The sequence below is a fragment of the Cydia strobilella genome, chromosome 5 (assembly GCF_947568885.1).
Source record: "Cydia strobilella chromosome 5, ilCydStro3.1, whole genome shotgun sequence".
NCBI lineage: Eukaryota > Metazoa > Arthropoda > Insecta > Lepidoptera > Tortricidae > Cydia > Cydia strobilella.
Genome location: NC_086045.1, coordinates 21,550,796 through 21,622,884, shown reverse-complemented (window position 1 = coordinate 21,622,884; position 72,089 = coordinate 21,550,796). Strand labels below are relative to the sequence as shown.

Here is a 72,089-nt window from a genome sequence, read left to right as displayed (position 1 = left end):
GTCACACTATCGACTATATTTTCAGAATAATTTAGGTAAAACATCCAAACCCGTTCGATCCATATCTTCCGTCGCAAGTTTCGCACGGCGTGCCATATCCTTTGTAAGTTTCATGCAGATTTGCTTCAGATTGCTCGCCCAATTAGAGCAACTCATGCACTTCAGTAAACGTGCAAATCTTGCAGTTCACCCCTTACGTAAACTGGGCTTCGGGGTATGCCAAAAGTATACAAAAACACATATACAAAAGCAACGCGCTTGTTATATTGCTAAAATTGCAACGATATCTTCATTATCTGCTTTCTTTCCATCAGGGGCGTACGCTTGTATAAAAATTCAAACTAAAACACATTACCCGTAGGTAGTTAAGAAGACTTCTTAACTAAGGTAAAACCTTCAAGATATCTTACTCGTAAATGCCGACCGACTTACCCCTCTGATGTTGCGGTGTCCATGGGCGGCGGTAATCGCTTATCGCTTATCATCAGGCGGGCGATTTGTCCGCTCGAATTTGTATGCTGCGAAATGTTGATAAATAAAGGTAACAAAATAAATTCGCGATAGACCCGATTGTAAATGTGATTTAAGATTTGTCTGCTCGTTTGCCTCTATAAAAAAAGTGCAGCTTAGCAAGCGTCAGCCATCACCCAGAACGCTGTCACAGTCTATAAAACAATACAGTCATTCGAGGAAGACGTCTAGACAGGGCAATCGTGCGGAGTGCGAGGGGTGTACCGCGCCCGCGCGCACCCGAGCTGCATACATTCGCCATTCTTAGTAGCTCGGTACACGTCAAAGTCGTCCACTGTATACTTTTTACACTGTGACGCTACTCGTGTATCGTACATTGGCATCGGATCGCGTATTGCACAACGCTTTTAATTGCAAAACCATAATTAACGTGCCCATCTGATTCGCTCCAGTTGTTACCGATTTAGTTTTTACCATCCACGGCCCAACTCCAGTTAACCGTTACTTCACGGACTGTTGCCGGGCTATGGGGCTATTAATAAATTAAATTGTAAAATTCGAGCTCAAGGCGGAAATTGTTGCAATTTTATTATTGGCATATATATAACTACGGTGGAACACGCATTTTACGCATGCTAGACCAAGAGGCCAATTCGAACAAACTGACATCAGAATGATATCTGAATGATGGCATTTGATTATCATGCGTTTCGCTAGCGCCAATACTCTACAGATAAGTACGAGCGAAATGCACGATAATTAAATGACATCATTCAGAAATACAATGAAAATTTTAACCATACAAAATATTCCCATCTTAAAGGCCGGCAACGCACTTACAACCCCTCTGGTGTTGCGGGTGTCCATGGGCGGCGGTAATCGCTTACCATCAGGTGATCCGTCTGCTCGTTTGCCTCCTATTTCATAAAAAAAAAAATTTTTCGGCACACAACTTACGACGTATCTCGTATCTCGTAATGTCATGTTATGTACGGTAATGTTTGCAGTACATTGCCGGTCGGTAAATTTTCAAAAAATAATTACGGGGTCATAATTAAGACTAACTTGAAAAACTTCTTAATTAATGATTACACGGAAAACACACAGTATAGATACCTATAGAATATGTAGATACCTGAAGAAATATTCACACATTGATTTGTTCCAGCATAGGTGTAAAAGATTTGTTCTGTCATCAAACAAAATAAAAAATAAAATGGCTAATTCCGTTAATTCGTAGCTCGCAATAAAATTGTAATGTTGTGTTGTATTGTTATGATTATTATTGTAATTGTACCTATTTGATATTTCAAATTCTAAATTGAAAATTGTGCTTGTTATTTTCCAAATTCTAAATTATGCATGTTATATTTTTAATCGTGCTCGTGGTATTTTAATAAATGTTACTGTTAAATTTAACTTTTAAATTCAAAATACCTACTTAATAATTGTACTTTTTTTTTCGGAGCAAAGGAATTTTGTATTACCTATAAGTGGAAACTCTTTTGGCCTATTGAATGTTTCCCAAATAAATTAATTAAAATTAAATTAAAACTAATAATAAATACTAGATTAACTATGATTTACCCATCAGTTAAAATGATCCAGCATCGTTATGGGTGGTCTTTACCTCGTTAAGGACAAAGATCCTCTGTTAGAGCGTAAGCAATAATGATAATATGCAGGTAAGATTTTTACGGGTTTGTAAAATACAAATAAACCCAATAACATTGTTTTCAAATAATTAAAAAAAACCGGCCAAGTGCGAGTTGGACTCGCGCACGAAGGGTTCCGTACCATTACGCAAAAACGGCAAAAAAAAAAAAACACCTTTGGCCTTTTTAGTATTTGTTGTAATAGCGGCAACAGAAATACATCATCTGTGAAAATTTCATCACGATTCATGAGTAACAGACGGATAGAAAGACAGACAGACAGCGAAGTTTTAGTAATACGGTTCCGTTTTTACCCTTTGGGTACGGAACCCTAAAAATGTTACTTGTTGGCAGCTTAATTTGCATACCAGGAAATATCAAAATCGTCGGAATTAATTTTCAGCGCATTTTTCACGTCGTAGATACACAAGTTATTACACGTGAAGTTGCCAATACCATATTAAAAACGAAGCACATTCGCCATCAGATATCGGAGCGGCCGAGGTGCTCAAACATATCTGAAAACGCACTCTAACGCCTTGACAATAGAGGCGTGTTCCGATATTTGTGAGTGTAAGCATCATATCGTAATAGTCTGTTCATAGCTTTATGTAATACCATGTCTTGTGCATCTAGCCTATACTCTCTGGTTGTAGTCTATGGTACAAATGACTTTGTTAAGAGAACTGTCAGATAGCTTTTTGGAGGCAAGACTGTAAAACGAGGATTGTTAGTTTTCTTCTGATGAACAAACATTTATTATAATAAAAAGCAAGATTAATCAAGAATAATAGTTTTATTCTTCATGAGCGCCTCGGCCGCTTCGATATATCTGATGGCGAATGTACATGCAAAAGCGCTTCTTTAACATGGCAAGCGACGTACACAATTGTAATATCTGGCCGCGAAACAAATATCAAAGAACGCAATTAAAATGCATGTCACGCAGTTACCTAGTTCAGTTGCCATATTATCTACGCGAACATTACTTCCGCTCGTGTGGGCGCCCGCATTGGTGCTTCATTGACTAATGAATATTTGTTTAAAACTCCTTGTAAATTGGTAAGATTTTAAGCCCTTTGGTCCATTTTCGTTTTTGAGAATGAGTAGCATTTATGCAGAATATTTTTTCTGACATTATCGTTAAGCCATTATTTAATTAGATTCCTTATTCTACTACATTTTCTTGTTTCGGCACATAATTCCCATCATTTTGTATATACATATATATGGTAGACCGAGGCGAGTATATATATCTAAAGGCGCAGATATATTTTGTAATATTGCAACTAAAATTACACCGTACCCAAGTTTCTCCTTTGAGACCCCAGTCATAAGAAATATTTACCATTTATTAATTAATCTGATCCCATTCATCTCGGTCGGTCCTATTTCCAATAAGTTCGCTTGCTAAGAATACTGACAATTTTTGTTACGGTACCAAAGAACACATGCTTACCATCAAATCTGCATTACAATAACTGTCGAGGATCGAGGTTGTGACCTAAACAAGATGCAGAAATATTTACAAAAAGATATTAAGATATACGCCTTTTGCGATTCGTAAACATCCTGGTGGTTCGATCTCATCTCCTTCCTGTGACCTTTGGTAGTAACATTTAATGCAGAAAGTCACTGTACTAAGATATCTTTAACGGGAAATTGAGCGATTATTAAGGAGTTATTGTGGTATGTGAACTGTGTTAGCTATGATTTAATTCCTAAGTATGGTTGACGAAATTTAATTTGCACCGATTGGTCATAAAACTTAATCTTTACGAATACAATACAAAAACTTTGGCGCACACATTCATATAGTGTGAATAACTAGGATACTTCGTGTTTCTAGGATAATATCGACATGTTATTAGGTAAATTAAAAAAAATTTCGAAACTAATCGTAATTACTTTGAAATTAATGTTTATTTACATAATTTTTTTTTTTATAATAGGCTTAGTTGCGAAGCGGATCCCAGGCTCCCATGAGCCGTGGCGAGGAAGAATGAATGCGCGAGCCCATGATGAGCCCATACAACGTCTGCGAGGGTGACGCCGCAGGGGATGTTAGTGGGTATTCTCCTCCCCATCCTTTGGTTAGAGGATGTACGGGAGGAGCGAGTCCCACATACCACCCCCCCCCCCCCAATGGGCTTCCCCAGCCCGGGGGGTGAGATGCGTAAATGCATCTACCCCTGCGTAAAGAAATGCCGGGACAACGAGAGGAAGATGAGTGATGAATAGACTACGAAAAGTATCTTATCTAGAAATTTAAATGTAGAAATGTAACTGGGACTTGTTTAGTTCAAGTATATTTCAAGCCAAACGGGGTGCAATTTTTTTTATTATCTACCCTATTGTAAAAGAGTCATTAGCGATAACATTCATTGGTGCAAAAATATTTCGTACTATACTCAAACTAGAAATCGCGTGTAACTTATTTTCCAACCAAATCATACCAAACATATCATTCCTAAAAATAGTGCTTGCTTTCTTTGTTGAGTTGAGATTTTACAGTTTAAGTGCAAGTTAGATGACGTAGCTCACGTAGCGCAAGGTTTTAAATGAAGTTGGTTTCAGTTGATAAATGAAGAATAATTAGGTATTTGATATTTACTAGTTGCTTTTCGGTGAAGGAAAACATTGGAAGGAAACCGAACTAATCCCAATCAGGCCTAGTTTACATTTGATTTATTAGCTAGGAGATGCTTTTCATCATAAAATATATGTAGGTTAGTACTAGGAGAGGGAACAACACATTCAAATTTGCTTAGCGAAATGGTACGACGTACGACATCGCAGTCCTAGAAAGATCCCGAATCAAAAGTAATGTCTCTTAGAAAATGAGACCAATAAGGTAACGCAAAATAGGCGCAATATATGACGTGGAGTTGCGGAAACCAAGCCCGCGAAAACCTATAACCTATCAATAAGGTAGTTATAAAAAATTAATTAGTTATATGGTGGGTACAGCCAAAGACGAATTAGTTATATAGCTACCGCTTCGTATGTTCCAATGTTACGTAAGTTTAAACGGGAATACGACTCCTAAATCGATATAAGAACAATACGAACCATGTGATAGATAAAGAATGATGAAACAAAGATGTATCACCAATTAACGTACGACAATTAATTTCGGCCACGAAGGTAATCTACATACAAGGTATGAGCCACATACCTGATAACCGGTATCAATGTGTAATGTTCTACACTTTAAATACAAGACACATTACAATATCATATGCACATTAGGACCTTTAAAAAGATGTGGAATATCCAGTTCTTTGAAGGTATGCAATAGCAGGCAGATCAGGCAGATGTTTTTCTTGAATTCTCACTAGTCTTAGGTAAGTACTATTACTATTTCGATAAAGTACTCAAAGAACTTTTAACATTTGTATTTACTTGCTTAATGGAAATAATCTTTGTTCCTTTGGCAATCTAACAATGTACAAAGAACTGCAAATTTTTATGGACACTTTATGTATGGAATTCATTCAATAAGTGGCCATGCACTTTTTCGGCTGCAAACACATACTTAAGGTAGGTGGGGTAAGACTATCATTTGACTTATATCGACCGTGATTACCTTTTGTATTGTTTTCGAGCTCCCAATATTTCGACGTATGTCTAGTGATAGTTTGAGTACCGGGGAAGGACATAGGGTAGTTTTTATCCCAGAAGTCATCCTTTAAGGGGATGAAAAGGGGGGATGAAAGTTTAATTTATTTTTTGTAATCTCAAATGGTAGGGATATTGATCTTTGTTTCACGGTCATCGCCTACTCTTCTGGATGATTGCAACAATTCTAAACTCAATGATATAGAACCATTCAAAATTGTAAGACTATCATTTGTATGGAATCCGCATACTGTTAGTCTTACCCCACCCTACCCTTCATCAAACTTTGCTTCTACTAACACAATGTTCCTCGTTAAAGTTGAAACTTTCCGACTAGTAGCTTTGAGCTAGTTTATAAATAAATTAATTTTGAACCGGAGTTTTATTTATTATTTAAATTTCTTTTTTTTTTCTAAATACATATATATACATATATATACAACCTTAAAAGTATTAAACTACCTTTTGTTGAGTTAACGTAGAAGTTATTAAAAATAAATTAAATTAAATAATTTTTAGGGTTCTGTACCTCAAAAGGAAAAAACGGAACCCTTACTCGTGCGTCTGTCTGTCTGTCTGTCCGTCTGTCACAGCCTATTTTCTACTTTACTACTGGACCAATTAAGTTGAAATTTGTTGCACATATGTAAGTTTGTGACCCAAAGATGGATATGTAACGTAAACAAATTAATTTTAAACACGGGGGCCACTTTTGGGGGTAAATGAGAAAATTAAAAAATAAAGTTTGTCAAACTATTTCGCGTTACATATCAAATGAAAGAGCTCATTGTGCGAATCTCAAATATATTTCCTTTATAATACCCTTTCCTTTATAACCCTGACCTTGACTGAAACTTGGCCGGTTTTTTATTTCAGAAATTCAATTTCCACCAAAAAAAATGAAGAAATTCAGTTTTTGGTCATTTATTAAGTGACCAACTTTGTAGGCTGACCACACTGCATAACGTCATCGAAATAAATTGGCGGAGCATTTCCCGTGGCCATTCAGTCCACATCAAGGGTCAATGACACCGTTGCCAATGGCCTAGAGTTGAGAAACAACCGCGAGGTGCGCTGATGGCTCTATTATTTATGTATTACTTTCTTTGTACCATTTTTTTGGTTTTGAATGATAGTACAAAAGGATTGAACACTGAATAATATTTAAATTCATAATTCGAGATAAATTCCGTCCTGTACCGGCTGTACCTACTAGGTGCCTCTTGTAAAAACTACGTATTTTTTTACACGGGAATTAATGAAAGATTTTGCACACGTTCTGTAGCAAATTACCGGTTTATTGAATTATTATATTACCCTTAGTAGGGTGACCATAAGATTTTGTCATTTTTTTTTTTTCTTTTCAGTGTTGTTTTTTTTTGTTGTGTGATTTAAAACGAGCTGTATGCTGAATTAACGAATCCGGTTTGGATTCTTTTTCTGGAGAGGGGATAATGTAGTGATTCGTTTTATTCGTTTCGGAACGTTGCTTTGTCAAAAAGAGGGTACCGCGCGCCCAATCTGGGGGTAGGGAGAAAAATGTGAGCGGGGACCGGTGCAAACAAAGGACGGCCACGGATGTCGGCAGAAATAGTAAATAACTCCGGATCACGGAGCAGATAGTTTAAAAAGAGTGCCAGTTACTGTGCCATAAAAGTGTGTGTGCGTGCAAAAGAAAGGACACGGGCCTGTGGAGACGCCCTTTTCCGATATTCTGCACATTGACGTCTTAGGAGACGTACTTACATTAATGCTACATAGTTGTTACCAAGATTCTGGACATTTTTTGGTCACAACAATACACAGATAATAAGCGCAAGTAATACTCCGGGTGTCTAGGCTAATTTCGTCGTAACTTGCAAGCCGATTCCAGGCACCGTGGTAGCGCGCTTGCTTCTCAAGCAAGAGGGTTCGGGTTCGATCCTGAGCAACGGAGAACTGAGAAGTTGACTTTTTATTTTTGTTCTTTTTTGTATTTATGTTTGAGTTGTATTTTATATTTTTGTATTTGCATGTTAGTTTTAAATTTTTACAAGTTTATTTTTCCTTGTTCCTCTGTTATCCTCTCATTGTGTTCTCTCGGATGAAATTTCTTGTATCAGTGTTTTTTAATATATAAATTTTAATTGGCCAATGTGATGATTTGGGGTTATTACGGAAGGGGTTGCAATTAAAGAAAGATCTTGACACTGCTTAAAATTAAAATTTATATATTAAAAAACACTGATACAAGAAATTTCATCCGAGAGAACACAATGAGAGGATAACAGAGGAACAAGGAAAAATAAACTTGTAAAAATTTAAAACTAACATGCAAATACAAAAATATAAAATACAACTCAAACATAAATACAAAAAAGAACAAAAATAAAAAGTCAACTTCTCAGTTCTCCGTTGCTCAGGATCGAACCCGAACCCTCTTGCTTGAGAAGCAAGCGCGCTACCACGGTGCCTGGAATCGGCTTGCAAGTTACGACGAAATTAGCCTAGACACCCGGAGTATTACTTGCGCTTATTATCTGTGTATTGTTGTGACCAAAAAATGTCCAGAATCTTGGTAACAACTATGTAGCATTAATGTAAGTACGTCTCCTAAGACGTCAATGTGCAGAATATCGGAAAAGGGCGTCTCCACAGGCCCGTGTCCTTTCTTTTGCACGCACACACACTTTTATGGCACAGTAACTGGCACTCTTTTTAAACTATCTGCTCCGTGATCCGGAGTTATTTACTATTTCTGCCGACATCCGTGGCCGTCCTTTGTTTGCACCGGTCCCCGCTCACATTTTTCTCCCTACCCCCAGATTGGGCGCGCGGTACCCTCTTTTTGACAAAGCAACGTTCCGAAACGAATAAAACGAATCACTACATTATCCCCTCTCCAGAAAAAGAATCCGAACCGGATTCGTTAATTCAGCATACAGCTCGTTTTAAATCACACACGTGCCACTTCCCTAAATCTTTTCCTCGCAAGCTCTTAAGCTTGTAAACGTTTTCTGATATTTTTTCTGATACGATGGCTTTTTCATATTTCGGCGATAGTTTTGCCATAAAGTTTTTACTAGCATTTGACAAGGTTTTCGCTTTCTTCATAACCATGTCTCCCAAATCAAACGTACATACACGCCTTCCTGGCTATCTGCCTCCAAAGTAGTTATAGTCTCAAACATACCCTCAATATCGGTACTTCGCAAGGAGCTCCCGACCTTGCTCGTTTCGGGGCACAATCCAAGTAACACGGTTTTTTAAATGCAAAAGACGCGACGTAACTCTTTTAAGCATGACGCTGTCCGGAGTGTCTAACATTTCGTTTACAGCCCGTGAAAGCGCCACAAATTTGCCCTGACACACAGTTAATTCAACCTCCGGGTTATCTACGCTAACAGCTGGCGCTGAAAGTTCAATCGAAGCTCTACCCGTCCTTTCTGCGCTCATTATTTCCCTAAGCACTTTCCTCATTGGCATAACAGTTTCAATATCAAACACGCCTCTACAAGCTAATTCGAACTGAAGTTCATCCTTTAACAAATCTCCTACATCCATCTTAACTAAATACCGGTCTACTATTAATATTCTATTAACTACTGGTTGCAATCACACAACAAAAAAAAACAACACTGAAAAGAAAAAAAAAATGACAAAATCTTATGGTCACCCTACTAAGGGTAATATAATAATTCAATAAACCGGTAATTTGCTACAGAACGTGTGCAAAATCTTTCATTAATTCCCGTTGGGCGCCAATGTGATAAATGTAACTTTAGTTAATACTGGAGAACGTTATATGTAGTTGTGTTCACAGTGATCAAAATAACACCATTTGTGAATCAATAGAATAGAATTAAATTTTATTCGTAAGCACAAACAAACGAGACATTACATACATAATATAAAAGAAAACATAGAATAAGATTAAATTGCCACGAAATGGCCTCATCTCAGCACGTTGCTGGTGGCTTCCAGCGCTGATCTTCCGATGAGACCATCAAGTGAGAAGAATCCCGGAAAGTAACAAACGAAATAAAAATACATAAAATAGCTAAGGTGACTGCTATAGTTGTTGGCCACTTGATAAATAGTAATTGGCCACTTAATAACAATAAGGCTTAAATTTGCTTGTTTCTTTCTGATTTGTTAGGAGTGGCCAATTACTATGTATGTAGTGGCTAGTGGCCACTGGCCAATAACTATGGCAGTCACCCTACAGTACTATTATTAGTAGGAATTAATTATTAGGTAGGTAGGTATTATTAAAGTCAGTCCTGAGCAGTCAAATCAGTTCAAGGTAGTTAGGTCAATCACCCACACATAATAGGGTGTCAAATAAGAAGGTAATTGACTCACAAGTTATTTCAAAACGATTTCATTGACTATACTTAAAAACAATGAAGCAAACAATTGATTGTATGCAATATTCAGTAAGTACATAATGATTTACATGAAATAATGTGAACAAACTCTACGACGGCGCAGAAAGACGGGTATGACATAGGGTAGACCGAGGAGAATGGATCATGATGAAAAATCCGTTGATATTTGAAATATTTCGTTGATAAGGGAAAAGTGTGGACTGAGCGAAGATGTAGTGACAAAAATTGAGAAAGGTATGTTGAGATGGTTTGGACACGTGGAGAGAATGAGTGAAAGGAGGCTAACAAAGAGAGTGTATAAGGGAGAGGTAGAAACGGGAGTTGGAAGGGGCAGACCTCGGCGGACTTTCTCTGATCAGATCGGGGAAATCCTGAAGAAAGGCCAGGTCAAGAGCACCCTAAACCGGCGAGCGTGTATGAGGAATGTTATGAAAGTGAAGGAAGCGAAAGAGGTATGTCAGGATCGTAGCAAGTGGAAATCCGTGGTCTCTGCCTACCCCTCCGGGAAATAGGCGTGATTATATGTATGTATGTATGTATGTATGTATTTCGTTGATATGAGTACACTTAAATAGCCGCTGTACATGACTTCTGTTAGTCTGCGACGCCAGTCATAAGCAATATTTTCAATATTAACATTTTTTAGGGTTTCGCACTCAAAGGGTAAAACGGGATCCTATTTCTAAGCCTCCGCTGTCCGTCTGTCCGTCTGTCTGTCACCAGGCTGTATCTCACGAACCGTGATAGCTAGACAGTTGACATTTTCACAGATGATGTATTTTTGTTGCCGCTATAACAACAAATACCAAAAAGTATGGAACCCTCGGTGCACGAGTCCGACTTGCACTTGGCCGGTTTTTTTAGTCTGACCCGATTCGCCCTGTGATCCGATTCCGGTCTATCCTACATAGTATGACATTTCTTTAAGATTTCATAAATGGAATATCTGTTTTACAAAAAAGCAAAGTAATTAAATATTTTTTAGAGTTCCGTTCCCAAAGGGTAAAAACGGGACCCTATTTCTAAGCCTCCGCTGTCCGTCTGTCCGTCTGTCTGTCACCAGGCTGTATCTCACGAACCGTAATAGCTAGACAGTTGAAATTTTCACAGATGATGTATTTCTATTGCCGCTATAACAACAAATACTAAAAAGTACGAAACCCTCGGTGCGCGAATCCGACTCGCACTTGGCCGGTTTTTTTAGTCTGACCCGATTCGCCCTGCGATCCGATTCGCCTCGGTCTATCCTACATAGTATGACATTTCTTTAAGATTTCATAAAGAGAATATCTGTTTTACAAAGAAGCAAAGTAAATCGATGTTTTTTAGAGTTCCGTACCCAAAGGGTAAAAACGGGACCCTATTACTAAGAATGCACTGTCCGTCTGTCCGTCTGTCAGTCCGTTTGTCTGTCACCAGGCTGTATCTCATGAAACGTGATAGGAAGGAAACCGGAAGGACGGAAGGACGGAAAGAAGGAAGGACGGAAGGACGGGAGGACGGGAGGACGGAAGGACGGAAGGACGGGAGGACGGGAGGACGGAAGGACGGAAGGACGGAAGGATGGAAGGACGGAAGGACGCAAGGACGGAAGGACGGGAGGACGGGAGGACGGAAGGACGGATGGACGGAAGGACGGGAGGACGGGAGGACGGAAGGACGGAAGGACGGAAGGACGCAAGGACGGAAGGACGCAAGGACGGAAGGACGGGAGGACGGGAGGACGGAAGGACGGAAGGACGGATGGACGGAAGGACGGAAGCGGAAGAAGGGAAGGACGGACAACAAAGTGATCCTATAAGGGTTCCGTTTTTTCTTTTGAGGTACGGAACCCTAAGAATACCAAAATATACGCACATAAAATTTTGTCAAGCCGTTTAAAGCAAACATAATATATACCTGCTCAGTCGTTGCATGTTTCTTCTAAAGTATCAGCGAATTAGCGTGATGAATACGTCGGCGCCGAAACCGTGTCACCTACGGCACGGCGTAAGTGCTAAAGAATGTCCTTACGTTGCCGCCGAATTCTCTCGCCGGCGGGGACGTCCACCTCGCGACCGCATCGACACATTCAGTGACTTATCGATAGCGTCCCGGTACCGCCACGTACCCCAACAGTCATCGAGCCTAGCTGAGTTTCTTGCTGGAGTCTTCTCGGCTAAGCTAGGTGTAGCGAATCAGCGACAAAACTCCCATTAGTTCTATTCCCTCACCACACCCAGATTAGGTTGAGCCGCTCAACTGATCTCGCCGGAGCGCAAACTGTAGGAGTATTCCAGTGTAGCAAATTTAAGTGTGATGCGAAGGGTCCTGAATTTTCCCCAGGCTACCTTCCCCCACACAGTCATAGCCCACCCCACCCCAGAGATATCGAACCCGAATTTTTAGCTCAGTCACACCTGAACATACCACCTCGTCGCATCAGTAGACACCTGTTAAATGAAATGAATCCTGCCAATGATTATAAGTTTTTGTTCTTAATTTTGCTAATAATTTCTTTAGGAAAAGGCTCTATCCCCAATTCTATGGAAAATGCTTAGGAAAATCGCGGTCCTCCCGATTTTTACAATTATTATTTACCGTGCCCCGTAAACATTCATGGTCTCTTTCAATATTTCTTTAAATTTAACAATTCGGAATTCGGAAGAACCAAATTTCAACAAGATTTTTATTTCTTAAAAGTCTTAAATTTTTTTCATTTAGTAACCCGTCGATGTCACTTTTTTTCACTCAATTATGCATGGGTTACAAACTATTACTTGTTCTGTGGTGGTGTGTGCCGTGTGGTGGTGTGGTTGGCAAAGCGTGTGCAGTGTAAGCAACACTGCGACATTAGTTCGTGAAAAGAGGTCGTAGCTCGCATGAATATGCATGCCCTCTTTGTCACAGTCAACTATCTTGAACTCTTAATACATACGTTTGTCACTACAAGTGGGAAGAAAACCGAATGCAGGCCAAATATTTTAAGCAATGTTCTTTGATACATATTAACTTCTTGAATGGGTAACTTGAAACTTGCGATTGTGACGACATCGCTGCTTGTAACCCGGTTTTGGGCTTTGGTCACTTAATAAGGAACTACGTCGTTCCTTACCGCTGTTAAGATTCTGACTGGTTCTTCACTATTTTTCGTCATTGATATGTTTTGCATAAAATTTTGTATCTAATTATCCAAGCGGAAGATCAACATTGAAAAACCATTAGTCGGTGGCGTAAATCAAAATTTCTGTCAATCGCTTCAAACTTACTAAAATTATTAATGAAATAAATAACTTGCTCACGATACAATCAAAGTGTGCTACGACATGTCTAGACATTAATCGAAAACCTTACACGTGATCAAATAAAAATATCGCCCTCAGAATAAATTAAGACTTGGCGAATGATAAGCAGGTGCAACTTTTAATTTAGCGACTCTCAATCATTAACAATCTGCGATCGAATGTTGGAAGACTTGGAAGCCATTTTTTTTTTCAAATCAGTGCACCTGCCATGTAACTATACCATTTGCAAGCATCGCTGACGCTGGTACAGTACAACGCATAAATACTATTACTTATTCTGTGGCACAACGCATATTACGTGAACTTACAGTGACAATAGTTATTTGTTTTACAAGGGGGAAAAGTTGTTGTTTATCCTCTCGTGCTGATATTAATACCCGAGCAAGCGAAATATTTCAGTGTAATCTTGGGAGTTGCGAAGGTTAACGAACTTTGAAGTGAAACACAAAATTGAATGTTTGCGGTATACGGAAAAGAATAATCCCACCAAAAACATTTCATGTAGTGTTGCTAAGACTAGACGCATAAAGCTTTTACACTAAAAAGCTATCAGGTACCAAGACTTTTACTCTGTAAGTCCTAACTTTATAATCTCTAACTGTATAAAGGCAACATCTTGGAGAATCAGTACGGCTTGTCCGTTTCGTTGCTGTCATTATGGACAAATTGGACAATCCCTTAATGAAACTTTCAGAATTTGAAAGACTTGTGTTACTACGCCCATGACCGTGGGGATTGAGCCCAAAGATCTCGACGCCAAATGAAATACATAAAATTATAATCATTGGCATCTGATGCGACGAGGTGGTATGTTCAAGCGTATGACGTAACATTATAGGCAATAATATTGTAACTAAAAGAACTAACTATAAGTCGATATGCAGACCACGCAGCCAACTGATCGCGTCAGGTGTGCTGGGTAGTTTGCCCATTGCCATTGTAATTAAAAGGGTAGGTGCATATTTATTTTGATACAGGTAGGTATATTATATAAGCACTGCGGCAGACCAGGCCCAAGTACTCAAGCGCCGCAAATACTCAGCGTTGCTTAACGACTATGAGTTTGCGGCGCTCGCGGTTGAGACTTTGGGTCCCTGGTCAGCCGACATGAAAATATTCATGGGAGCACTGTCGGCGCGGCTGGTCGACACCTCAGGGGACCCCAGGGCTGGCGCGTACCTCTTTCAACGTATTTCCCTTGCAATACAGAGAGGTAACGCCGCCAGTGTCATGGGGTCCATGCCGCAGTCCGACTTGTTAGAAGGGGTATTTTCTTTATAATTGCGTTCGTTTTTTTTTGTAGGTAAGTATATTTTATAGTTTAAAAAATTGTATTTTTTTTATTCTGATAATTAACTATATTATGTATTGTGACAATGATGTGTATGCTGTTTCAAATAGAGGGTATATTAATAATATTTGTAATACAAACTCTACCTTAACTTCTGATGTTAAAATCTGATGACTCTTTAAAACATGACTAAAAAAGCTTCGGCTTTGAGTTCTGATTCTTGCAATCACTTTGGTAACATGTCACGATGCTTCACCGCTCGAGTTTGAATCTTAACGAAGAAACTGTAAGATATTTTTCGTGTTTTCAAACACATCAATTGGCTTTAGATAAGCGTGCCACGGAGACCACAACTTGGGAAGAAAAAGCTGGCTATCAATTGACCACAAAGTCGTGCCCACGAATTGCTTTTATCGCTTGAAATGTTCAACTTCATATCAAATTAACCAATGGCAAATGTTGGTTAGAGTTACTGTAGGGCGGTACACACCAATCGCCTCCAGCTCGACGGCTTAAACTAGGAAAATAAGAAAGGCGTTATTAGCTTAAATATTATGTTTTTACAAATTTTATACATATGAATATAGTCGGGTATTATATTTTCACTAAAAAGTAAATAGAAAACACCAGTCTAGAACACAATATTTTTTAAACTTTTAAAATACATACAGGCCAATTTGATCGTACACTGACATCAGTGTACATTGGCCTGATATTCCCTATTGTTCCAGTTATTAAAGCTTCATCCGTGCGCTCACAGAGCAGTCCTAACTGAACCGTGCTATGATCACTCAAATTACCTATGCTGTTCTTAGAATTACACTAATTATGCCTCCGTCATCTTACGCGTCCATCTTAAACAAATATGTAATTGGGATAACGACGCCGCGTGCGCAAGCCTGATCTTGAGCACTGTCATTATTCCGTCCTCCGAGATTGCAAATAACAATCAATTTCAGAAAAAGTAAGCTGCCCTCCCGTGAACAGGATATCAATTTACATTATACGTAACGATATTTATATACCTTGAGGGCCTAAGATAGTCGCGCTTTTCTCGTTGCTGCGATGTTCCATTCCAACAAGTGTCATTTAGAAGGTGACGGATGACACGACTATAGTCTCGTAAGCGCAACCATCAAATCCCTACTAGATGCTAACTAAATGATAATGATAATATCAAAGAGGATATAATAAGATAGAGCGGTACTGTCATAGTAAATTTTGTAACCACTGTAAATTCACTGCCATCTATCGACATACTTTAAAACTAAAAATGAACATTTATAAAAATACGTTAAAATGTATTTAAATATTGATAAATGCTTTTTTTATTTGCATTAATTATTTTTATATGATTTTGACCCATTTTCTTTGATGGATATGCGTTAAAATTATAAATAACAAACTAAACCGTCAACGCCCTCTATACGAGAGTAGGCCAAAGCTAGTGGCGCCATCTGATCGAGAATCAAATTTTTGTGATTTTCGGAGCACGTTTTTTCCTTAGACTGTATCCATCTAGGTATATGAAAATAGTATACTTCCACATTATGATAACTTCTCCTCCTCCTCCTGAACTGTGTATGGTTTTGTTTTTCTTAGCCTGTTAGAGTTACAATGCTAGGCAAAGGCCTCTCCCCTATGAAAGATTTACTTTAAATGAAAACAGTAGGTAGGTACTTATGGAATGAGATAATCTGAGCTCCGAAAAATAAAATATTTTTTTTTCTAGGTACTGAGAAGGAAATATTAGTTACAAGTGTTACAACTTAAAGAATAACTTTAACAAAGCAAGAACCACACTTGCACATCATAATCATACCATGTAGGGTCGGGTGTTCATCAGTTAGCCACTAGTACACAAATAGCCAAGCGAATATGTGGCGAACGCGACGTTGCCGCTTTGTGCAACCAAGGGCATTAGATACCTAAGCACTTGACTGCCCTACTCCTCAGTCCTCAGTTAACAGCTCGCTCTCTCCATCCATTTACAGCGAGACAAGAATTTCAATATTTCGTAAAAAAATTTTGGGAAATAAAGGTTAGCAATTTTTCACTTCATGCCTTTTTGTTAAGTTTTAGAGGAATCTTAATATTTTAACTGCTTAGATGTGTCCTTCAAGTATCTTTTGACGTAGGTATTATGTGTCTTAAACTGATAGTTTAAAGGCCCATTTACATTATACAACTTTCTTGCACATTCCATACAATGAATATATAATTCGACTTATCATATGTTAGAAACTTTTTACGGATAATACTAATAAAAATATTTTCAATTATTTTTCTTTGTATAATATATCTTTGTAATTAATGAAAACTGCGTTCCTAAATTAATGGGGCTTATTATTTTTAAATAATTAAAAACATTTAAACTAGTGATTAAATGTATACAACCATAGAGTAACTTATACTAGAGCGGTACTGTCATAGTAAATTTTGTAACCCCAGTAAATTCACTGCCATCTGTCGACACACTTTAAAACTAAAAATGAAGATTTATAAAAATACGATAAAATGTATTTAAATATGGATAAAAAAAATTTTTTATTTGCATTAATTATTTTTATGATTTTGACCCATGTTCTTTCACTGATATGCGTTAAAATTGTTAAATAACAAACGGAACCGTCAACGCCATCTATACGACAGTAAGCCAAAGATGTCTGAACGAGAATCAAATTTTCTTGATTTTCGAGGCACGTTTTTTCCTTAGACTGTATCCATCTATTACGGAGTTATATCTATCTTTGATACAACTTAGTTAACTCTAGAACACCCCCGTGGTTAATTTAATACAGATTAGCCAAATTCCATTTTTTTCCAAAAGCACAATAATGTCAAACCTAAAATTTGCCAAATATGACCGTTCGAAAAAAGGGTTGTTAACTGATGAACAAATCACCCTAGTAGATAAGCATTATAGGAACTGGTTCTAAAGTGATAGGAAATTTCGTAACATTCGCCTCCACCGCGGCCTGTCTCGGTCAGGGCCAAGCGCAAGAGCATGGTGAGGGGGAGGGGCGAGGGCGGCGGGGCGGGGGCGCCGGCGCACACCGGAACGCCAGATCGTGCTGCATCGCGAAGCGCGACCGCCAAAGTCGCGTCTCTTGTATTGCAACATTGCCCGGCTTTAAACAGCTATGTTATTGTACTGTATAAGCGGTTTACCATCACAGGATTTTTGAAGCTGTTCATTTATAAATTTAAACTGTTTTTCTTTGGATTTGGAATGGTCAGTAGGTAATTATTGTTAAGTTAATAAATATATAAGTACCCAAATACTGGGTTTATGGAAGACTCGTCATACTTTACCTGTTTTCTACACGTCTTCTGACTGAAGAAACGGTTTAGGATTAGGAGGTCCTACGTTGATGAAGATGGGAAAGGACTTAGTATTGTGACGATAAACGGATCTATATGGACGTCGTTTGGCTAATAATAATGATGTTGTTAATCAATGTTGCTTGACGACCGCTTTGGCCTAGTGGGTAGTGACCCTGCCCGTGTAGCCGATGGTCCTGGGTTCGAATCCCGGTAAGGGCATTTATTTGTGTGGTGAGCACAGATATTTGTTACTGAGTCATGGGTGTTTTCTATGTATTTAAGTATTTATATATTATATATATCGTTGTCTGAGTACCCATAACACAAGCCTCCTTGGGCTTACCGTGGGACTTAGTCAATCTGTGTAAGAATGCCCTATAAAATTGTCTTCGGTTACCGCGATAGTTACTCATGAAATAAAACTATGAAAACGGATTATATCACGTATATTGAATTTATAATACATCCCGACGTTTCGAACCCTTTACAGCGTTCGTGGTCAACGGAGGAAAAATTACAAAGTGCAAAAATACGTCGGGATGTATTATAAATTCAATATACGCGATATAATCCGTTTTCATAGTTTTATTTCAAGAATGCCCTATATTTAATAATATATTTTAATAATATTGTTAGTCAAAAATAAATAAACGACATGGAAAGTCGTGCTAAATTATATAGGTACCTGCAAAGGAAGAGCGCAGTGCGTGAAACGCAATATGAATAGTCTGCGACATTACTTTGTATAGGGGTACCTACTTTTGCCTCTATTTTAGTGCTAAACGGAGATAAAACTGTATTAGCAGTAAAAGTCCTCCGCGCACGTAATCGCCGGTAACGTTAGCGTAACGTTACTAACGTTATGCACTGATGTAAGCGACGACCGTGCCGAGTCGACGCCGTCGTCACCGCTACGGTGTGCGCCGTCTGCGCTACGGTGCGCGGCCGCGCCGGTTTCGGTACCACTATGGACAGAGACGTAATGCTGCATTGCAATTGGATAGGTAAAGTTTTTTGAAGATAAGCAAATTATGTTTTTATCCGATAGTATTAGTCATAACGATCACGGAAATGCAGCTCATTTATTTTTATTTCGTATTATTTATTAAATATATTTTTTTAAGTGACCGAGATGACGTTTGTGAAATTTAATAGCAGATAAGGCACTAATGCCTGTGCACGTGATTTAATTGATGAGATAGAAAAAAAAACGATGTCAACTGTCAGTGTCACTTAGCTGTCATTGCCGAAAAATGTTAATAAAAAAAATGTTTAATGTATGTATTTCACGGATACGTACAGGAGGGCCCTCTAATTTCGGCGGCATTGTGCTATCTCATCAATTAAATCACGTGCACAGGCATTAGTGCCTGATCTGCTATTAAATTTCACAAACGTCATCTCGGTCACTTAAAAAAATATATTTAATAAATAATACGAAATTAGCTCGTGTATTCAAGTATTATTATTCACAACGACGGGACTTAATAAGTTAATAGTAGATTGTGTTACAAGGGAGCAAAATGACATATTTACGGCGAGGGCGTAAGTACATCGAATCCTAAACGAAGCAAAGGATTCTATAATAGAATCCCGAGAGTAACGAGGGATTCTAAACTAGAATCCTGAGCGTAGTGAGGGATTCTAAACTAGAATCCTGAGCGTAGTGAGGGATTCAAGTGTGTTACGCCCAAGATGGAAATAATTTTTCTATCATGTGACACACACTGCTTTTCACGTCACCTATGAGGTAATTATGATGTTTAAAAATATTATATATGTTAAAAAAATAATGTGCAAAAAAATGCAAAAATAGTGTCCTAGAACAGAAAAGTGTTACGTTGATCCCTCCTAGCAGGAAGAAAAACCCCTTTTTCGAATTGGTGATGTGAAAAATAAGTTTTAAACCTCCGAGTCAGAGCTTTCTGGGTGTTTTCCGAGACCACGGGGACAACGCCGTATTGAAAACGTCGGACGTAAATTTAAAACTTATTTTTTAATACAGTTGCTCAAAAAGTGCTACTTTTCGTGGCTCTTTAGCGTGCGGAAAGTTGGTTTTCGCGAACTAGTGCTTTTTACTTTTCCAATTATTTTAAATTTTTACTTGTTCCAATTCATGACTAAATATTGATGAGTGTTAATATTAGTTTCCTTTAAACGTCGTAATCAACATAAAAACCTACTGTTAATGTAAGAATACCAAAAATATGCATATTTCATATTTTATTACTTACCTCTTCATCATTATAAGTGTACACGTTTATTTTTTAATGTTGAAAAACCGTTCTTAATAAGTTGTCTGAATGAAACGGAACGCCTGTCAAAGAAGAGGCGTATTTTCTTACTGCAAGAATGATTTAAGTTTCCAAAGGCAACATTCGATATTGTTTTTATAAATATACGATACACAATACACAAATAATCGCAAATAACGATATTTAGGTAATAATAGTACAATGTTTTAATATTTACAATTGTTTCTGTCTTATAGAACATGCATTTGAAAAAAAAAACTTTCATTGAAGTGGGTTTAATAATAATAACAAAATTTATTCTAGTTGAATAAAAGCTAGACAAACACCTCTTCATAATGTCAATGTCAATGATGTCACAGAATTAATAATATAAAAGTTTCGAATTCCTTACTTGTTGTTTTTCTAATTTTTTCGCAACTGTATTAAAAAACGTCGTTCGATACACGTGCGGAAATGTCATTCTTCACTCGTCCCGAGTCTTCCGCACTAGCATCGAAATGTACTATTACGCTTAGTCCCGTCGTTGTGAATAATAATGAGTAAAAATCGTGAAAGTTTCAATCAGTGTTATTCAAGTATTGTTGAATACACTAGCTATTCCATTATTGTATGTTTGTATTTGATTACTTACTGTACCAAAAAACCTCTAGTAAGCTCGTTCTCTGCTAAATCAATATTTAGAAAACGGAGAAAAATAGCTAGCAATTTCGGCCTTGATTATTATATTATCACTTCCGTAGCTTTAGGGTTTAGGGAATTAATTAATACGAGAAATTCTATTGGTAGAACTACTCACTATTCGTTGACTGCAAAATAAAAAATGCTTTACTTTCATTGTGTCCCAAGTCCCAAGAACATGTTAAAAGGTAATATAGAAGAACAATGTGCCAATAATAAAGATAATTCTAAAGGATGTTTGGGTCACACATAAAATAAAGGTAAGTAATCCTTGGAATAAATCAGGCTTTTATGTATGAGTATGAGTATACCAGTTTAATCCCATCCGGACAGATTAATTTGATTAGCAGTCTAAACTCAGTGGCGTTATAAAATTTCAATTAATTATAAACATGCCGGAATATCAGTCAGATGAGGCAAGAAAAGTAATTTCCATAAGTCAAACAGCGAACGGGGGTCGTCGCTCTTGGCCGGACCTGTGGGACCGGATCCGAGGAAACTTTTTATGTGACCAGCGACCGAGCGGCTGCATGTTTACCCAGACCACGGCGTAATGCGGCCCATAATATATATGTGGTATTTTCTATAAAAAGGGACCTTATTGTCGATGGGGCTTACGCCATTATTAACGATGCTCCGATATTAATACAATGCCGCGCGACGCTGTGCGCCGTAAGCGCCATCGACAACAAGGTACCTTTTCATAGAAAATGCCCCATATATATGTATGTATGTTTTCATATCACCAATTCGAAAAAGGGCTTTTCAATTCAATTCAATTATTTGTTTAATTCGAATCATTTTGATCCATATAGTGTTAGTACAATAGAACTTAAAATGAATTTCCCTTTCTTTTTTATTTTCTTTTTCTTCCCTGCTAGGAGGGATCAAAGTAATACTTTTCTGATCTAGGACTATATTTTTAAATTTTTTGCACATTATTTTTTTTAGCTTAAATAATATATTTAAACATCATTTACATATAGGTGATGTGAAAAGCAGTATGTGTCACATAGTAGCAAAATTATTTCCATCCACACTTGAATACCTCACACGCTCAGGATTTTACTTTATTATAGAATCCTTTTGTTTAGGATTCAATGTACACCCTAGCTGTAAATATGTCATTTTGCTACTATTATGTCATAAATGTCATAATACCTACCTAAATATACTTAGTATTAGATAGCTTGTCTGATTTAATTGAGAAACTTCCCGTTTGAATTAATAAGGACGACCGAAAATGCTGACAGATACATATTTTCACTTGCATATTTTTTAGATGCACGCGGTCATTTTGTTATTTTACTGTCAATGGTTCTGTATATTAACGAGCTCGGGATTGTACTATGTGTATATATATATATATATATAGGCTTTGCCTTTTTTGGACGCCTTGCCACAGATTAATAAATAGGCCTTGCACAGTGAACGCGAGTTGTGCTGACAAATCAAGATAATAAAATAATGATTTCAGTTCGGAAAGCAGTTAAATAATTGACAAGGAGACCTGCACAACTTTGCAAAAGTTGTAAGCGCATTACCCGAAATAAGCTTAATTATTTCTATAAAATTTTATCAAGTTTGTCTAAGTAGGTATGTGAATTGATGAAGGCTTAAAATAACTATTTTTCACACATTTAACTGTCTTGCGGAAGGACGATGCAGAATCGTAGGAACCTTAATATTCCTTAGTTAACGGGTCCGGAACATGTTTAGGCTTTTACCAACATTATGGCATGGTAATTTCATGAAACCCGCAGGTAATCAGCCAGACTTACTACTTACTGCCAACCATCGCCGGATCTAGGGTAGAGCGAGTGGAGCGGCCGCTCTAGGCGTCGGATGGCAAGGGGGGCGCCAAAATGGCAAATGAGAAAAAAATATTTAAAAGACGCAAGTGTGACGCGGGCCCAAAATACGGTTCGTTTTGCTTTTGGGTAAAAAGCTTCAACGAAGGGCGCCAAAAACCGATTTCGCTCTACCCTGATCAAGGACTCGGGCCGGCACTGCTGCCAACGTCCGCCGAACCACATAACACAAGTTCTTTTAATTTGACACGTTTTCCTTTATTGATTTTTTATCAAAATTTTACAGATTTTAATGTTTCTTGTAAGTAGGTATACAACATGACGATCATTAGGAGATACTCGTATTTACTCAGTTATTCTTTATATGCCTATGTATGATTTTGTCACTGCTTCTCAGAAATTTTATAATAGTTTCTTAAAGACTGACTAGATTGAAAACTACGATACGATATACGATACATTTGTACAATACAATTACTTACGTAATTTTTTTTACCGATTTTTCACCGACGTTACCGTTACCCATATAAAAATAAATATCTTAAACTAAGTAATGTGAAAATTAATGTAAATAGATGCGTTCCTTAGAGCTCGTTCCCACTATGTCGGATGTCGGGACGACTTTTAATTGGGTGTCGGCGCCTCTGTTCACACTAGTCGGCTGTCGGGACGATTTTTAATCGGGTGTCGGTGCCTCTGGTCACACTAGTCGGCTGTCGGCCACGACCGCAGCTGGTGCCATTTGAGGTTCTCATTTGACGCGCGGGAGGCACAGGGGGTGCGGCGCGGCCGGGGTCGGTCCGACATCCGACATCATGTGAACAGCGCCGCCGACACGATTTTTTTCCGGACGGAGGGCTGACAAAACACACGATATTTTATGTCGGATCTGACACAAAATCGTTGTCGTTCGTGTGTGAATAGCTTCACATAAAATGTTCTGCCGCTACGACACCCGATTAAAAATCGTTCCGACATCCGACATAGTGGGAACGAGCTCTAACTCGAAATTGCGGACGTCGCCAAGTCTCTTCAAGTGTTTCGTCAATTATCGCCTCAAAGTGTCAAAGTAGATATAATTGTAATGTTTAATTGTCAAGGCGTAGGCGGCAGAGGTACCGGTTAGCCAATTCTAGTGCTTCTTTTTTACGTCGGACTAGTGATGGGCAGCGGTAAGATTCCCGCTACCAGTAAGTTTCCATTTGGGAATGTTGCTAGTAAGTTACCAATGTTACCAGTAACATTCCCAAAAGCCGGTAACATACGAAACTGATGGTAGTGATGACTTATATGAGATAAAATAAGGTTCAAAACTTATTTTTTTAGTACAACTTACTCAAAAATATGTCCCATAGTTCTTAATTCGCTGACATAAGAGCTATGGGATCAATTTTATAAATTTGGTATACAGATAGTGAGTACCGGGTACCGGGAAAGGACATAGGATACTTTTTATCCCAGAACTCACTCCTTAAGGGGATGGAAAGGGGAGTTGACATTTGTATGGGGAATCAATAACCGCTGAACCGATTTAGATGAAGTTTGGTATTGAGATAATTTGAGTCCTGGGGAAGGACATAGGATAGATATTCGCGAGCTTGGTTTCCGCAACTCGACGTCTTACTATTGCGCCTATTTTGCGTGAGGGACATAGGATAGGTTTTACCCTAGAAATCAACCCTAAAGGGGAGGGGAGTGGAGATTTGTATGGAACCCAATAAAACCGATTTAGATGAAATTTGATATGGAGATAGTCTAGTATAGTTGGGGAGGGTGTAGAGTAGTTTTTATTCCCGAAGTCATCCTGTTCTCTTCTCCACTTTTCTAACACTCACTCAAAGTGCCGCTGGTAATGTATGATGGAGGCAGCTCAAGACCTGGAACACCTGGAGTGCTCCTGGGTGCAACGGGTCAGGGGTAACAATCGCTCAACGTGCTGCCGGTAGTATACGATGGATAAAGCTAAAGACAATGTGGAGTGCTACTGGGAGCAAAGGGTCAGGGGTAACACTCGCTCAACGTGACGATGGTTGTATATGATGAGGAAAGCTCAAGACCTGGAACACCTGGAGTGCTGCTGGGTGCAACGGATCAGGGGTAACACTCGCTCAACGTACCGCTAGTAGTGTATTATGGGAAAAGCTCAAGATCTGGAACACCTGGAGTGCTGCTGGGTACAAAAGGTCAGGGGTAACACTCGCTCAACGTGTCGTTGGTAGTGTATGATGGAGATAGCTCAAGACCTGGAACACCTGGAGTGCTGCTGGATGTAACTGATGAGGGTAAAATTCCTTTAATCTGAAGTTGGAAGAGTATGCTGTAGGCAGGTTAAGTTCTCCAAGACCTGGAACACCTGGAGGTCAGCCAGATGAAGCAGGCGTCTGACCAGAGCTACCACACGCTTAACGTGCAGTAGATACTGTTTGCTGTAATCAGGTTGAACTTTCCAAGACGTAGAACACCTGGAGGTGACTTCCCATGGGTCACTCGGTGCCTGCAAGACTTTGGTGACCAAGTTTCTTCTCTACTACTACTACTACTCTAATTTCAAATTTGATTAATTAATATAAAATCGAAATGTTACCACTTGAAACGTTATACAAAACTAGCTTTTGCCCGCGGCTTCGCCCGCGTGATTTATAAATCTATGTCGTTTTGTCTGATGTACAGGGTGCGGGGGAGGCAAGGGAAGGAGAAAATATGGTTTTATAACGACTTACAAAAGATGGTTTATATGGTTCGTAGGTAGAATACAAACTTATAAGAAGCAAAATCCGTAATGAGTACATTCAAGCAGCAAGTTTCCCGATGACTTACTCCTCCCGCCCCGTCCATCCCGCCGCGCCGCCCGCACTCGCCTAGGTACCGATTGACGACGATCGAGATGGCACCAAATACAAATTTAAAAATCCATTAGGATAACGCGGGTCTCCATACCTCAAAAGCAAAATTAGAACCCTTATACTATCACGTGTGGCTGTCTGTCGGTCCGTCTGTTACAACCGATTTGCTCCGAAACTACTGGACCGTTTGAAGTGCAATTTGGCACAAATACGAGTACTTTCAAGAATTTTCATGAGCACATTATTCAATTTCAAAATCGATGCGATTTTCGTAAGTAACGTCCCAAAAAAACATAAAAACGACACCCATATTGATATTTAGACATTTCAACCCCATTGCACCGCACCAGGGGAGATGGTTTTTCACGTCCGTCACGTTGGATTTTAAAATCGTTCTTGTTTTCCTAATTAGCGACCCGATAAACCATGGGAACAATACCCATGTTGATTTTCAGACTTTGTCACCACATTTCCCCCTATCAGGGGGGAATTTGCAAAAAAAACCTGTAACACGTGTTTATTCATTTATCGTTAGGAATACTCCTGTGAAGTTTCGAATATAATAGTCTAACTAATCTTGTTTCCCCATACAACCTTTGAACCCCCATTTAACCCCCTTGGGGGGTGAATTTTTAAAAAATCGTTTCTTAGTGCACCCCTAGACATTATAAGAAACCTACGTGCCAAATTTGGAATCTCTAGAACCAGCGGTTTGGGTTGTGTGTTGATATGTCAGTCAGGCAGTCAGTCAGGCAGTCAGTCAGTCAGTCAGTCAGTTTTTTCTGTTATATATTTAGATGTTGATTGGTTTATTCTAATAATTAAACTGATTTATACACATATTTTCTTTTACTTTATACAGTTAAGCATTATTTTAATCATTATTTCCAGATAGTAATGTTCCCAGTAACTTTGGAAAAATACCTGGTAATATTGGGAATGTTACCGGTAACATTGGGAATTTACTCTCTCAGAGGTTCCTTGACTGTTTTATTACTGTAAATAATAGCATCATTATTTACTTAAGTATTTAACACGAAAAAAGCATATACAATTCTAATAATTTTTTCAAAGTTACTCAATGTTACCGATCTGGGTAATGTTACTGGTAGCATTACCGGGAATATTCCCACTTTTGAGTAAGTTACTGGTAACGACCCATCACTACGTCGGACTGATGAAGAAATTGAAAAATCAAAGTTGCTGCTGGTCTATTTGGTCTTTAATGTCAACGGAAAATCATAATTTTAACCATAAGTAAATAGGAAGGCTTTAACAATAAGGCACACAAAAACGCTAAATTTGATTAATAGTCTATAAACTAGACATGTGTTTAAAATAAATAGGCATGCGATGTAACTTTAGCAGTTAGGGAGCTAATCACGGGAGTACCTACTGAAGACAAGAAAAAACATTTGACTCTTTCTAAAACAACTTCGGAAGAGGTTCCCAATTTATTGTTTTGAAATCACTAGCAAGTAATATATACGATGGTAATACCTCTTCATCAGTAAATGTATATGGTACATTTACCTAGACGTCACTTGTGTGTGTCACACACTACTATGGAATAAGTATTTCAGTTCACATTCCTCACAGGCTCACACACACAATTCATGTGTGAGCCTGTGAGGAATGTGAACTGAAATACTTATTCCATAGTAGATTGGAAACAATGACATGTATTCGAAATACTTAAAAAATTAACTCGACACAATCATAAGAAATAAATTGTGCTATTCTGTGATACCTAATCATATAAAACCGGATAAGTTAACAAACAAAAGTTTAACAAATACCTCGATTTCCAATAACACAATGCATTTTATCAGTAAATCGCCGAAATTACCAGACTCCCTTTCGATTATAATTTCACTCGCTAAACTCCGTATATCCCGCTATATGACCCGTACGCATTAGGGCAGTGTGTGTTGATGCGATGTGTACGGTGTAGCTAAAGCTATAGCTGGATGTGTTCGCAGTCTGCAGTATGCGCTAGCAGCGGTTCAAAGTATACGGCATTCCTTCGCCCCGAGCGAGTCGACCGATGATGGCATCGTGCCATCCCGCTCCGCACGAAATCCTTTCCTTTCTACCTGTTGCGCTGTTACAAAAACCCGATCCTTAGGGCCGCTACCTTACGTGAATTGAATAGGGATTGCGGGAGGCTACGGCTCGGCCCATATAAAGATAGGGCAAGCATTATGTAGACGCATACAAGGAGACGCGAAGCTCACGAACATTATACCGTGGGGATGTGGCCGGCAAAAACTCTGGATTGGGGAGCATTATGAATGTGATTGGCTTCAGATATTGAACATTTCCAAGTGATGTGTGCATAAAAGCTCAATACGTTCCGTTACCATTTTAACATTCAACGTGACTACATTGTCGCAAAGCTCATGAAACGTGTGAATTTTCTAGAAAATATTTGTTTTCTAGACATTAGGTATACGTAGACAGCATGGAAACGCAATGAGCCATTACGATTCAAGTGTAAAAAATTAATTAATTCCATCAGAATGGAGGTTCGTGGAACTTTAGATTTGGAGTGGAATTTGGAATACATTCCAAGTTCTCAATTCAAACGGCGCAAAGCTCGCCGTGACGTGACGTGGCTGACATTCGCCTCGCGGGCCGTGATCTTGGCAATGGCTGGGCTGCGTGCGCGCCGGCAACATCGCGGTCGCTGTACCCGGCCCCCGCGCCCGCGCCGCTCCGCACCGCAGCCTTTTGACAACCGGTATATACGTGGTAGAGCTGCTTGAGAATTTTCTGATGTTTAATTCACGTAACAACGTTCCCGCAAGTTTGTAATTTTAATACGGAACGCATTGTAGCTGGCTTGAGTTAATTTATCTGTTAACCGAGTAGGTAGATTGGTTTAGTGGCATCGCTTCAAAATTTAAACAGTTGCCTAATCATAAAATATTCAGTAACATCATAATTATGCAATCGATCTGTCGTAATAATTATAAGGTACGTCGTGATGTGTCTGGGTAAATCTTATACACAAGGAATTTTATGATCTAGCGGATTTTACGATCGGCCGCCATCATAAAGTCATATAATATAGTTACCTAACAATAATTAAAAGAACATAGGTATAAGGTATTTTTTTTACTTTAACAAGAAATAAATTCGACTTTGTTGGTAGTAGAAAGTGTCTTCAGAAAACCAACAGACAACAAAATATCTAGTTTTGACTAAATTCAGCAATTAAACAAGGCGAGAGGGAGAGGAGAGGGCACTCTCATTGGCTCCTGTGCGACCGAAGATATTTAAAAGATACGTAGATGACACTTTTACTATACTTCCAAAAAGTAGTGTTTCAACTTTCTTGGATCACCTAAATTCCATCCATAGCAAAATAAAATTTACTATGGAGTTGGAAAAAGACTGTTCTCTCCCCTTCTTAGATGTATTGGTAAAAAGAAATCCTGATAACACCCTAGGTCGCACTGTGTATAGGAAACCTACTCATACTGATAGGTACTTAAATGGCAAATCGCATCACCATCCCAGTCAACTTGTTACAGTAGGCAAATCTTTGTTTCAGAGAGCCCAGAGGATATGTGATGACCAGCATCTGGCCGCGGAGCTCCAGCATGCCAGGCGCGCGCTCCAGGCAAACGAGCTCAGGATACCGCGGGTCAACCAGAGGTCCCACATTAAGATCCCCACAGTCGAGCGCAGGCCTGCCATTCTGCCTTTTGTCAGGGGGGTCACGGACAGGATCAGCCACATCTTGAAGCGTGCTTCTATAAAAACATATTTCAAGCCAATGAAGAAGATGTCACAATTCCTGAGGCCTGTAAAATGCAATACCCCTCTACAGACTGCAGGAGTGTACAGGCTGGACTGTGAGTGTGGCCTATCATATGTCGGGCAGACGAAACGGAGCATTTCCACTCGGGTGAAGGAACACATAGCTGATGTCAAGCACCGTCGACCTAGGTCTGCTGTCTGTGAGCATGTCATGGATAAAGCCAATCACTCGATCAAGTTTGATAAGCCTCTGGTTCTTGCCAAGGAGAAGCGTTACATACCCAGAATGCTGCGCGAGGCCATTGAGATTAAGAAATATCCAAACTTTAATAGGGAAGATGGCTTTTCTCTACCACCAGCTTGGGATCCTGTAGTCCATCTGATAAAGGAGCAAGCGAGACATAGACTGTGAGACCTTAGTGTTGGATGATGCTGGACATTCTGATGTTTTGAAAAGATGTGTCCCGCCGAGTTTGTTGCCGGTCCCATATTGGGATACCCTCCTACAATTTAGGAGGGAATTAAATCTTCTCGGGTCCGTGGTGTAGGGTTGGAGCCGGCGTAGTTTTTTGATCGCGTATATATATATATATATCTTTACTTAAAATAATTGTTGTGTATAACTAGCCTTATGAACCGATTTTGCGTGTACAACCAGCCTTAAAGTTTGCAGTCTATGATTGTTCATTATTTTAGTATGTGGGTATTTTTGCACTTTGTAATTTTTCCTCAGTCACCCGTTGACCACGAACGCTGTAAAGAGTTCGAAACGTCGGGATGTATTATAAATTCAATATACGCGATATAATCCGTTTTCATAGTTTTATTTCATCACTTAAATACCAAGAAAAAGTTATTAACTAGGTACTTACATATATGTATTGCCGTTAACAAAGTCCAAATGTATATTTTAAATATGTACCTACCAGCAGGCACTTTAAAGCCCTTAACATTGTCACGCGCTGATAGTGCACCCGTATATACTTATTTAAATATCGAATTATCTATTTACCCATAAAACGAAACGAGGACATCCCTATCGATTTGTATTAACATTTCCATTACGTACAGTACTACGGTTCATAGGTTTTGTTAATTTTCGTCAACTTTCAGATAGTGATTTCGATTTGGTTTTAAATGAACATAGTTGCTATGGGACATGTACGGGACACCCTTCTATCGAACCTTCTTACCTAATTGATACAATTGAAAAAAGACAACACATTCTGCATAGGTATTGTAATCTTCCAAACACTGATCGGGATAGCAAATGAAGGCATGTTTACAAAAACAACATAACTACACTAGACATAAATTTACAGGAAACGAAAAAAACTAAATGTCTTCTTATATATTAGTTATTGGACATAAACATTGTAAAGGTGATTTTAGTAAGTGGCCAATAGTTCCGAAATATACGATTACACATTTCAAAGACCAGTATTTTTGGAAAAAAAAATGAAAAATAAGTTCGTCACTTATGCTGTTTTTGTAAAATTTTGTTAGTTATGTTCTTTTTGTAAGAAAATAAAACAAGTTTCTATAGAAATTATGTTTTGTATTCTATCAGAGAGGTACAGATTTATCTTACTTAACTAGTGGATTTACTGATTTTGGACAATTGGGGTCATTTTTGGACACTATCTTTTGCTCTACGTGTAGATCCTGCTTAGACGAATGCTATGATACCAAAAACTCAAATCCGCAAAAAATGTTAGTTATGTTGTTTTTGTAAACTTCAAATGTTCTCGGTACCTTCTATGACATAAGTATACACGGTGGCTAAAAAATAAGTGCATTCCCGTTGCCAGGGAGGTTTTGGGAATTTTGGGATTATACTGAGCAACTTTTACTATGTAATGGGACCTACCCCAAAATCGCGAAAAAAAATTTGGCTGTTTCATACATTTTGGCTGGTCCATTTTCTATGGGAGGGTAATTTTTTTTGCGATTTCGTGGTTGGTCCCATAGTATAAGTTGCGCAGTATAATCTCAAAACCTCCCTGGCAACGGGAATGCACTTATTTTTTAGACAGCCTATACATATGAAATACACGTCAATGAGTGACGTATATAAATGTTAAATGAATAACAGTCGTCAACAGAAGAACATTGAGTAGAAATCCCCAATCTGAACGGGAACTTCTCAGTGGAAAATTGTGTGAGAATTTTCTCATGAAAGTTTCCAGAAATTGCGGAAATTTTGAGAATGTTCTGCAATTTACATATTACTAGATTGGGATCGCACTCCGAACCCAAACCCGCCTCGACGATGGAATCTTCCGCTCAGAGTTGCAATTAGTTACTGTAGATATGCAGATTGTAGTGTTCTAGTATTTTGATGTTAGTATTTTACGAAATACTAATATTTGGATACATTATTTGTATTGATAATTTAAACTGAAATAAATGTCATATACGAAGGAAAAAATTACCAAAGCCTCCAGTGTCTAGAGCTGGAATCTAACCAGCGTCCCCCGTTTACGGGACAGGTACCTGAACCGCTCGGCTATTCGGTCACGGTGGCATGGGTCGAAATTTCCAAGTATATGACAATTTCCCGAAGGCTTGTGGCGCCCCCTGGCCATCTCTAAGGTAGAACTGTATGGTTCGACCTTCTAACCAATAATAATTAAAATACGGTGCCTTAATTAAAATAATTTAATTTGTTCTTAGAGTATTGATAATTTCTCTATTTGGTTTTTCAAGTAGACACACTACTATTTGGCCAGGGGGCGCCACAAGCCTTCGGGAATTGTCATATACTTGGAAATTTCGACCCATGCCACCGTGGCCGGATAGCCGAGCGGTTCAGGCACCTGTCCGGTAAACGGGGTACGCTGGTTCGATTCCAGCTCTGGACACTGGAGGCTTTGGTCATTTTTTCCTTCGTATATGATATTTATTTCAGTTTATTGATAATTTGTCCATTTTACGAAATAATCGACCCAAATGATTCACTTTTAACTATTACGGGAACGAAATATCAAATGGAGATAACGTTACCATAAGCTTTATAAAGTGCATTAAACGTAATGCTAGTCCGTAAGGCAGGCTCGTGCGACCAATTGAATAATATGACTGTCCACTTGAGGGGTAATCATCGGACCGGTTCAAGTATTAATACGACATATTTCTATTGCAGTCTGCCGCACACGGGAGACCACAAGATGAAATAATCTGACCGAACAGAGAATCATTGACAAGAGAATAGGTAGAGAGTGTTTATCCAAAGAGCAATAACTTTTAACTCGACATACGGAACGGTATGGGCCTTCATCAAGGTTGACCGAATCTGTGTTTAATTCAGACTATTTGTGATACAAGCACGCCACCTGCCTGCAATTGGCATATCATGTAAGTCACGCGAGGAGTTTGTTACTCGGAAATGGATTGGCGAACTGCGATTAGCCCGGGTGTCCATGACTCCGAAAGCGCCTGCCTTGACGTCAAAGCCAGCTCGGAAAATCTTGGCCCACCAGAAACGCTCCTACACCAATAGGTACTTACACATTAAATAAGAGTAAAAACACCAGAGCACCATTTAAACAAAATATTTATTAGGGAATAACAAAATATGCAAGTTTAGTCTTGGATAGTACGTGGCGTGCTGGTTCACGCCCAAAACCGATCTACAAGATGGACGACGCTCCTAGTGATGTGTCATTCCGGTTATGGTAGTGATGTCCAGGACCGATAAATGACTATGCCGCCTTTTATTAGGTACCTCCTGCATATCTTGCTGTCGGACTTTCGATCGTACAGGTACAGCGAGCTGCAAAAGCGCATACCCACTTTATTAATGAAATTCATTCGTGAAGTGGGTATGGATTTTTGTAGCTGTGTGTACACCGTCTTACGTATATTATTAGCAGAATACCCATCATCATCTTCCTCGCGTTGTCCCGGTCCAGGTTTTTTACCGCGGCACATTGGAGCCTGGGGTCCACTTGGCAACTAATTCCAGTTTTTTACTAAAGCGATTGCCAGCTGACCTTCCAAGCCAGAGGAGAAACTAGGCCTGTTTTTGATAAATCGAGAAAATTAACTGTTACTTAATATCAAATGATATATCGTACATAGGTTCTGAAAAAGTGATTAGGTAAGTGCCGGGGTTTAAACCCCCAAACCTCGTAATTGAAAGTGCGTACCCATATGATAAGAAATAAGTCATTTAAAAGTTATTTCTATCAAAAGAATAAATAGATAGTAGTCAATTCTATTCAAGCAGCAATATTTTTACAAGACAAAAAAGTTTTTTTATATTTATTGACCGGGATATAGACCGTGATTACCTTTTGTATTGTTTATGAGCTCCCGATATAACGCAGTTGCTTGCATGTGTCGGTTCAAAACTTATTTTTTTTACAATTTGATTTCAAAAGCAAGTTCAAACAAGTAATTGTCAATTTTTTTTTGTGACACACTTTTATTGCTGGCTGTACTTCTTCTCATTTGCATGTCTATTGAGTTCTTCTTAAGACCTTTTTAATGGGCCTAAACTTGATGTGTTTGTGTTTTTCCATCGAGGAGTTCCTTTGGCTATCTACCGGCTTCATCAACAGAACACCTCCATGTTAGCATATTATTGCATTGTCACTGTTGTCACTGTTGTTGTTGTTGTTGTTGTTGTTGTTGTTGTGGTTGTTGTTGTTGTTGTTGTTGTTGTTGTGTTGTTGTTGTGTGTTGTTGTTGTCATTGTTGTTGTTTGTACGATAGTATTACTCCAAATTTCAACTGAATCAGATACCGGGAAGGGGTTCAAATTTTAGGTTCAAGATTTGAAGTACTATATATATACCTAATATACATACAATGGTATATACGCAGTGAGCTAAATAAAAGTGTGTAATAATAATAAAAGTGTGTAAAAAGTGTGTAATAAAAAATAAATAAAAGTAAATCACATTCTGTCAGTCTGCGGCCGATCTTACACATTTGCAATTTATTCCCCGCACCATGGTTGCGTTGCACGTTTGGCGCAATCACCGGGAATGCAATTCACACGACAGTACCGTTGGTGCTCGATCTGTATCAACGACATACCTACTTGATGCATTGGAACGGGCAATCGCCTTAATTCGCGGTGCCTTAATTAAACGAGGTTGTCGAGCGTGGACGTGTCCGAGCGGTTTTTTTAGGGTTCCGTACTCAAAGGGTAAAAACGGGACGCTATTACTAAGACTCCGCTGTCTGTCTGTCTGTCCGTCTGTCGCCAGGCTATATCTCATGAACCTTGATAGAAATATTCACAGATATAACAACAAATACTAAAAACAGAATAGAATAAATATTTAACCGGGGCTCTTATACAATAAACATGATATTTTGTCGTTTTTTGCGTAATGGTACGGAACCCTTCGTGCGCGAGTTCGACTCGCACTTGGCCGGTTTTTAAATGAGACGGCGGCATTTTTGTGGTATCACCAGAAAGTATTATTTAAGAATATCGTTGTTTTTTTTCTGCCGTACCTATGTGTTATTTCAATCATCATCAAAATAACAACTTGTGGCAACACGATAGTTAAAACTCTCAGGGTTTAGTCCAAAATACATTCACAACGAATTTATTCAAATTCATTATATGCGGTATAATCCGTATTAACGCTCTAAAAACGTGTTTTCGTGATGAAAGCCAATTCCTTAATGGACCATTTACATATAACACATATTACATATTCTAAAAATGTGGCTTACTACATGGTATGTGTTACAACTTTTTAGGGTTGCGTACCCAAAGGGTAAAAACGGGACCCTATTACTAAGACTCCGCTGTCTGTCTGTCTGTCCGTCTGTCACCAGGCCGTATCTCATGAACCGTGATAGCTAGACAGTTGAAATTTTCACAGATGATGTATTTCTGTTGCCGCTACAACAACAAATACTAAAAAGTACGGAACCCTCGGTGGGCGAGTCCGACTCGCACTTGTCCGGTTTTTTTTAACAAATCCTCTAACAGTATATCTTCTAGCTCACAGGAGTCAGGACAGAATAACAACAAGAAATAAATCGAACCAACTGCCAAAGTTCGTGACCCGAAACAGGGTAAGTAATTATTTAATTTATTCGATGCACCGTTTTGATATTCGTGCCGTGAGGGCCTCAGACAGGATTAAATACTCGTATTTGATATATTTAACCTTATCTTTACCCCTGGCCCCTGGTCAGTGCTTTTCCTTTCAAATTAGGTATATTAGTGTCAATGTGTAAAAAAATCATTACTACTTTAATTAGTCCTTTTTCTAAAATGTACAACGATATTCCTAAAGATAAGAAGATGCTCTTACTGGAACAAGTACTCTTTGTTTCTAATAATGAGCGTAAAGTCCTAAATGTTGTCGGGAATATCATCAATTTTACATTATTTCGACTTTTCTTGTAAGAGCGCTCTTAATAAGTTGTCAAGTTCTCTCCAAAACTATGATTGGTCGAAGCGAAGGTCTCTGTTTCAACTTGGGTAAAAATTCTTTTGAAATAAAACTATGAAAACGAATTATATCGCGTATATTGAATTTATAATACATCCCGACGTTTCGAACCCTTTAGAGCGTTCGTGGTCAACGGGTGACTGAGGAAAAACTACAAAGTGCAAAAAATAGCCACATACTAAAAATAATGAACCATCATAGACTATAAACTTTAAGGCTGGTTGTACATGCATAATCGGTTCATAAGGCTAGTTATACACTACAATTGTACAATTACAACTACAATTGGTAGGGGCGACATATTCGTTCACTCGAAAAAGCCCTTTAATAATAATAATAAAATCATTTATTTCGACCAACTTCGGATCATATCACATTACATTGGGACATTACATTAAATAATAAAATTATAGCTAAGTTAAAATTAACATTAAAATTAAATTAATTGATTAAATCATAATTATTACTTAAAATCTAACCTAAACAATAACGCCCGGTCGAGCCTTAGGAAGGCTTGGACACCAGCACGTGAATCATCTGACAGTGATTCAAGTACTGGCAGTCAAACCTCTCCGCAAACGCCCTCAAGATGCCGCTGGAACTAGCCCATACACACATAAAAAATATACCTTTAATAAAGATAAAAAAAAAAAAACTACAATTGTGGTACAATTGTGGATTATTGTAGGAGGGTATCCCAATATGGGACCGGCAACAAACCGGCGGGACACATCTTTTCAAAACATATTCTACTCAGAATGTCCAACATCATCTAACACTAACCTACCCCTACATCCGCTACGTTTTCATAGTTTTATTTCATGAGTAACTATCGCGGTAACCGAAGACAATATTAAAAACTCTTTCTTAAGTCCGGATGTTCTTCTCTACTGATCTGTCTTTTTAGGGTTCCGTACCTCAAAAGGAAAAAAAGGAACCCTTATAGGATCACTCGTGCCTCTGTCTGTCCGTCTGTCACAGCCTATTTTCTCTGAAACTACTACCCAAAGACGGACATGTAACGTCAACAAAGGAATTTTAAACATAGGGGCACTTTTGGGGGGTAAATGAGAAAATTAGAGAGGCCTCTGATTTTAGGTAGGTGCCTATTTATTAGATAATATTAATACTCAACTTAGGCATTTGTTTGCTTGTAGCAACTCACCGCTTATGTAGGTGGTTGGCAGAGTCCTCAACTGCGTTTCTCCAGAAACGTCCTGCCTCGCACAGCTAAACTGTGGAATGAACAGTTACGGTATTTCCGGACCGATATGACCTTCAAACCTTTGAGAATAAAACGTACTCCACTCTGAATGGCCGGCAATGCACTTACAACCCCTCTGGTGTTGCGGGTGTCCATGGGCGACGGTAATCAATTAACATCTTCTGTCTATCGTTATCATTTAAAAAAACTACTAACGCATTTATTGAAGGCATTGAAGCGGTGGTTTTAAGTGGTTTTAATCCTAACTAGAGGCTAAAGACCTTAAAATACATAAGTTATAGACATACGTCGAATTGTCGGCAACAGTTTAAAAAGAATAATAAGTTAATACAATTTGCGATAAAAGCTGTGAAATTAGTAATCAAACACCGCAACCGTCATCGAATCGTATTGTCTCCATTAAGGATTTATTATTGGTCGTTCCGAGCGGCTAATTATTGTATTAGCCGATTAATGTGCCGTTCTTCATCAATTCTCATCTACTCAAAGGTTAACTGGAAGGAATCCCCTAAAGGGATAAGTTCGCCTTTGTACTGCCTATTTCTGTGCCAAATTTGTGTTCTGTGTTTTGTACAATAAAGAGTTTATACTTACATACATACATATGTCTGGGGCCCGTTTCTCAAAAGCTTGTAACTTGTAATACAAGCGGATGTCACTTTTTGATAGTTTTTGTTAGAAAGGGACTTCCACTTGTATTACAAGTTACAAGCTTTTGAGAAACGGGCCGCTTAGATTAGAACGAAATATTTTCCTCAATTATATGACATAAATGTTTAATGTACCTATACTACTTATTGCGTTGAGGTTGTATATAGTCTATATTTTATATTCTTTACTGTTTGTTTATTTAAAGTTTTTCTTCTATTCGGTTTTTGAATATTTGAAGTTTACATGTTTGTATATAATTTTCTTGTCGGTGATTCAATCTTGTACGAAAACGTCAACAGCTCGAGCTATTACTGTTCCACTAATCTCCGTCTTCTTTAGCTTGTGTCAATGTTGAAAAATGAAAATGAATATGTTTATTGGTTCTTTACAAGTAGTTTACAGCATGGGATGGGATATGGGATCTTCTTTTAATTTAAGCATTAGATATGCTTGTGACAGAAAACCCCGCTCTTCCGCTAAGGTATAAATCAATATGTTTGTGTTTTTAAATCTAGTATTTAACACTTAAATCTAAAACGAAAACTAAATACCTCTTTTATACTAAAAAGTAGTACTAGCAGAATGGTTACAATAATTACATTTTTATCTATTTATTTATTTATCTAATGTTATTATCACTACCGAGCTTTAGGACTATTAATATCTAAATAAATTCAGTTCTCGATTGTGGGAAGCTTCATAGATTCCGTTCCATCACATTCCTCTTCAGATCATCGAATTTGTAAAGTAATTTGTGATGTAATCGACCACGTGATATCTTGCTTATATTCTGATACAGTTTACCACACTATTACTACACATATTTAAGGTTTCTCAAAAATTTGGAAAAAAAGCGCACAAGTCTTTACGATAACGCCTCGCGTAACGGTTTCCGAGTTATAGGTATTACGGTAAGATCTAAAATGGTATTTTTATAAATAAATCAACTTCGCCGGCATTGGCTCCAATGTTGGTTCAAAATACAGGTCTGTGGTTAAACTTGATTGAGGTTAGCGTTGCCGAGAACTTGAGGTGAGACGCGGAGCCGGCGCATTGCATTGCGCAATCTCCCGCGCAGCGGATATAAGAAGTTGAAACTTAATATGGTATTTTATCGCTTTTAGAGTTAATACTAAACTTTTTTTTTTTCAACTTTTACTCTTTTAAGATACAGAATATTTATGTTTAATTGCATTAATTTAATTAGGTGCCATAGTGCACACTGTCTTTTTCATCGCGTTCACAGGAGACATGAAATGGTCCTTCGAACCTGATTCATTTCATTATTATGGATTGATCTCGATGCCGTGGCAATGGCGTACTTATGTACACATTTTATAGTAATAATATACTTTTAGTTACTTATTTTGGTTTGTTTACCTATTTGATTCTACTAGTTGAAAGTATTATTTTCTTATCTCGTAGAAAAAGTATTGTATACAATAGTGATATAATCAAGCTTTTCAATCTCGTACCTTACTTAAGCAACTCAGCAAGCTTCGTTGCTGAAACACTGTTCTCGACTGAAAAGCTCTAGATTATATCACGATTGTATAAAGTACTATTATCAAATTTCGCTTGCCAAGAGGAACGAATTACATCTAAAAATTGGAGTTCAATAAACTCGACTTTTCTAGTTTGATGGTCGGGCGAGAGGTCCCGAGGTTTGCACGAAGCTCCACCGAGTGGCACGCCGCGCTGCGCCGCTTGGGCACGTGCAGCGTCCGATTTTTACTCGGATAATGTCATGGGAATGGCCATACTCAATTTGACGTGCCTAGTTTTATTATTGATCATAGGGATTTCTGATGTGATTGACAACCAATAAAATCACAAGTCAAAAATTTAAAGAAATGTATTGAATAAAATAAGCCAATTTTTGCAACGCCAGATAATGTAGCTCCAATAGATAAGGTAAATAAAAGAATTTTATCAAGAAATAACTGACAATGATGTTTTTTAAAACGTAACGACAGACAGACGGCGGTAAAATTAATGCGCGTAAAAGTTTACATGCGTTTCTAACGTTTAAATCTAACTATAGTAGGTATATGTATTAGCAATTTTGCATCCATTCCATATAGTCCATACAATCCTTAAAAAAAACTCAGATCCATACAATTCCACGGATTTATTTATATGATCGGTAAATTTAGGTTAATACATAAATCATAAGGAGCAACAACGCTTATTATTTTTCATCACACTCGCTCAGTAAATGTGGAATTGCACGCAGGCTTAGCGGGAACTATAGAAAAATCGTTTTCCCTAGGGAGTTATGAAGTTTCTAGTATTATAAGTCATAGTTTTTTGTCTTTATACTTCACTTTTGTATTGCAAGTGTGATGAAAAACGTTGTGTGTAACTCGGGGCGTAATAATATTGCAAACTCGAGTCTATAAATCGCTCCGGCAACTCTCGTTTGCAATATTTAACTTACGCCCCATGTTGCACAATGTACTATTTAATTTGGGCTGTGTATTTTCAGTATTCAGGTAGGTACCCGTAAAGTCTGCGTTGATAACGTCGGTGGCGGCGCACGCAAAAACGCGTTTCGTTTTTTACCAGTAAAAAAAGTAAACAGAGCCAATTCGGTAGCGTATTACGGTTTTATTTTATTTGCTTTACCAAAACAACATCTTGCCACTTTATGTGGTCGTTAGTTGCATTTTTAAATAAAAATGATTTATGGTCCCATGAGGATGATTTATTTCGCTGTAAGTTTTGAACATCGATTAAGGTTCAAGATATACCTAAATGCTAAAGCTAAGGTTAATTGGTAAGTCAATTTGGAATATATTTTAATCCTTGCATTATAAATGGGTTACAGTAGGCATATTATTTTAATTGCAACACTATTGTAGTTTATGTAAAAATTCTTTGATATATTATGCAATTTTCATGGCTCTATTCTATCCATAGTCCATACTACATCATCAATAATAATAATTATAATAATTAAGCCTCTTTTTTCCTTAATAATAATTTGATTTACAATTATATTGTGATTTAAGTGAATAAATAAATAACAGTGAATAACAAAAATGCCGATGACAGGGTCGAGTGGAGAACACGAGGGGAGGCCTTTGCCCAGCAGTGGGACACCAAAGTAGGCTAATAAAAAAATAAAAATAAAACATAAATAATAATAACATTTTTATCAAGGACCTCTTTATAGAGTAAAGGCCTCCTCCATTTTTCTCCACATAAATCTGTCATTCGCTTTATCTGTCCAATTTTTTCCTGCTGCTTTTAAAATCTCATCGAGCCATCTCTCCCCAGGTCTGCCTCTGGGTCTCTTGCCTGCAGGTCCCTTCCATGAAATTATCTTTTTTGCCCACCTATCCTCGTTCATACGGGCAATATGACCGGCCCACTTCCATTTTAATCTTTTGCTGTGCTCTAGAGCATCAATCAACTTAGTTGTTTTTCTTATGTCTGTGCTTCTCTTTCTGTGTCTCAATTTTAGATTCAGATATATATACATCATCAATAATATCATCAATAATATATACATCATCAATAATATCACTACATAATAGGGGCAAGCCTTAATGTTTTTCAAAACATTTCTACGTATTTTCTATTTTGCTAAACACAACGGAATTCTTCGGACGAAGTTAAATCCCAACATAGCATTAACGGAGTGTGCAAACCCTTGCAGATTAGTGCGGTTTTTAATCCCAAATCTTACGTCTCTATTTTAAGCGTCACATCACGTGGAAAAAAACAAAAAATCGTTTTGTATTTACTTTTAGAGCTGTTTGTCATAAAAAGTTCCTTGCAAACGATCCTTAGTCCTACATTGTATTTAACAAATCATTTCACAGCTCGTTTCTTTAAACAAGTCTTTGGAGTTTTTCAAGTTAGTAACGTATTATACTTGCTTTCTTTGAGATATATTATCGCCGACCGCTAACTCTTCTTCTTCAAAAACATCCTCGGATACCGGATACGGCGGATACCTATCAATGCTTGCGGAAGTGTTAACACTTGAATTCATTCTTCTTATCTGTTGGCAGGTTCATACAAGAGATTCGAAGTATTTAATACCTAATCTCCTAATATTTTTTTCCAAGAAATGATGCATCATTTAGCCGCGTGTCAGAGAAAAGACTCCTTTCGGCTATTGATTGTGGTGGAAATGCCGCAAACGTGGCGTCATGCCTCGAACATGTGAATATCAAACAAAGACGCCGCTACTCCTGCAATGAACTAAACAAAAAGATATTAATTTCAACTTCAAAACTTGGCAGAGGGTACAGACAATACGGGCTGTAAAAATTGTTACCTACTTTATAACCGTAATACTGTTTCCTTTTTCAAATACTTTTCACTGATTGCAACCCCATGCCCGCCAGGTCTATTCTATTGTTTTGTAAAACTTTCCGTTGATTGAAGGGATGCCGACGACTGTTTCTGTGAGGTCTATGCATAGAGCAGGTTAAGTTTTTAAAAAGCAATTAAGTACCTAATGAATATGCGACAATCTATTTATTTCAGATTGCTTTTTCAGCAAAAAAACATGAAGGGCTTGGTAGGTAACACTTCCAGTCTCAACATTATGCAAAAATTCATCATCTGCCTGAATATATATCTTATTGAGTAACTTCTCAAGGATTTGGTTTCGGGGTGATTCATCAGTGGCTCCAATGACACAGATATCATTGCGAATGATTTTCCATGTTGCAAATTAGTGGACATTTTTGGAATTGAATATACATGTACCTAAGTACAAATGATCGTTATTCCTCATATGTATATTTATTATGTTATTACCAATTAAATATTTATTTCCTTTCAGAAAATACCTTAGGTGCATAAGGTAGGCTCCTGCTAAGTCGTCGAAAGGTCCCTAAATAAAAAAAGGCTGTTATTGTTGACAGGATAACGTTTTAACAAAAACTGCACTTTTACTGTTGTGTAAGTGCAGAGCGGTGCCGGGACCGGGACAGCATGGAGCGCGGTGCTTATGGCCGGGCTCGGGCCGCGCGGGCGCAGGAGGCGGCGCCGCGGTCCGCGGCCGGCGCGGGGGCCGCGGCGGCGGGGGCGGACCTGTTCAGGCAACGGTGTCGCGGGCACCGCACACACTGGCGTTCGCTCAGTCCTCTTGCATCGGCCAACGGTACTGAACGTGCGCCGGCGCACAGCTGCGACGCACCAAATAAACAAACCCAAAGAAACTTGCAAGTGTGTACAATGCAAACTCGTTTTGACGCTTCGGCGGGGTGAACTTACAGACTTAGTGATCTAGAATAATTTAAGGATTGAGTGCAGTGTTTATTAAAACGCCAAGATGCCGAAGATCTTCCTTATCAAGAAGCGGATGCATGACCAGCAACTGGGGTTGCAGGAAGGTCAGGAGCTGCTCGCGAGTAAGGCGGACTCGCTATGTCCCGGCTCGCCGCTCGATGACGGCCCCATCGCTCTCCTCTCCAAAAAGGACAACTATTGCGGTGGTAAGTCTCCACAAGCCGTCGCCCACATAATGCGTCCATTCATCGCTCCAGCCAGACTATCTGCATATGGCTATCGTTTTATAAATTATTCAATTCGTGGTTATTGTATTAGAACTCTTATTTCCTGGCTGTGGCTGTTACTTTATCATCATTTTTGACACTGACCTCATCCGTCTGCTGCCTATTGTATTTTAATTCAATGCTGACTTCAAACGGGTCGCTTTCACAGGAATTTATTTAGATATAGGTAGATATTTGGGTAGGTATGAGCTCCTTAGCAAGAACAAGTTCAGACTTCAGACACATTCCCAATCGATTTCGTCTGCCTACCGTCTTATCCGTGTTTTTACCGAAACTACCTGAGAACAGAATTAGCGCGATCCCAATCTGGCATTGTCATCTTACGTGGGATGATTTAGTTTAGAACTGTTGCGGGTTGGAAACATTCAAAATTTTTATTCATTCTTAGAATGTTAAGCAGGGATAAAACAAAATTTCTAAGTAGGTAGTATTGGTACTTCTAAGTACTTACGTAAGGCTCACCCACCGGCATCGGAACAAATTATTTAACGTATACTATACTATAGGAGAACCGTTACTAATGTAAAACAAGTCGGTATAAGTTAATGATACATACCTACAGTTGGAATTATAATTATATTATAAATTGACGTAACTTTGAACACAAACAATCGTGCCTCCGCCCCGTTAACGGTCCGAGTGAATCACTCTTAACTGTCGTATTTTTTCGCATTTCCACACTATGTTTATTCTCAATGACATGTTAAAATCTGAAGCTATCGTTTGCACGGGACATGACACTTCGTGATCTATAGACTGTTGCTATTTTAGACGACATTGAAACCACCTACAAACATCCTGATAATGTAATTTAAAGGTTTTTTATGATAGATAAGTTTTGTCAATTTGATACCTACCCTTTTGACCATCTACAGCTGATTGATGATGATGTCGAAGACGATGATGAACTAATATGTGACGATTGTGACGTCGAAAACTTAGCGAGGCATTTGCATGTTATTACTTAAATCAATTCTTGAAGAACCGTATCTTCCCGTATCCTAGAGGCTTATTCTGATTGTAATAACAGGTTATGAATTTGATCTGCGGTGGCAGCATGGTTGCATTTTATCGCCTGTCACTATACCTGTTACTTACTTTTGCTAGATCCTGTCATAGGTACTTGTTAGAACTTAGAACGTGACAGGCACGGTGACAAGCGATAAAAATGCGTCCGTGCTAATGCTAACGTCGGATTTGGTTTCGATATGATTTGTCAGATGTCGAAAGTGACATTTTTGGTTGAAAAACAATTCATAACCTGTTTTTACAATCAGAATACGCCACCTGCTCCTTATGAAAAATAGTTATTTGTTTTACAAGGGGGCAAAGTTTTTGTTTAACCTCTCGTGCTAATATTAATATTGATACCCAAGCGAGCGAAAGGTTCCAAAATTGAAATTCGTTCGAAAAATTGAATTTTGAGCGTTGCGAGGGTTTCAAAGCACGAGGGTTTAACAAATTTTGCACCCGAGTGAAACACAAAATTTTTCACCACACCAACACAAGGAAAATACTAACTGTAAAATATCAAACAAAATCAAACGAAATCAATTCAAAATGAATGTTATTAAATATTTATAATTCAAAATCATCATTTAAAAGTCAATTCTACCAGCAAACATAAGAAAACAACTTAAAATTTGCATTTGATTACTTTGCCTCACATGTGAATAAAATAAAACTTTCTTATCAGTTTTTGAACAATCAAGTGTCTTTACCAGCTGGGGCCCATTTCTCGAACGATATAAGACTAATATTATTAGTCCACGAACTGTCAAATCGTATGGGTTGCCATGACAACACACTAGTAATATTAGCCTAATACCGGTCGAGAAATGGGCCCCTGGTGTGGTCTAAAGTAATGTTGAGTCATAATTTGGCTGGGAGTGTTTAAAATAACATAAAAATCACCACGAACTTTTTATAACGCATTGCTGCTAATGTGCTAATAATCCCGACTGTCCTTCAGGTACCTAAAACTTTATTCTCCTATTACTTAATCCTATAACAACGGGCGTATTACTAATGACAGCCTAAAAAGATAATGGGTTCCTTTGATAACCATGTAAAAGCTTTTAGTGTCCCAAACAATGGACAATGTTTCTTTTTCTTATGTAAGTGTACACTAACACTCTTCTAAGTTTTGTCTTATTTACCATAGAGAAATAATTATGTAGAGTCAGACCAAGCTGAGTTGCCAGCGATAATGGTAGCCCAAGCATTGCAAGTGTTAAGGCGGTTCCCTGAGCCAGAAGGCGAAAAATCTCCTCATATGATCATGTTTTTTCTAAGAGGCGTTGATATTCGTAGACGTGAAAAAAATATATGTAGTTCTTGACTATATTATCTGTAATAACATAGCTTCCGATACACGAATTATAACACTTCGCTCGATACAATTAATTCCCAAAGTAACCTCTAACTCGGACTTTTAATCAAACTTTACTCGGTTATTTATCATGTGATACTATAAACAAAAAATGAAGAAAAACAATCTGAACTTAAATAGTAATTTCATAGCTTTCGAATTTCGATATTGTAAAGTAACGTTTTTAAAATAAATAAAAATCGATCAAAATTGACAGTTGGCGCGCATGATCTTTCCCGTTCTTTCTTGCGAAATGCGACAGTGACAGCGGCGAACCGATGGAACGGCCTTAAGTTAACGCATTATTTCATAGATAGTTTATTATCAAGTAGGCATTTTACAATGCGGTTATGAACGTCATATAAAGCTACACCGGCTCTAACCCTACACCTCTTCCTCGAGATATACAAGTTGTCCCTAGCCATTGGACAAAGCCGAAATGTACATATGCATTAGGGTATTTAGAACCAGTATACAAAGTATCATAACAACCGGTGTAGCGGTTACGAAGAAATGAACAAATTACGATTTTTTACTTCGGAGCAGCCTGTATGTGTTAGTAGCTCATGAGGTCATAAATAGTATGAAACCTTCTTCGACCTTTTTTTGATGACACTAATAAGATTCTGACTTTTGACAAATACCATCATCGCCGCCATGGAGACTATATAAAGGAGCCAAATCTCTATGTATGAAAAGTGTCCATCAAAAAACAGTAATTAGGCGGCGCCACCATACACCGAAATACTACCAAAAACAACCTACGTAATTTGGTCGGGTTATTTGTTGCCTTATATTATGGTTCATGTTATACTCATGTCCCAGAGCCTAACTAGCGCCACCGGAGAGATTAGGAACTATTATTAACAGCGAGCTGAAAGCTGGTCACTTTTGCAATAGTTTTGCCATAAGAGATTGTCGTCCTTTCTATACCGTCCATAATCGCCGCATATTTTCAAACAAATTGTCAAAAGCACTGCCAATGATCAATAGCATGTTTCTTTTTGTTGTCGATTATTGGAAATAACTTTTGTTTGAAAAAATATATTTTTTTAACCTTTCGTTCTAATTAAAAAAATATTAACGTGGGATTTCAGAGTTTGTCCAATGGCTGGTCACCCTGTAAATCCCCCCTCAATCCTCAATTCTGATTTGACTGTACCAACCAGTCAAAGCCCCCAATAACATACGCGGCATCGGCAACGATCACACTGCCGATGCCGGTACGAGACCGGAATTGACCGGATGATGTCGGAGGTGTCAATGATTGCTGGACAATGGCGGCACTTCCGGTGCACCCGCTTTGTATTTAGGTTAGTCACAATCCCCGCCATTTTAATCTAATTAACTTCACACACGTACGACATTTTCACTTATTGGTTAGCTTGATTCATTCATGCGTCTTGAAATAACGCTTGTTATTGTTACGTTAATGTCTAATTTCATAGATTCTACTCGGCGAGAACAAATATGTATACATACATAGATAAGTAACAGGATTGTACCATAGAGTAACTGATACTAGAGCGGTACTGTCATAGTAAATTTTGTAACCCCAGTAAATTCACTGCCATCTGTCGACACACTTTAAAACTAAAAATGAAGATTTATAAAAATACTATAGAATGTATTTAAATATAGATAAATGTTTTTTTTTTATATGCATTAATTATTTTTATGATTTTGACCCATGTTTTTTCACTGATATGCGTTAAAATTGTTAAATAACAAACGAAACCGTCAACGCCATCTATACGACTGTAGGCCAAAACTAGTAGCGCCCTCTGAACGAGAATCAAATTTTCTTGATTTTCGAGGCACGTTTTTTCCTTAGGCTGTATCCATCTATTACGGAGTTATATCTATCTTTGATTGTACTTACTCCATAAAGGGGCCCACTGACTATCAGTCCGCCGGACGATATCGGCCTGTCGGTTGTTCGGAACTATCAAATTTTTGTTCTAACTGACAGGCCGATATCGTCCGGCGGACTGATAGTCAGTGGGCCCCTTTACAATGAAGCGAAATTAAACTAAAGTAAAAATAATATATGAATAGGATATAAGTAATTAATGTAAAATGTAAATATAAATATTTATTAAATATATTAAACCGGGTCACATGATTGCTCGACATGTTTCGCTCCATAACGAGGAGCATTTTCACACAGCGCACGCGTTGGTGCGACGCAGACACCAACATGTCGAAACATGTCGAGCAATCATCGACTTTATAAACGTGAGTAACCCGGTTTAGTATATTTAATATGTCATGCAAAAGTTTTATTTCTTATCAGTACATCCAACGTTCAGTCGCTGTAAAAACAAAAATAAAATAATGTAAAAATTATAATTTTCCTAAATTCTCTGGCAAAAAAGAGTAGAAATTAAAAAGTGGCAACACTGTAGTGTGGTCCCTTTCAAATTAATTTAAGAAAAACGGGACGACACTACGGTGTTGCCACCTTTTAATTTCTACTCTTTTTTGCCAGACAACTTGAAATTGCACTATTTTATCGTTACGTCTTTCTATAACAAGTTTACCAACTAGATAAACCGTAAGCCATCTTAGGCCCTGTCTTCACTTTGCATCAGGTGTGACTAGGGCCAATCGCCGATCAGTTTATAATAAATAAATAAAAAAGCAACAAAAGGAACGAATTTATCCTTGCATATACGTCGAGAACCCATCTCATTCGTTAACTGAAAGTCTATTTTTGCTTACTTAATTATCGTTCCTTTGGTCTTGTTTTTTTTTACGCTTAGCAATAAGACGTTCCCTACGCAAAAACGAAAACTCCATACTTATGAAGTTCTTACAAACTACCAGGCCAATTCGTGTTTTCGTTATTAAATCTGATTCCAATATGATACTGATCTGTCAGTGTCAAGTGACGTTTTTGGTTGAAGAAATGTCACCTTTGACACTGACAGTATCATATCGGAACCAGATCGAATAACTAAAACTCGAATTGGCCAGTACGCTTCATCATAGGGAGCCGGTCGGTGCATCTGCGTGACATTATACAGGCTAAAGGGCGAAATAGGGATGAACGAAATGAACTTATCGCAAATACAGGTGAGGAGACACCTGTGGCTAAGGGGCGACATACAAAGGTGGCACAAGTGCATAGGGGCCGATGTGAGGGGCGGACTCTACTTCTTATTTTGTAAATAAATGTATAAATAATACTTAAAGTCCCCGGCAAGCTCGGCCGAATTTCACCTTCCCATACAAACGGAGTTTCGTTCTCATTTTAAAACTACGTGTTGGATTGTAACGAAACTTTGCACATACAATGACATGAGGTATATCTAGGTCTGTAATTAGTTTATATAGCTCTAGTATATAAAACAAACGAAATAGAGCAAAAACAGGTTTTGTATGAAAAAATTAAATTCGCTGTATTTTTTTATTATATCCAAAGCTAAATTAATTAATTACTGACCTAGATATACCTTATCTAATTGTAAATACAAAGTTTCAGAGCAATCTAGCTAGTCGTTTTAAAATGAGAGCGTAACTACGTTTGTATGGAGAACCGCGCTTGCCGGGACTTAATCGTTTTAATCAATATAAATTCATTTTTAAAATATGACCTCCTTTTGGGCCATGTTTAACGGGAATTAAGGCGGTTCCCTGAGCCAGAAGGCGAAAAATCTCCTTTTATGATCATGTTTTTCTAAGAGGCGTTGATATTCGTAGACGTGAAAAAAATATATGTAGTTCTTGACTATATTATAACATAGCTTCCGATACACGAACTATGACACTTCGCTCGATACAATTAATTCCCAAAGTAACCTCTAACTCGGACTTTTAATCAAACTTTACTCGGTTATTTATTATGTTATACTATAAATAAAAAAAGGAAGAAAAAACAATCTTAACTTAAATAGTAATTTCATAGCTAACTAATGCTTGCTAGCTAATTTCGATATTGTAAGGTAACGTTTTTAAAATAAATAAAAATCGTCAAAATTCGATCAAAATTGACACTTGGCGCGCATATTCTTTCCCGTTCTTTCTTGCGAAATGTGACAGTGACAGCGGCAAACCGATGGAACGGCCTTAATAATGAATCAAACGAAATATGACAAGCATACAGATTGGTGACAATGTTTTATCGTTAGCGTCAATACAAAAGACTTCAACGGGTTGCTAGAGTTAGACCAAGATAAGTCTGCAACTATTGTGATAGCACACGCAGTGCAAGTGTTATTTTAAACGTCAAACTTCTATGAAATTACGACTAGTATAAATAAAACTTATTTTTCACAACGACGGGACTTCGCGTAAAATAAGTATTAAATTTACCTCCGAAGTTTCGAGGACGGCGTTGTCCCCGTGGTCTCGGAGAAGCCTGGCTAAAGTTGACATCAACATCTTCTAGACGCGCGAGTTTTTCCAACTACCCGCACTTGGTCTTGTTTAATAAAGCTTGCACAGCGTGTGCTATCAAAATCGTTGCAGACTTATCTTGGTCTAACTCTAAACATCGAATGCATTCAAAAGTATCATCAAATTATATGCATGTATGTACATATCTACTACTCCAACAATTCAAATGTAGCTTTTAGCCGTTTTTAATTACATACAGTGAAAGAATTTAACTTGTTTTAAAGTCATTACAGGGACATTAATATTAGAATGTTATTGAAAGTAATTGCCGTCAATCGCGTATTATAGTATTTTTCAAACTCGATGTTTACGCTGCGCTGTCGTGTCATCTCAGTACAATTTTGCGAAATTTTACGTTTTTAGGTTATAAATTATATGGAAATGAGATCTGTCACCGTACCCATCGAGTTTGAAAATACTATACGTCATCTTCGCTGATTTGTTTAGGCAAACGATGAACTTGTTATCTTACTCCTCCATTATACATAGGTAGTAGCATAGATTCTGGAATGACGAGTGGGTAATAAGAAACGCAAAGACGCAGTCAATGTAAAAATTGCTTTGTGATAATCCCGTACGTAATGGTTTTGAATTTGGGTGGCTAAAAATAAGTTCATTCCCGTTGCCAGGGAGGTTTTAGGATTATACTGAGCAACTTTTACTATGGGACCAGCCACGAAATCTCGAATAAAAAATTACCCTCCTATAGAAAATGGACCAGCCAAAATGTATGAAACAGTCAATTTTTTTTTTCGCGATTTCGGGGTTGATCCCATAGTAAAAATTGCTCAGTATAACCCCAAAACCTCCCTGGCAACGGGAGTACACTTATTTTTTAGCCACCGTGTATACCAAAAGGTACCACATTATCGCTAGTCGATAAGGTTGATTTCAAATTGAAGCTATATGGAAATAGCGCCGACCGACAATACTTTTGGTTGAGAACGGCACATATCATCTCAAAGCTTACTACAGAGGTTAAGGTAACATTCTGGTGGCGACTGCTGCAGCATTGCTGGTGCGGCTATACAGTTTTCAGTTTTACATGTTTTTCCAACTGTCAATCTCCGATGCCACAGATGAAATATTTGAAGTCAAGTAAAGATAAAGTAAAGATGTTTTCGGGTAATTTGGGACACGGAACACCTACTTCAGAATGTCGGGTGATTCCGAAAACCACCTATACACCCATCATATTCGAATGCATTGTAGAAATTCACGTAAACACCTTCCAGAAAACATAAATTAAAGCCACGCCAGACTGTGCCAGAAACAAAATGTTACCTATACAACATAGTTTTTAGGGTTCCGTACCCAAATGGTAAAAACGGGACCCTATTACTAAGACTCGTCTGTCCGTCTATCGGTCTGTCTGTCACCAGGCTGTATCTCAATAACCATGATACTAGCTATCATCAAATTATAGCTACTATCAAATTTTCACAGATGATGTATTTCTGTTGCCGCTATAACAACAAATACTAAAAAGTACGGAACCCTCGGTGGGCGAGTCCGACTCGCACTTACGGTTTTTGCACTTAAATAAACAAGCGCCCTACAATCTACTGGTAATAAACTATAATATTGCTGGCAACAATGCTTATCGCTACCATGTTGCCACTTGCCATTTACGAACAGTAAAAAATCTGCATCTTCGAAGAAAAAAACGGTTCCACCATGTGGCCGTCTGCGCTATTGTAGCCCGGTCCATTGTGTTGCGCCTACCTTTTTATTTTTGCGTTTCATTAAGATTACCGAGTAACCAAAATACACGGAATAAAAATTAAGTCTTAAATTTATATAGAATATTACATTTATAAAAGTAACACAGTCGGGATGTTGACGGTGACACGAATCTGACGAATCTAATGTAACATTTACATATTATTATTATTATGAAAATTATCTACATATATTTACAAGTAAAAAATGGGAGCTAGCTCGGCGCCGGATGGTAAGGTAGTTAGGTAGATACCTGGTAGCATTGCCGCGCTAAATTGCGATGGCATTTATTATTATTTATTTATTTATTTGTGTACTATTAAATCATGTATAAATAGTACCTATAGAATGAGCATTTGCAAAAAAGACATGTAATTTTTTAATATAAATAAATGACCTATCTATCTATATAAAAGTAAGTAAATTAAATCAAAAAAAGTCTCTATTTATAGTGAATTGAATACCTAATAGTCTCGTTGAAGTAATATTTCAATCACACTAGCAAGTAGGTAATTAGATCTCGATTAAAATTACTTTGCTACGAAATGGTGGGAAGATCCGGCGCAATGAAATGCAAGCCGCCGCTTCTCAAAGAGTATTAAGACTATGTTGTTTTTTGCAAAAGCTGTAAATCTTCGTTTAATACTTTTTTGCAACATGTACACATGTGTGCTTAACATTTACATACACGTAAGCTTAAATATGTTCGACTATGAGAAAATACTTCATTCGGGGATGGTTGCTTTACAGGAAATTTGTTTTGAAGTGTCAACATCCGATCTAGAGGTGCACGGTCGATAGCATGCCATTGCTATTTCGTTTTTGCAATAACGAGTGTTCTAGGAACACCGGTCGGGGTCGGAGCGCCCTAGGCTGCCCGAGATGCGGGACCGGCCTCTAATTGCCAATCGCCCGTTTTAGCCAACACATCTGCTGATACTCGCACCTCGCCTTCGCCTTGTCAGCAAAGCTAGGCGTAGTTTTTTTTATACCACGTTGGTGGCAATCAGGCATTCGGCCCGCCTGATGGTAAGCAGTTACCGTAGATGGACGCCTGCAACACCAGAGATATTACACGCGCGTTGCCGACCCTTTAAAAACCTGTACACTCCTTTTTTGAAGAACCCCATACTGTAGCCCCTCGGGAAAACCTCGGCAGGGAGCTCATTCCACAGCCGGAGCGTCCGCGGGAAATTCCTCTTAAACCGCACAGTACGCGACCATTTAGGTGCTAGGATGTGAGGATGAATACCCTGCCGATGGCGAGTTACGTGAAAATTATCTCCGGCAAGCTTAGCTAAATTTCACCTTCCCATACAAACGGAGTTTCGTTCTCATTTTAAAATTTTACACATACAATGACATGAGGTATACATATAAAACAAACGAAATGGAGCAAAAATTAGTTTTGTATAAAAAACTTAAAAACTAATAACAGACCTAGATATACCTTATCCTATTGTAAGTACAGTTCAGAGCAATATAGCTAGTCGTTTTAAAATGAGAGCGCTACGTTTGTATGGAGAGCCGAGCTTGCCGGGGACTTAGCCATTATGATCTATGTTGACTCACTGTAAGTGTAATATAATACATAATAGTAGTTTATAGTGCGGAAGTGCGGTATCTTAAAACATATTTACGAAATGTTTATGTAGTTTAGAACCAAACGTGTTTTAAATAATGATACCGAGACGTCACGGTTCTGACATAAATCCTGAGCCATTACTATAATCTCCACGCCATTTTGGTCAAGCAAATCATCAATTAGCCGACCTGAAAAGGTAGATACAATGCTTCTTGCTCTGGTATTCTAAACAAATAGATAAAGAGGCCATAAACCGCAATAATAACTGTATGAGCGTTTTCTTAATGTCACCATCATTACCACGTAGCAAAGATAGATATAACTCCGTAATAGATGGATACAGTCTAAGAAAAAAACGTGCCTCGAAAATCAAGAAAATTTGATTCTTGTTCAGAGGGCGCTACTAGCTTTGGCCTACTGTCGTATTGATGGCGTTGACGGTTTCGTTTGTTATTTAACAATTTTAACGCATATCAGTGAAAGAACATGGGTCAAAATCATAAAAATAATTAATGCAAATAAAAAAAATCATTTATCCATATTTAAATACATTTTATCGTATTTTTACAAACCTTCATTTTTAGTTTTAAAGTGTGTCGACAGATGGCAGTGAATTTACTGGGGTTACAACAAAATTTACTATGACAGTACCGCTCTAGTATAAGTTACTCTATGCACGTAGTGACTGGACGGCGTCACCGGGGAGAGGACGGAGGAAAGGGGGGGAGGGGGGGGGAGCCAATCGTTTATATTGCGGAAACAATAAAACGCGATGTTCGCGTGATTGATATTATAAAATCTTCCCGAACGCCACTTTTACAATTTACGTTGCTTGCTGTATGACGCTAACGGGAACTATTAGTACACGAGTACACGACTACTTTTGATCGGTACACGACAGTCAAACGGGATAGGTACACAAGATTAGTCTCACTATTAATGTATGATTAAGTTACGTCTTTAAAAACAGGAGACGCTTTTTTAACTATAAAACTCCCGTGAGACAAATATATTAAATTATTTTAAACCGGGTCACTCACGTATTATTAAGTCGAATAGCTCGACATGTTTCGGTCCAATTTACGAGGGCCGTCTTCACGGAGCACACGGCGCGCCCTCGACCAGTGAAGACGTGTCGTGCTCCGTGAAGACGGTCCTCGTAAATTGGACCGAAACATGTCGAGCTATTCGACTTAATAATACGTGAGTGACCCGATTTGAAATAATTTAATATACTGGAGACGCTGTTTATGTTCAGCTTTATTTTTTCGGACTGAACGAAACCAACCTTTTGAATGGCAATGGCTGTATGGTACTAAATACGTTGATTTCGTCTACCTCGGTAATGTAGCCCTGTGATTATTGATATTTGTCTTGGAACAGAAAGCTTTGTTATCGGATACCATTACGGACCATCGAGGTCCACTCAGGTTTATCTACTCAAAATGAACGCTGTCAAAATAAGCTTTCGTTTCTTCAATTTTTAACAAATAAATAAAAAAGTATAATAGGAAATATTCAATTAAATAAAGACGAATGGTATATTTAAATGGAATGCAATAAATTGCGATAAGTAGCGATTCAGAATAAAATAAAATAAAATGGGGCATTTTCTATGAAAAGGGACCTTATTGTCGATGGCGCTTACGCCGCACACAGCGTCGCGCGGCATTGTATTTATATCGGAGCATCGTTAATAATGGCGTAAACGCCGTCGACAATAAGGTTCCTTTTTATAGGAAATATCACAAATAGAGCCTACATGGTTACACGTCGCGAGCGTAAGGTCATCTCTGCCATTGTTGTGTCGTGCAGCTATAAAAGATAATCATTTCGTGTATTTTGGAGCAATTTGGGTTCCATTGAAACCTTAAAGAGACCGCCCACAAGTAGGCACGCTGAGGACGTCTGTAGTGCGGATATACCTACGCTTTATGAGACCAAGTTCTTGAAAAATTCTTTACCAACATCCGTATAGCAGATTTATAAGTAGATAATACTGTAGATATTGAAACCGGCGAATGAAATTAGTGTCATTCCTCTGTAATTAGTCAATTACGAATTATATTAGTAAGCATTGTACAGTACGATAAGTACCTATAGTAGTTTGCTTTGAATTGAAAGGAAACCCTGCCAGGAATGCTTATACCAAAGATAGATATAACTCCGTAATAGATGGATACAGTCTAAGGAAAAAACGTGCCTCGAAAATCAAGAAAATTTGATTCTCGTTCAGGGGGCGCTACTAGTTTTGGCCTACAGTCGTATAGATGGCGTTGACGGTTTCGTTTGTTATTTAACAATTTTAACGCATATCAGTGAAAGAACATGGGTCAAAATCATCAAAATAATTAATGCAAATAAAAAAATCATTTATCTATATTTAAATACATTTTATCGTATTATTACAAATCTTCAATTTTAGTTTTAAAGTGTGTCGACAGATGGCAGTGAATTTACTGGGGTTACAAAATTTACTATGACAGTACCGCTCTAGTATAAGTTACTCTATGCTTATACATAATAGCAGTTATATTTCAGCGATGGTTATATATAGAATTAGCATGATTAAGGGCTAACTGACGCGGTTAGGGTACGTTTATGTACCCACGAGTAAGTATGGACATAGTACATTATTTTTGTTATGATTTATGATACATTTTCCATAAACCACATGGTTATTATTTCCGTCATTCCAAAATTCAAATAACGGTAACGGTCTTAACGGATAAAGCCGTAATAAAATTCAAGTTTCCTCCATAGAGCGGCCGTGATCGAAAACAAACCGGCGCGGAAGGCCTCCTTGTGGGCGGCCGGTTTTTTCTACTATTTGAATTATTCGGCAGCCTAACCTTGAACATTCGCTAAACACATTTGGGTTATTAACCCTGGCCAAATCTGGTTGTGATTCACATCGTGTACAAAATAATAATAAAGGTTTTTTAACAGTTTTTGTGACCGTTCGTTTAATGAGACGGCAGATACAAATGGAACCAGCATTTTTTACCGCACAGGTTCCGCGGCTTGTACTTAACTATGCTCCGTATGAGGCATATTAGGCGCTTCGGGCGTCGCCTCCTAGCCACTCTAGCCAGGCAATGCATGCGTGAACGGTCTTTAAGCAATTTTGTTGCAAATAGAAAAGCCTTTTGTTCTTTCAATGTCAGACACTCATGTTACAGCATAAATTACACTAAAGGAAACATACATAATTTTCCGCTAAGCCTTATTTGTTAACTGTAATTTCGCATAAACCCACGGTTGTATTACACAATATTTCGCAGCGGTCGGCCACGTGTGGACTCCACATCTGGTAAGAGCAGTCTCCACATGTGACCGAAACCAGGGCGCTATAAAATTCGAGACAAAAAATGTCCTTCGGAACGACCTTTTGTCTTGGATCGATCCTCTCGAACGCTCCCGCGGTACCGTGTGCTATCGGTACTTATGGAAAAAAGGCTTCAACGGAATTTTATTTACCGGCCGTCCGGAGCGGGTCTTCATAGCTGTTTTATGTTTTATTTAATGCGTTAAATGCTAACAGCGTCCAATAACCTCGCCGCAAGGACATGCTAGTCCGCTCGCAGCTCGGTGGCTCGCTAGTTCAAGAAAGAATACAGCCCCAGGCTAGTTTAACTGCCGCTTCATTGTCCGTCTACAGATGAATAAAATGTATGTAGGTTCACATAACGCATTTTATACAGAATCTTATAGCTAAATATTATGATTCAGATTAGACAATCGATCATTCTCCATAAAAACGTGACGCCCTCGAAGGTTTCGGACAAGAGTACTTTATGCTCTGCATTTTAATTGTAACATTGTGCTGTACGTCAGACAGGTCGCAATTAATCACTTCAACGTAACGATTAGAATAACATTTCGTTAGTGATTAATGTCTGGATAATTACTAGCAACGCGAACACTTTACCGCCAATATAATGGTATCAGCTATAAGAAGAATGTTTTAAGCCTACGTTCATGTATTGGCCAAAACGGCCGACTCACTAATGACGAAATTATTATTTAAACAATTATATTTGGATGGAGTCCTCGATATCACAGTCAAATACGTTTGCTATTTGCCAATGTTCAAACGAAGCAGAAATTATTTAAAAAAAAAGTTTCTACGCTCTGTTATTATATTATCTAAAAATTGGTTCTAATTTACACGAGCCCGATAGTTTATGAATTCGTACAGAGATCTAACCAAGATGCACTAATTATTGCCAAAAGTGTTGCAAAGAAGGCTGTGTTTAATGGCCAAATAACGAGCACTCCAAGGTTGCGCTGTTCCTCAGCAGGAAACCGTAGGTACTAATAGATATATTATGGTCATGGCAATTACGGGGCCTTGACTTACCGTTTTAGAATAAAAAACCGCACAACTTTTAAATAGATTAAAGGTAGGAATGAGTTTATGCGTAACGCTTCGCCATACTGAGACCGATTAACAAAGAAGTTCGGAATTGTAGTGCTAATAACTGCCCAAGATGGCGGGTGTTTAGCGTAGAATGCAGGATGACGGCACTTATCAGTCGCTCTTTGTTGGGACGTAATAAACCCACACAGGTTCTTACAGAAATAAAAAGCTAAGTAAATTAAACTAGTATATAACGGCAGTTGATATAAAATTCGTTCGTAAGTACGTCCAACTAGGGTAGAAATATAAATCAAATTATTTTATGTTCTTTTTTTATTCCGTTTTCTATTTCAGTTTATAAAATTCGTACGTATTGTGATTATGTCTATGTGACTGTTGTAATTTATTGTCTCATTGTTACGGTACAGGGTACAGCTAAGACCGAAAAAATTATCATCCGTCACTTCGACGCAGTTCGACCCCGTACGGGGCAAACGAAGACGATGCATACGAATTGTGATAAGGTTAGCATAACATGGCCAATGCGTAAAGTTTTAGAATGATGTACAGAAAAATATAGGTACATAAATATATGCGATACAATACAACCGCGAACATAGTACCAGGGGTCGGAAACCGGTATTTGCTCCATACAAAAATACCGGTATTATTACGTTCTTTTTCGTTCTTCTGTTCATAATTTCATTTTTAATGGGACGTTTTAATAATGCAAAATTGTTTCCTAAATACATGATTCAGTCCTACGTAATGAGCATAAAAAAATTCAAAATATTGGGCTATTTCGGGGTTTTTAAAAAATACCGGTTCCGAGCCCTGCATAGTACAAAAGACACATGTTGTTCACTTGCTTTGGGACTTATTTAAAACAAAGCCCAGATGATTTTATTACGTGTAGGTACCTAAATAATTATTTACAGCGAACACACGACCATTTATGTTACAATAAAGAGAGGGTTAAATATTTCACGCCAAGGTAAAACTTAAGGCGGTTCCCTAAGCCAGAAGGCGAAAAATCTCCTTACATGATCATGTTTTTCTAAGAGGCGTTGATATTAGTAGACGTGGAAAAAATATATGTACTTCTTGACTATAATATCTTTAACAACATAGCTTCCGATACACGAATTATGACACTTTGCTCGATACAATTAATTCCTAAAGTAACCTCCAACTCGGACTTTTAATCCAACTTTACTCGGTTATTTATTATGTGATACTATAAACAAAAAAAGAAGAAAAAACAATCTTAACTTAAATAGTAATTTCATAGCTTTCGAATTTCGATATTGTAAGGTAACGTTTTTAAAATAAATAAAAATCGACAAACTTCGATCAAAATTGACACTTGGCGTGCATTATGGTTCCCGTTCTTTCTTGCGATATGTGACAGTGACAGCAGCAAACCGATGGAACGGCCTTAACTACGAAGCATTAGTTTATTGTGCAACGAGCGAGGGGGTAAGTGAAATATTGCACGAGTCTATATATTCACGACAGCCGCACGCTGGAGTGAATTAAAGACTCGAGTAACAATATTCTCACCCCCGGTGTTACACACAATGTTTTTCATCAATGAAATAGAAAAAAGTAAATTTTAAGCGAAATAATTCTTAAATACAGTGACATTTCAGACGTTCGTCCGCCATATTGTCATTTGTTGACTAGTTAAGCATCGAAGGTACGGACCCGTCCGCATTCAGCCATGATTGAAAATTGTGTAACATTTCAGACATTAGTCCGCCATATTGTCATTTGTTGACTAGTTAGGCATCGAATTGTGTAAAAATATTTTAAACGGCTATTAAATTAATCAAATAAGATTAAGAAGTATATATTTTGTATGTTAATTAATCAAATTATATAAAATATAATATATATATAAATAAAAAAATATATAGAAAATAAAAACATAAACAAACAATTAAATTATAAACGTTAGCATATTGAAAGCCCGCCAGGTAGGTAAAATGGTCGGTAGTTTTTTTGGATTCAATCCTCCGCACTCAGTAAAAAAAACTAATGTCCTGGGTAATTACTTAATTGATTTAATTGAGATAAAATAAAGTCTAGAATACCAACCGTATAAAGTAACCTTGAATATTAATTTAACTTGTCTGGCTTGACCTATTCTAAAAACGTATTTACCGTAAATCACAAAATAAAAACATATCGCCTTTATTTAAGAACGGTTTTACATAAGTATAACTCACTTATAATGTCACATACATTATGCTGAAATCCGAAAAGGCGTATATCCATAAATAATATATACAGCATTCCACTCCTTTTGAAGTGGATTTTATATTCCAAACCTGTCGACTTGGTCTTGGGCGGGACATTTTTTCTTGCCAACCTACATTTGCATGCTGCTATTTACAGTACGAAGGTACTTACTTGGTTACCTACATTTATGTATGTATACTAGTATGCATATTTATATTATTTATAGATTAATTTAAAGATTATTAAGGGGCTACCTGAGGTTTTCATCGATTTTTGACAAGTTTTGAATCGTATCTCCTACTTTTGCACTACATATAGAATTATAAGACAATCGGTTCTTCAATCTTTTATCTCCATTTTTGTCTACCGGATTGTGAAAAAAATGAATACTTATTTATTTATGATTGTCTTAAACATTGTCTAAAAAAACACTTTTTTCGTATCTCGATTGCTGTGAAAAATCTTACTTATACGAAATCTACATACTTGGGTTCGTCTTAGACGTCTCTAAAAATGTGTCTAAGGTTTTAATTTTAAACTAATTAACACAAATGTTATGGCCAGAAAACCAGTTTTTTGGCCTAAAATTGTTCAACTTTGATGCCTAATATTTCGAAAACAATGAACTTTGAAGTAAATATGGGATACTATATTGCTAAAATCCGTTGCTGATAATATGATAAGCTACAAAAAACATTAGAAAACTAAGGGATTCAAATCGAAGGTCATTGGGGCATGGGATCCCCTTAAATAAAAGTGTAATAAGTAATGTAGATTATAAAATTAATACTTATAGTTAAATTAAATGATTTTATTGTCAATAAATTGCACTACATAAAGATGTTAGAGCCGGATCAAGGTAACTACATGGCATTCGCAATGACAAAGTGTGTAAATGTCTTCATTAACGTCAAATTTCTATGAAAACATACATACATATAATCACGCCTATTTCCCGGAGGGGTAGGCAGAGACCACGGATTTCCACTTGCTGCGATCCTGACATACCTCTTTCGCTTCCTTCACTTTCATAACATTCCTCATACACGCTCGCCGGTTTAGGGTGCTCTTGACCTGGCCTTTCTTCAGGACTTCCCCGATCTGATCAGAGAAAGTCCGCCGAGGTCTGCCCCTTCCAACTCCCGTTTCTACCTCTCCCTTATACACTCTCTTTGTTAGCCTTCTTTCACTCATTCTTTCCACGTGTCCAAACCATCTCAACATACCTTTCTCAATTTTTGTCACTACATCTTCGTTCAGTCCACACTTTTCCCTTATCACACTGTTCCTAATTCTATCTTGTAATCTCACACCACACACACTTCTCAACGCTCTCATGAAAACATGGCGTACATAATGACACTCCGCACTTCGTTCTGTTCACGTCGGTACAAAGTTAGCTTACACGGATTCTAAGTAGCAGGTACTCCCCAAAAACGTTCATTTGGGTCAAACACAAAACTGTGTTCGCGTCTTTCCTGTAGACATACCCAAAAGCTAAGGGCTATAAAGGTTAATTTTCTTATTTTACCCTTATCCACATGAGAGAAAACTGCAGGTACAGTTCTGACGAACACACGAGTTTTCTCTCCTGTGGGCAATAGCTAACAGCTTGTGGGCATGTATAGGTAATGATTTTATCATACTTATCATATAAGGGTTAAATAAGAAAATTAACCTTTACAGCCCTTAACTTTTGGGTTTTGGGTATGTCGACAAACAAGACGCGAACACAGTTTTGTGTTTGACTAATTCAACGTTTATTATGTCTACTTAGATACAAATGATACAATGTATGTTTGTTTAAATATCAATCAAATAAATTTACGTAATTATCTAATTATAAACATGCCTATCCTCTATTCTATAATAGCTATAGTAATTTATTTCTATAATAATCATCACCTAGAAGAATATACATATTTAATAATATTATTTAAACATAGATAGTCCTTCAATTGCTGCTTAACCTGTTCCGTTTTGTTGATTCTGATCATCGAAAACGACTGTCAACAGTTTCCGAGAAACCATCGTCCACTCGTCCCGAGTAAGACGCATATTTCAAATCAAACATACAATATTTACGTGCACATTTGTGCGCCTTAAGTACTGCTATAAACCTCGTCCGTGTCTTTACACAAAGCTTCTTATGGTGAAATATCGCGCAACAAAAATATGGTACGCTATGCTCAGGACTCGGGACCCGTCACGCCTCGCTGCCTAGACGCATACAATTACGGGCCACGCACAAAAAAGAGTCCCAACAATGCAGGCTTCGTCCTTGAATCAACAAAAGCCGAGAAAGGACAAGGGAACTCGTTTAAGCCAACCTTGGGACTTTCACTGACGCATTTTTGCTACAAATCTCTTTTTAGAAATTCATTAAGCGCAATTATGTTTCAAAATTACTATTCAATTTGTCCTGTTTTAGTGAACTGTTAATGAAATATAATGTCTGCAACTGTTTTTAATTTTATGTAGGTACACAATACACATACGATTACGTGAGATGATATTCATAATTATTAAATGATACAATTGTAGAAAATGATACCCTTTAAGGGTCAAGATGAAAAAAAGCCTCATCGCCTCCTTGAAGTCCTAAAAATTCTAAATAAGAAAAAAGATGAAAAAAAGCCTCATGGCCTCTTTGAAGTCCTAAAAATTCGAAATAAGAAAAAAGATGAAAAAATGCCTCATCGCCTCCTTAAAGTCCTAAAAAATCTAAATAAGAAAAAAAAAGTTATTGTGCCATTATTGCCATATAAAAAATGATACAATTGTAGAAAATGATATCCTTTAAGGGTCAAGATGAAAAAAAGCCTCATCGCCTCCTTGAAGTCCTAAAAATTCTAAATAAGAAAAAAGATGAAAAAAAGCCTCATGGCCTCTTTGAAGTCCTAAAAATTCTAAATAAGAAAAAAGATGAAAAAATGCCTCATCGCCTCCTTAAAGTCCTAAACAATCTAAATAATAAAAATATATAAAAAAGTTATTGTACCATTATTGCCATATAAAACCGAAAGGTATGCATATGCATATGCGATTTATGTTAGGTATTTGAGCACAAAAGTAGTGACTGACAGGAAGCAGTGAATGGCCAGGTCTGGCGTCAATGGTTGGCAGATTTGGGTCGAGATTGGATTTGTCACTGACGCGCCAATTACAATGATGCGACACACACATAAACAACTACGGTGGGTGTGTATGCGGAGGCGAATGTTACCGTTATGGTACATACCAGTGACGTCAACGAGGTCTCATGTCTCCGACGCAACATGCATACATTAGTTACAATCCGAGGACATTATATTAAATTAAATGTATAATATTGTATAAATACTAACAAAATGTCTTCGGTTACCGCGATAGTTACTCATGAAATAAAACAATGAAAACGGATTATATCGCGTATATTAAATTTATAATACATACCGACATTTCGAACCCTTTACAGCGTTCGTGGTCAATGGGCGACAGATCAACAGCTACAAAGTAAAAAATACCCACATACAAAAATAATTAAACATCATAAACTATAAACTTAAGACTGGTTGTACATGCAAAATCGGTACATAAGGCTAGTTATACAAAGCTGTACAGCTGTGTGTGTCGCTGAAAAGGGTTTGAAACGTCAGGATGTATTATAAATTCAATATACGCGATATAATCCATTTTCATAGTTTTATTTCATAAATACTAACAAGTTAAATGGATTTTCAAAATATTTTTTTCGTCATGAGTCATGAGTCAATACTAGTCTGCCCCTGTCTACGAAACTGGAGGTCCCGGGTTCGAATCCCGGTAAGGGCATTTATTTGTGTGTTCAACACAAATATTTGTACCGATTTAGGGGAAAGTGGGATAGAACCGGGACGCTAAGGGAAATGTTAAATAAAAACCATATTTGTAGAAAAATCTACGAACTTTACTAGTATCCGTTTAATTGACTTCATTAACTACATATTTAATTAGTGAGATCACTATTTACATTATAACAGTTGGAAAAAACAATCAACTTTTAAATCTCAATTTTGTCCGGTTTTACCCTATGTCTTGTCCAAAACCGGGTATAGCAAATCCTATACCAGATTTTGTCCCTTACTAAAAATAGCAATGGATTTCGTCAAGTTCTTCAGGTTCCCAACCAGTACAGCCTTCATGGGCTAATTTTTTTCACTTGAGACATTTGTAGTTTTGTACCCAAGCATCGTTTTTCCATGTATTATACAAAACAGTCACTTATACAAAACCGGTTTATCCGACCGGTTTTGACCCGAACGGACCTATGAGAAACTAAAAAATCGGCTGACTTAAAATCGTAATGCATTAACAATCAAAGTAATGTTTGTTGATCCTTAATACATGCATAACTGCATAAAAAATACAAATTGTACTTACGTCAACATACGACAAATTGATAGTGATGAATTCTATGGAATTTATTAAAAATCTTTTTCTTATTTAATTTCCATGCCCCGGCACGCGCTTCATTCAACGTTTGTTGAAAAACTTACCAGGATGGCAGACAGCAGTGACCAAAGCGTTCGTCAATCTGAAATTATCTAAGAAGCCATACTGCCTTGTCCCGGTTTTACCCCGTGTCACGGTTTTGGACTAATCTCCCCTATTATTGGAGCTTACTGTGGGACTAAATATTTAGGTCGGTCTGCGTAAAGTTGCCCTAGTTATAATATTTATGCTCCATTAAATTTAACAAATGTTTCTATTTTCATTTCAGATCGTGATGTTTTCGGGGAAAGATCTATCGAGCGCGGCAATAAAGAACCAAGAAAATTTGTTTCATCTATTTTGGGCGGTGACATCCCATACGGAAGCCACAGGGGTCACGTTCTCACACAAGCAGAACGAAAACAATATACACCAGTCCTTGTAGAAGACAAGAAAAAAGATGACAAACCTTTAATTAAAGAGGAAAAGGATCCATTAGAAAGCCAACACGTTGTGCTCCCTTCCAGAAGCTCACCTTCTCCAGAAACTTCACCATCTCCCAGTATTGATAACAATATCACATGTCAAAAAGTATCAGTAATACAAAGAACACCCTCACAGTCTCAATTCCGCGATGGCAAAAAAGATTTGATAGATGTCAGCATTCCAGCGACACTTCCAACAACAGAACCAGAACAGGACCAACCTATTGATTACGTTATTGCGAAAAAGCGGGGTGAATCGGAAGATGAAGAAACAGAAAAGAAAATAAGAGAGCAAAGACGAACGAGCAGTTCTAAAATTGCAAACGGAATTTTAGCGAGACCTACATTAGTGTTAAGAAACTGCCCAGCCAACAAAATCCCCGGAATAATTAGTGCTGCTGCAGGTCATGGTCGATCCACTAGTGGCGGCGGATCTAACGGTGGATCTCAAAATAGCGGTGGTTCAGCTAATTTCAGTTCAGGTGGGGGCAGTACTGCTCCTTCATCGGGCGGAGGTGGCGCTATTGGCGGTGGCTCGGGAAGTGGTGGGAACGGCCGCGATGGACGATCAAACTATGGCCCAAACAGTCCGCCGACTGGTAGCCTGCCACCGTTTTATGAAACTCTGGGTCCGTCCACGAAGAGCGGCCAGAACTCTTATAACGCTAATGGTTCCTTCTCAAATGAATTTAATATGATTAATGGCTTTAACATGGACTGTGAAAGTAATGAGAACACAACAAACTTCCCCGAACAAAGTAAACAGTATTCATTAATGCAAAATGCAAATTACGGCCTAGCTTTAAAAGATGAAGATATCGATTATGAGAACAAAATGGAGAATTTGGGTGCGATGGGAAACTATGGAAGTAATTTTGATGACTCTATGGTAGTTGATATGGGAGACGACGTCATAGATACGTACCACTTTACTAACACACTAACGTTTCCCGGATCAAACGAAGGTATTTTGGGCAACTTGTCTGATTCGACAGAAGATTTTGAAAACCTGCTAAATAATCATGTAGAACCCATCACTGACTCTGATCTGCGAGAATCATCATCAATCTCACCAGCATCTGTAGACATTGAATCATTAGCAGAACAAGTAACGTTAAGTAGACAGTATTATGAAAAAGCCAATAACTATTTGGCGTTCGCTAGCCAAGAAGCGGGATCCTCATACAACTTCGCTAAAGATCGACCGGATTTATTAATGCAACTGAACCCAGCACTTCTTCAACACAGCGAAGGACAAATGCAACAACTGCAAATTCACGTTCAACTGCAACAGAGACAACAGATCATGTCATCACCCGGCTTCCCGTTCAGTCACCCGCTGGAGCTGGACTCGCCCACGGGCGTCTCGCTGCCATCGCCCGGCGGCAACAACTCGCTGGACGGCAGCAGCCACGTGGAGAGCTCCGCTCTCAGCCCCGCCGCAGCTGTAAGTCTCAAGAAAGGCTCTGGCGCCGATAGCAAAGTCCAAATTTTGCAACACAGGGTAAGCATTACTTGATTTTAAGGCGAAGCTTTGATTCGTTTTTCTCCTTCAATGTCGCTCTCTATATTTATAAAAGAAAGACGACATCGAAGTTTGATAATGAAAATCATTGTTATATTATGCTGAGCCTGAATCAATTTATGCTTTATCTTATTGCAATTTTTTTTTCTTTTTTGGACAGCTTCTATTGATTTAGCTCAGCTATATAATTTAATAATGAGTAAAAAGTTCCTCTTAACGTCTTTAATGCGAACCGCGTCATATTTTGATAACAATAAAACATACTGAGCTGTCCTTATCCTGAGAAATAAAATTTAATCGCTGTGTTAACTTCTTTACAGTTGGGATTACCGGCGGAGCTCCCGTTGGAGTTCATCAACGGAGGTCACGGTGTGAAAAACCCTTTGGCCACAGAAGCCAACGCCAGACAACGAGAAGAGGAGAAAAACAAACAAGTATTAGTCAGTGAGGACGACCCAACTAAGTTTGTGTGCAGAGTTTGCTCAAAGAACTTCAGCTTACAGAGGCTTTTGAATCGACATATGAAATGCCACTCCGATGTTAAGAGATATCTATGTACGTTCTGTGGCAAAGGCTTTAACGACACCTTTGATCTGAAACGCCACACAAGGACACACACAGGCGTCAGACCTTACAAGTGCAATCTCTGCGAGAAATCGTTTACCCAAAGATGCTCACTAGAATCTCATTGCTTGAAGGTGCACGGAGTTCAACACACATATGCGTACAAGGAGCGAAGAACTAAGGTATATATTAATTTATTACACTATCTAGTTAAAGAAAAAACTATGATTTAATGTACCTATTAATTAAATAAACCATTTTTTACCAATTAATATCCTTCATTGGAACTTCAACGTGAACTGTTTGTTATTTCAATATTACGTTAATAATAAATTACAATATCTTGTGAGGGCGAGACACCGTCTGCCGGAAACCGTTTTTTATCCCATAGCTCAGTACTTAGTCCATAGCTTTCACCCAATAACCTACTTCATTTTAGATTCCATCAACTCTCAATAGTCCTTACACCCTGGCGGGTACTGCCTCTGCGTGCGTCCCATGACACGGGCAAGGGCAGCATCCGCTCGGTGTACCCCTTACATTTCATTAAAGTGCCAAAAGGGCATCTACGTGTTGACTTGCTTAATTAAATATTGTATCTGCTCTTTCCAGATGTACGTGTGCGAGGAGTGCGGCCACACCACCTCGGAGCCGGAGGAGCACTACATGCACCTCAAGAAGCAGCACCCCTACTCCCCGGCGCTCCTCAAGTTCTACGACAAAAGGCACTTTAAGTTCACGAATGCTACTTTCGCCAACCAACTCTTAGGACAGCTACCAATGCCAGTCCATAATTAAATTAATGCGCGCATTTGCACGCTAATTATTCAAATAACATCTTTATCCGCCTGTAGCAAATGGCAATAAAACATCGTGTTCTAATAACTATACCATTCGAGTTATAAATATGCATGACTGAAAGGTATCTTTACGAATTTATTCCGTCCCTAATTAGCTAAATTCTATTTTGTTTGTATACAATGGAAATCCCAGTGTTTGTATAGCTCAATTGACTTTTTTTTATGTGAAAGGACAACATACATGCAGACGGGTCGCCTGGTGGGAAGCAGTCTCCGTCGCATATAGGGACTGCGCTCCAGGGAGACACCGATGCGTTGCCGAACGTGTTGTTCTTACTTACATCTTTCTCTAACCTAATTATTTGAACTTTGTTCGTCCTAAGCGTACAGACTAACCTAAATCAATCGTCTTCCAACCGCAGTTTCACGACTGTGTTTTCTGTATTCTTTCTTACCGGGAAACAATATTCAAAATCTGTTCCCAAAAAATACCTAAATTTTTAACAGTCAAAGAGAACGCCAATAGCCCAGGCATGACTGCAATTAAAAAATTTAAGTATCGGGTATTATGTGCAATCTTTGGTGATGGTACGGGATTAGATTAACTTTTACGTGTAATTTAGTTTAAATCGTAGTATAACTTTAGTCATTTACGAATTTTTATATGAAAAATTGTTAGTAATCTTCATATCAAATCAGCCGTGATTGCAAAGAGAAGTATATTGTATGGTGCTAATGCAAATGCAACGCTGACTTGAAATGAAGCAGGTATGAACCGGATGACACTTCTTGTCCGATTCATTTGGAACGTTGAAAATCAGAATGGTTTTTGATGAATTAATTCCACAATAAGGAATCTCTTTCCTCGTTTTAGTGATACTAGCTCCTAATTGTCTTTGAAAACATTAACACAAATTATGTCACAAGTTTTACGAGTATGTACCTATAAAGTGTTATGTTTGTCCTTTGTACTTATTATTGAAATCGGAATTTTTTGATTCGAAAGTGACTTCCCGTGCGAAGCACAAAATGTCGTACCAAGTTTAATTGCATTTCTAGAAAATATTTATATTATTTAAATTAAAATATTGATTGGTTACAGTCTGTGCTGTGAGCCTGTGTGTGTGCGAGAGTTTATCTATTGTGATTGTGTAACTGAGTTATTTAATGTGTCGATTGTTATATTGTTAAGGTCAAGTCGTTATATCGAAAATTCGACGGAGCGCTTCCGACTTAAAGATTACGATGCTCAATTGATACATTTGCGCTTTCACAGCGAAGCTTGTGGGACCAAGTTTGTAAATATGTCTAAATTTATAAATATTAGTTACAAAATTAAAGGATAAAGTACTTAATATCTAATACCTAATTAGACTAGACTGAGATTTTTAAATGATAATGAAATTTATAGTATTTTGAACAATTTTGTAGTTTTTGATAGATCAGAATTTGACATTGGCTTATCAATAATTAGAAATGAATGCATGTTTGTGATAGCGCAATGCCTCTGTTATACTTGTCTGTTGCATTTACTAGCATTTTTAATTGAATATCAACGTGTTGTTTCTTATTTCAAGGAACATACTCTTTGTTACTCTATATTGATAAGCAATATATAAAGATTAAATACTGATTTCTATCGTTTTATTGATCATCTAATACGGTTGGCACCCTTCATGCTCTCTGGATCCCCGCCTCCGCTGTCCGTGTGTCCGTTCGTTCATCTGACTGAAGTTATAGAATTGTGACAGGTGTTCCAGTTAGGGTTTCTGCTAGAGATTTCACAAACCCGAGACAGCTCGATAGTTTTGGCTTCATTCGAGACGAGAAAAAAATGACTGGAACTCGTGAATTCTCGACTTCCGAACTTGAAATGCGACTCAAGCAAAGGACGCCTTTTCGCCTAACAACTTCGCCCGCGATTTAGCATGTAACGTATATGAATCTACGAGGAAACGAACAACCAATCTTTGGAGACTGCATGTTACCCAAAAGCCCTTCTGACAGTAAAGCCCACTGCAACCGAAAATAAGCATGTTTTCAGGCTAGCTGGATACATCGTACCCAAAATAAGAAACCGACTTTGGGATGGTTAAATGCTTAGATATTTTTAGACCAATTTTTACAAGCTTTTTATAAACTTGCATGTACCTATACATAAGTATGTAATATGTAACTACGTTTGTAAGGGTCAAATCTTGCAAGTTAAATTTGACCCACTTCCCTACTTCCAATGAAGCTGAAAATTTGCATACATATGTAAGTCGGGTGACAATGTAATATTATGGTACCATCGAGCTGATCTGATGATAGAGACAGGAGATGGCCAGACCAGAGGAACTCTGTGATAAAACAACGCAACCTAATTGTGTTTGGGGTTTTTAGAATTGTCTCGATGAGTATTAGTTACCTGTGGAAAGAAAAGTACAGTCAGCGATAAAAGCTTGTAAAAAAAATGAATTTTTGCCAAACATATTTTATACAAAAATAACATCAAAATGGCTTGCTTCTAATACCTTTAACTGATTTCGGTTATTAAAAAAAATCTCAATCAATATTACTAAATAGTACCTCTTTATGCACGTATAAATATGGGAAAATTAAATTATTGATACTATAACTGTAATACTTCAATGCTTTTTTGTGTCATTGTCGTCAAAACGTTGTTTAGTTTGTTTTTTGATGATTAAATTATTTAAGTATTGAATAAATAAAAATGAAAAAGTCCTTACGTTAAGTCATACCCATAACTGATTAGAAATTAGGAACTTGTTAGGAATGATCTAAATCACCTCACCTCCCCACTCTACAGTGGCGCCCAACGTGGGGCTCGTCTACGTGGCGTCATCACGTGAGCGCTACGAAACGTTTGACGTCATCAGCGTGCTACTACCGCTACGGGATTCGTGACGTCACGGACCTGCTACGAACGTTGCTACACTAGACGATCGACCTGCAACAGTTTAACCATAGTATAAACAGGGCAAGGTATGTTATCTTCATACAAACGCACTATGAAGATGTTATGATGACTTTGCCCTGTTTATACTATGCTTTAACGACTGGAAGGGGTGAACCTTCGAAAATAAAAAGTCCTACTTACGCTACGCATTCCGGTCGTGTTACCACTATCAAGCGAACACGCACCAAGATGCTATCGCCAGAGCAATTTAAACAACTTTGAGAGAATGCAAGTTGCACCACAACCAAACAGGTGCTCTTTCATTAACTGCAAATACACATTGGCGAAAAGGATGCTGAGGTTGTGGAAGCTTTCCTCTCGGCAATAAATATCTACAAACGCTCTGCCTTGAGTGAATTACCTCTTTTACTCACAGGTAAAGCTGGAGTTTAGTGGTTGGGAGTCAAGAACGACGTGACCTCGTGGGCAGATTTTGAAACACGTTTGCGTGAAAACTTCGCACCCGTTTGAGAAGCGTAACAAATTTATCTTGACATAACTCAGGAAAAGCAGCAAAAGGGTACCACCACCGATGCTTTTGTAAGGACCAAGCGAAAGCGAAACCGACCAGCTACACATCAATCTACAACTAGACCAGAACGATTATATCCTACTAGCGACCCGTTCCGGCTTCGCACGGGTAATTCAGCCAATTAACACAAAACCTTTACCAATTATACACCTAAACATTCCTCTTGAATCACTATCTATTTAAAAAAACCGCATCAAAATCCGTTGCGTAGTTTTAAAGATCTAAGCATACATCGGGACAGACAGACAACGGAAAGCGACTTTGTTTTATACTATGTAGTAATTTGCGGGCACGACTGCGTGACACAGGGGGAGAGTTGTAACACCACTATCACCACACGTCAACAGATGGCGTTACTAGTGACACAACTCGCGGTGCAGCGCAGCCGCCGTACCGATACAACTCCACTATGGATTCTAGCCTACCCTTGGATGGCGCAGTGGTCGAGTTTGTTTGTTCATCGTAAGATCATGAACTCGATTGATTATATCATATATGTACCTACAGATACGTAATCACGCCTACCATATTTATACCTATGTATGTATGTATATTGCCTCAATAAAAAATATGCATCACTAAATATGTAGATAAGTTTGATTCAATAGGTATTAGGTTTATATGAAAACACTTGTGTTCCATCCTTGACCGCATTGGCACTTACCATTAGGTGAGATTGTGGTCAAATGCTTTCTTACCTTTATGGCGGTGGCTCGGTTATTCATGAACGTCTTACAATGGGAACAATTGAGAACTTGGCGGGTTACGCCATTTTTAAGTTTCGCAAAAAGTCATCGCTTCTAAGTAAAACGACGTAGGGGCTGCGAATACCACTCCCTTTTGCTTATCATGCCCCTACAAAAAA

The 72,089-nt window shown here is 38.1% G+C and overlaps 1 protein-coding gene across 2 annotated transcripts; it reads left to right on the top strand.

Annotated features, from left to right (window-relative positions):
- The first annotated feature begins 42,752 nt into the window (after positions 1–42,752).
- On the top strand, positions 42,753–69,363 carry LOC134741615 (transcriptional regulator ovo). Of its 2 annotated transcripts, none has more exons than XM_063674466.1 (4): positions 42,753–43,137; positions 64,646–66,345; positions 66,687–67,112; positions 67,543–69,363. In XM_063674466.1, exons 1-4 carry the CDS (start codon positions 42,975–42,977, stop codon positions 67,726–67,728), a joined length of 2,475 nt encoding a protein of 824 aa, XP_063530536.1. In that variant the 5' UTR covers positions 42,753–42,974; the 3' UTR covers positions 67,729–69,363. The 2 variants fall into 2 exon arrangements, with proteins under 2 accessions (XP_063530536.1, XP_063530537.1); XM_063674467.1 differs by having other exon boundaries at positions 42,757–43,137; positions 64,646–66,288.
- The last annotated feature ends 2,726 nt before the right edge of the window (positions 69,364–72,089 follow it).

Excerpts from the sequence above, each read along its gene's own strand:
- LOC134741615 (XM_063674466.1), top strand. The coding sequence starts at position 42,975 with ATGCCGAAGATCTTCCTTATCAAGAAGCGGATGCATGACCAGCAACTG. Across the intron at positions 43,138-64,645 it reads AAAGGACAACTATTGCGGTG|ATCGTGATGTTTTCGGGGAA; the intron begins GTAAGTCTCCAC and ends TTTTCATTTCAG. Across the intron at positions 66,346-66,686 it reads TCCAAATTTTGCAACACAGG|TTGGGATTACCGGCGGAGCT; the intron begins GTAAGCATTACT and ends ACTTCTTTACAG.